Here is a 72,089-nt window from a genome sequence, read left to right as displayed (position 1 = left end):
AGTAAAGTTAACCTGTGCACCTCCTTTGGTGGCGGGGATGATCCAGATTTAAGCTATTATTTTAGCCTGTTTGAATAACTATGCTGACGTTTGAACATTCAGATAGAGAGTTTTCTGAGGAGGAATCTCTCTGATACTCAACAAGGAACATGTGATATGGTAACCTATTGTAGGAAACTGGCCCTTGTTGCAGTTGCCCCCTCCCCCCACTTTTTGCCTGATATTAATGCTGACTTGACTGAGAGTGTGCTGGGATCCTGCTAACCATGCCACAGCACCAGGGTTCTTTCCATAAAACTGTACCATTGTTTCCACAATTGGCACACCTCTGGCACACAGATTAGTCCCTTTTAAAAGGTACCTGTGGTACCAAGGGTCCTGTGGCCAGGGAGGGTCCCTAAGGGCTGCAGCATGTGTTCTGCCACCCTAAGGGATCCCTCACCAAACACATGCACACTGCCATTGCAGATTGTGTGTGTTGGTGGGGAGAAAAAGGCAAAGTCAACATGACATCCCTCGCAGGGTGCCATGCCCATCAAACACTGCCTGTGGCATAGGTAAGTCATCCCTCTCGCAGGCCTTACAGCCCTAAGGCAGGGTGCACTATACCACAGGTGAGGGTATAGCTGCATGAGCAATATGCCCCTACAGTGTCTAAGTCCATTCTTAGAGCATTGTAAGTACAGTGTGGCCATATTAAGTATATGGACTGGGAGTTTGTCATTTACAAACTCCACAGCTCCCTAATGGCTTCACTGAATACTGGGAAGTTTGGTTTCAAACTTCTCAGCACAATAAACCCACGCTGATGCCAGTGTTGGATTTATTTAAAAAAACTCACAGAGTGCGTCTTAGGGATGCCCCCTGTATTTAACCCAATCCTCAAGTGTACGGCTGACTGGTTTGTGCCAGCCTGCCACTAGCAGAAATTTTTCTGACCCCATGAGGTGAAGGCCTTAGTGCTCCCTGAGGCCAGAAACAAAGCCTGCTCTGGGTGGAGGTGCTTCACACCCGCCCCCCTGCAGGAACTTACACCTGGCGGTGAGCCTCAAAGACTCGAGCCTCCTGTTACAGTGCCCCAGGCCACTCCAGCATCTGGAGATGTCTGTCCCTGGACAAAGCCCCACTTTTGGCGGCAAGATTGGTGGGAAACTTAGGAAAAACAAGGAGGAGTGACCACTTCAGCTGGGACCACCCCTAAGGTGTCCCGAGCAGAAGTGACCCCCTCCCTGCAGAATCCTCCATCTTGGTTTGGAGGACAGTGACCCACAGGGTTAGGAATGAGCCCCCATCCCCCAAGGGAGTGGGAACAGGAAGGGTGTAGCCACCGTCAGGGACAGTAGCCATTGGCTGCTGCCCTCTGATCCCTGTAACACCCGTAAATCTAGGATTTAAGGGCTCCCCTGAGCCCAGTTCGTCAGATTTCTGGTGACCTCAGAAGAAAGAAGAATGACTGCTAAACTGAAACCGCAGCAGAGAAGAAGGAAGACACAAAACTGACATGGCCCCAGCCCAACCGACCTGTCTCCTGCTTCAAAGAAACCTGCAAAAGAAAGCAGCACATCCTGCGGGTCCAGCAACCTCTGCCATATCTCCAGAGGTCTGCCTGAATCACAGAGGAACAAGAACTCCCGTGGACAGCGGCCCTGTCCAAGAAGAAATTACATCTAAGGACTCCACAGCTTCCCCCGATCCGCGAGTCCTGACCACTCTGCACCAAACGCCCACGACCCATGTCCAAGTGGCCCATCTGACTAGAGAGGATCCCCAGGGGATTCCAAGCAAGTGAGGACCCTGGGCTGACCTCTCCTGTCCTCTACGATGACGCCTACAGTATGAATTCAGACGATCCCCCTGACTGCAACAGCTTCGTACAAAGATACCAGTTGCTAAAAGGTACACTACACTCGCAGCCCTCTGGCCTTAGGGAACCGGACCTCCAGTGCAGCAACGTTCAGCAGGCGGCCCTCCTGCTTGTCCAGTCTGTGAATCTGCAGAACTGACCCCGTGGACCCAGCCTCCAGCATCTAAGTCCCCTCATAGGAAAGCATTGGGAGCCAAGTGCTGTGTTTGCACCCTGCACCCGGCCGTTCCTGGGCCGCTGAGGGTGTGTGTTTGATGCTTACCTGTGCCCCCCCACTACTGGTGCTCCTCTAAACCTCCCAGGCCTGCCCTCCGAAGACACGGGTACTTACCTGCAAGCAGATCTGAAATCGAGTGGCCCCAGTCTCCATAGGAGCCCATGTTAAATTTGCCTCAGCTTTGACCTCTGCAACGGGCGGCCCTGTGTTGCTGGTGGTGGGTGTTTGGGGTTTACTTGAACCCCAATCTGTGGACTTCCTAATCCCCGGGGACTGGAACTGTAAGCCTTGTACCTACCTGTAAAACGTACTAGCTTTTCTTCCCCCTATGAACTGTTTCTGAAAATTGCAGAAAACTTTTAAAACAGATTATTGCCATTTATTCAAAAACTGTATAACTTGCCGATTCCAATCAAAGTAATAATGATACATATGTGAAATACTTATTTATTGATGTACTTACCTTCAACTTGAATCTTGTGGTTCTAGAAATAAATTAACAAAATATATGTTTTCTGTATAAAATCACTTGGTCTGGAGTTAAGTCACTGAGTGTGTGCTTCTTCTATTGTCTGTGTGTGTACAACAAATGTTTTGCACTACCCTCTGATAAGCCTAACTGCTCAACTACACTACCACAAAAGAGAACATTAGTATTATCTACTTTAGCCTCTGTTGAGCCGCTGGGGAACCCCTGGACTCTGTGCACAATATATCTCATTTTGATATAGTATATACAGAGCCAGCTTCCTACACCTATGTAACCAGATTTTGACAACTGGCAGAAGAGACTGTCTGGATAGTATGAACTCAGATTACCTTGTTTCGGCGTGGATTAAAGGATGAGAAAAAGGATAAGTTAATGATATCTTCTCATCCAGAATCTCTTTCAGGCATATTGTTTAATTATTGGATTCAAGAAAGACGATCTGAAAGGCGCAGAGAAAGGAGGAGGGGGTGTGATCATAAGTCATTTTTCATTCTAAAATATGTGAAACACTTCTTCCTGAGGGCTCTACCACATCTTCCTCTAAAGAAGAGTCTATGCAAATTGGCTCAGCATGAGGTTTCCTGTCTGAAGGAGAGAAGGAATGAAGATGAGAGTCTGGCCTATGTTTGAATCAAGCACACCAAAGACTGCCCTGCCAGGTCTACTAAGATTCCTGGATATGCGTGAGAGTGTCATTTGAAAGGAAAGAAGGGTGGGCGAAAGATCATTCCCTTAGCTTTGAAATTTTGGGACTTCTCATTATTGATATTCTTGATTATTTTTTCTGAGTCTGAGTCTTGATTTAGTTATTGTTCAGTCATTTCCATTTCAGCTGTGTTAAGACTCTGGGGCTTCTAGGATGTATATGGTGACAGGGCAGTCCAAAAAATAACTAATGTCCACTAAACCCAAGAGTTGTCCAAAACAAGTTCTGAAGGTGGGTCATACTGCCATTTCTTCAGGTCCAGTCAAAGAAATGACAATTGCATTCCTGGTGTCACTGGGTTCTCACAAGCAAATGGAGTCTTTTGATTTAATGGCAAGACTCAATTATGCAGTAATCCTTGGCATTTCATGGTTTGAAAGAAACAATTCCTATATAAACGGGGTAACTCACACCTTGTCTTTGTCATCATGTTGTCAGGAACATTGTTTTACCACTGAAAGTTACCGATCTCCAGGAGACATTTTTTCAGAGAATGCTCACAACCGTTCTACAGTAGCTTCTAATTAATGCAAATCCATTTTTGCACCTTTGCTAATGTTTTCAACAAATCTACAAGATTTTCTCTTCCCTACATAGAAACTTGGATTGTGCAACTACTGCTCTTCCTGACGCAGTAATTCCTTATGGAAGAATACACTGTCCATCAAAGGCAAAGAAAGGTGTTTTACAACTGTATCTGCAAGGAAGTCTTTAAAATAGTCGGATTATCATGCTCCACGTCACAAGCAGCCTCTTCTTTATTTTTCATTCCCACTTGTATTGATTTTCATGGGTTAAGGCAGATGCCTGTTGATAATCATCTTCCAATAGTTTATCAACCACATTACCCCTGATAATAGATATGATGTCATCTATCTGGATTAAATATTGTTGTTCTGTATGACCTGATATCATAGAAGTTCTATTGCCAACATGTTACACAGACTCCAGCATCATTATCTCTGCTCCAAGCCAGAGAAGTGTGAATTTGAGAATTCTGATATGGATTATCTTAGCTATTGTTTGAATTCAATGGATTTCTATGAACACAAGAAAGGTCTCAGCTATTCAAGATTGGCCATCACCAAAGTCTGTGAAGGAAACTGTTGTGTTGTTGAAGTAAAACAGAATAAGGCAGCAGGAGTGTTTTATGTGAATTTGAGTTTATTTGTCATATAAGTCAACACCGGTGTTCCCTCGCAGCCGCTCCAGGCTCAGACAGCAATCCAACTGTCAAGCCATGGAACGCATCGAGGACCACCAGCAAACACAGAACATTTAACAGATTCTAAATATAAAATCTGCATTCCAAACCCAAGCCCCATAACACATCTTTCCCCTTCAAACAACCCACAAAATACGAATAAACTCTAAACCCAACAACAAAGATATAAACCATACCCCGTTAAAACATTACAACATTTCATATAATGTTTGAAATAATGATAATATTCAGGATTTCCTACATTCTTCCTGGGTCTTTGAACTTGAATGCTAACCCCACGACATGCCCCTTTCAAGACAGGAGTTCCAACATCAGTGGTGTCAATATCAGTACCAACATTTGCCCAGCAGTATCAACAGTTTGTACATTTCAGCCTTCACCTTGCCCCGCACCTGGAACATGACACTCAACCCAGGACACCCAACCATCATGATCACCAAATCCATCCTCCACCCTGCTTGCAAACCCACATTGCCCAGTGGCGGATGCCCTACCCTGACTCTTAGGGCGAATTTCATCTTTGTGAACTTTGGCCACATTTCTCTTGTTCCACCACTTCCCACTCTCCACTTTGACAGAATATTTAGAAACACACACCACCTGGTGTCTGAATAACATTTTGATCCAGTACTTCCTTTCCCTTGAGGCCTCCTCACTCTGACTCACTGCCACACAAAATTGTATTCCTTTCACTCTTTTACGACTTTAATATTTCAATTTGTTTTCAGCTTGAGATTCTTCCACTCTCTCTCTCATCTGACTAAGGCTTGAAATTCCCACATCCACCTTTGTCTCCTGCACTACCCATTCCAGAGACAATTCATTGGAGGAATGCCTTCCCTTTGAAAGCACAAACGGAGTAACCCCAATCGTGGAATGTGGCGTGTTATGATAGCACCAAATTATTCCCGCCACAACATCCTGCAGTATTGGCCAATTGTATGGCCTCTTTGAACATTCTATTTGCTCTCTCAATTAATCCTTTCGCTTGCGGGCTGTACAATGCACTGGTTAAGTGTTTATCACCCAAATTGTTCAAAAACTCAACCATGCATTGCGAAACAAACTGCGCTCCATTATCTGTGACCAGGAATGCAGGAATTCCCTCACTATGAAATAACTCCTTCAAAAGGCTGATCACATTTTCTGCCTTAGGTTCCCTCAAAAACTTGTAACGACAATTGAATTGAAAATCCACAGCAATCAAGATGTATCTCTACCCTTCACATTCAGTTCAAGTTACTTTGGAAATTTGATCATCTACTGATAAATCATGTGGTCTTTTGTTTGAAACTACCTTTTTCCCGGAAGCTTTATTCACCTTTCCATGCATCACAGGTGAAGCCATGTTGTACTGATCTTTGTAATGCTACTTTTCTCTCTTCATTCCTAGTTTATGGTAATACAGCGCTTGAGACCAATGACATTTGTGACTCTTGCCTTTCTAGAGTTCATTTACAATGTCTGGTTCATTGAAAGGATACCATTTTAGTGAAAGATTTTGGGCTACGGATTCTTCCATTCATATTCCAGCAATGGTTTGTCTTTTTCACCTTCCCAATCTGGGTAAGTGCTTTCAACATGGTTGCCTCCGGGCCAAGATGGGCTTATCTTCCCACCGACTCCATTCGTGCACTCTGCATCACCACTGTCTCTGGCCTCTAAGTGCATTCTGGAACTTGCTCTCTCAATCTACTTTCCTGGCCCAAAGTCTATGCCTTCTGGTGGAGACATCTCATGAAATCCACTTGGCCCTGAGGTTTTGTCTTCTTGCTCGTAGTTAGGGCTTCTGAGCGGGCTTGCTTCCGAGTCTTGCAGCGCACTGTTTAGTCTAATGACAGTATGTCAGAGCAGTTACTTGCTGCAAAGTTTTTCCAAGTCAAATTTTCATCTGCCCACAGTGTAAGATGGATTGCCAGACATTTTTGAGTGATGTTCACAATCTAAAATAAATGAAGCAACTTAGTACCTGCTCCTGTCTTTTCAGTTATATAAGGTAGCAGTCAATCCAAAGCCATTACGTTGTAAAGGAGTTGGAATTTCTTTGTTAGTTTCACACCAGCTAACACTCCAGTCTGATAATATACCCTAGCCCTGTCTCAGGCCTATTGTGGTGGTCCTTCTTGAAGCATTTCTCTTATGGTCTTCATTCATTTTTCAACTGCTGCTTGAGGGTTTTTCATGCTTTGCACATTTTTTCCTCTTACCTATTGTGACCCTTCACTGCATAAACCTAGTCCATCTCACTTTAAATTCTGAGAAGAAGAAATATGCCTGCTGAAAGTGTCTCCTACACCTGTGAGCTATTAAGGCCCAGGCATCAGAGAAGTCTCACCGTTTAGCCCCTGATGTTATGGAAATCTAGAACCCGACCCACAGCTAGAATCCCTCAGTTAATATTCTTAACCCCCTGCAATACAAGCTAATCAGGGCCCCTTTTACGCTGGGTCTGACCTTTATTAGGAAATAATGCTCCTTGAAGACCAGTAATGATTGCATCTTCCACTTAAAACTTTATGGTATATGTGAGAAGGTAGCCTCTTTCTAGCCTTGTTATCCCCCACTTTTGGCCTGTTTGTGAGTGTATGTCAGAGTGTTTGTCACTGTTTTCACTGTCTCACTGGGATCCTGATAGCCAGGCCTCAGTGCTCATAGTGAAAACACTATGTTTTCAGTATGTTTGTTATGTGTCACTGGGATCCTGCTGGTCAGGACCCCAGTGCTCATAAGTTTGTGGCCTATATGTATGTGTCACTGGGACCCTGTCACACAGGGCCCCAGTGCTCATAGGTGTGCATGTATATGTTCCCTGTGTGGTGCCTAACTGTCTCACTGAGGCTCTGCTAACCAGAGCCTCAGTGGTTATGCTCTCTCATTACTTTTAAATTGTCACTAACAGGCTAGTGACCAATTTTACCAATTTACATTGGCTTACTGGAACACCCTTATAATTCCCTAGTATATGGTACTGAGGTACCCAGGGTATTGGGGTTCCAGGAGATCCCTATGGGCTGCAGCATTTCTTTTGCCACCCATAGGGAGCTCTGACAATTCTTACACAGGCCTGCCACTGCAGCCTGAGTGAAATAACGTCCACGTTATTTCACAGCCATTTTACACTGCACTTAAGTAACTTATAAGTCACCTATATGTCTAACCTTTACCTGGTAAAGGTTAGGTGCAAAGTTACTTAGTGTGAGGGCACCCTGGCACTAGCCAAGGTGCCCCCACATTGTTCAGAGCCAATTCCCTGAACTTTGTGAGTGCGGGGACACCATTACACGCGTGCACTACATATAGGTCACTACCTATATGTAGCTTCACCATGGTAACTCCGAATATGGCCATGTAACATGTCTATGATCATGGAATTGCCCCCTCTATGCCATCCTGGCATTGTTGGTACAATTCCATGATCCCAGTGGTCTGTAGCACAGACCCTGGTACTGCCAAACTGCCCTTCCTGGGGTTTCACTGCAGCTGCTGCTGCTGCCAACCCCTCAGACAGGCATCTGCCCTCCTGGGGTCCAGCCAGGCCTGGCCCAGGATGGCAGAACAAAGAACTTCCTCTGAGAGAGGGTGTAACACCCTCTCCCTTTGGAAAATGGTGTGAAGGCAGGGGAGGAGTAGCCTCCCCCAGCCTCTGGAAATGCTTTGTTGGGCACAGATGTGCCCAATTCTGCATAAGCCAGTCTACACCGGTTCAGGGACCCCTTAGCCCCTGCTCTGGCGCGAAACTGGACAAAGGAAAGGGGAGTGACCACTCCCCTGACCTGCACCTCCCCTGGGAGGTGTCCAGAGCTCCTCCAGTGTGCTCCAGACCTCTGCCATCTTGGAAACAGAGGTGCTGCTGGCACACTGGACTGCTCTGAGTGGCCAGTGCCACCAGGTGACGTCAGAGACTCCTTGTGATAGGCTCCTTCAGGTGTTAGTAGCCTCTCCTCTCTCCTAGGTAGCCAAACCCTCTTTTCTGGCTATTTAGGGTCTCTGTCTCTGGGGAAACTTTAGATAACGAATGCATGAGCTCAGCCGAGTTCCTCTGCATCTCCCTCTTCACCTTCTGATAAGGAATCGACCGCTGACCGCGCTGGAAGCCTGCAAACCTGCAACATAGTAGCAAAGACGACTACTGCAACTCTGTAACGCTGATCCTGCCGCCTTCTCGACTGTTTTCCTACTTGTGCATGCTGTGGGGGTAGTCTGCCTCCTCTCTGCACCAGAAGCTCCGAAGAAATCTCCCGTGGGTCGACGGAATCTTCCCCCTGCAACCGCAGGCACCAAAAAGCTGCATTACCGGTCCCTTGGGTCTCCTCTCAGCACGACGAGCGAGGTCCCTCGAATCCAGCGACACCGTCCAAGTGACCCCCACAGTCCAGTGACTCTTCAGCCCAAGTTTGGTGGAGGTAAGTCCTTGCCTCACCTCGCTGGGCTGCATTGCTGGGAACCGCGACTTTGCAAGCTACTCCGGCCCCTGTACACTTCCGGCGGAAATCCTTTGTGCACAGCCAAGCCTGGGTCCACGGCACTCTAACCTGCATTGCACGACTTTCTAAGTTGGTCTCCGGCGACGTGGGACTCCTTTGTGCAACTTCGGCGAGCACCGTTTCACGCATCCTCGTAGTGCCTGTTTCTGGCACTTCTCCGGGTGCTACCTGCTTCAGTGAGGGCTCTTTGTCTTGCTCGACGTCCCCTCTCTCTGCAGGTCCAATTTGCGACCTTCTGGTCCCTCCTGGGCCCCAGCAGCGTCCAAAAACGCCAAACGCACGATTTGCGTGTAGCAAGGCTTGTTGGCGTCCATCCGGCGGGAAAACACTTCTGCACGACTCTCCAAGGCGTGGGGGATCCATCCTCCAAAGGGGAAGTCTCTAGCCCTTGTCGTTCCTGCAGTATTCACAGCTCTTCAGCCTAGTAAGAGCTTCTTTGCACCAACCGCTGGCATTTCTTGGGCATCTGCCCATCTCCGAGCTGCTTGTGACTTTTGGACTTGGTCCCCTTGTTCCACAGGTACCCTCAGTCAGGAATCCATCGTTGTTGCATTGCTGATTTGTGTTTTCCTTGCATTTTCCCTCTAACACGACTATTTTGTCCTTAGGGGAACTTTGGTGCACTTTGCACTCACTTTTCAGGGTCTTGGGGAGGGTTATTTTGCTAACTCTCACTATTTTCTAATAGTCCCAGCGACCCTCTACAAGGTCACATAGGTTTGGGGTCCATTCGTGGTTCGCATTCCACTTCTGGAGTATATGGTTTGTGTTGCCCCTATCCCTATGTTTCCCCATTGCATCCTATTGTAGCTATACATTGTTTGCACTGTTTTCTAAGACTATACTGCATATTTTTGCTATTGTGTATATATATCTTGTGTATATTTCCTATCCTCTCACTGAGGGTACACTCTAAGATACTTTGGCATATTGTCATAAAAATAAAGTACCTTTATTTTTAGTATAACTGTGTATTGTGTTTTCTTGTGATATTGTGCATATGACACTGAGTGGTACTGTAGTAGCTTCACACGTCTCCTAGTTCAGCCTGAGCTGCTTTGCTAAGCTACCATTATCTATCAGCCTAAGCTGCTAGACACCCTATACACTAATAAGGGATAACTGGGCCTGGTGCAAGGTGCAAGTACCCCTTGGTACTCACTACAAGCCAGTCCAGCCTCCTACAGTATATCACTGAAAAAACAGTGTAACAAAACCATCTACAGTTTGATTGCACAGCCTGTCATTCACACATTATGGCCTATGAACTGGTATGTGCCAGAGCAAAAAAGAATGACCTTACCTCCGGCAACCACCAACACCACAGACTCACCACCGACCAGCCTCCTGCTCTCCTGGACCCCTGTCAATGACAACAACACCAGAAAAATGATGAACACCATCCACTCCGGCTCACCATCCAACCCCTGCCCTCACCACATCCTCAACAAAGCAAGCTCCGTCATCGCACCCCAACTCCGGAAGATCTTCAACAGCTCCTTCGAGTCCGCCACCTTCCTGGAGAGCTGGAAACACGCTGAGATCAATGCCCTCCTCAAAAAAAACCAAGGCGGACCCAAAGGACCTCAAGAGCTTCCAGCCTATCTCCCTGCTCCCCTTCCTGGCAAAAGTAATCAAGAAGGCTGTCAACAGACAACTGACCCGCTTCCTCGAGAAGAACAGCACTTTGTACCCTTCCCAATCCGGATTCCGCAGCAACCAAAGCACTGAAACTGCCCTCATCACCGCCACCGACGACATCTGAACCATACTGGACATCGTCAAAACCGCGGCCCTCATCCTCCTGGACCTCTCAGCCGCGTTCAACACCATCTGCCACCACACCCTCCGCACACGCCTCAGCAATGCAGGAATCCACGACAGAGCCCTGGACTGGATCACCTCCTTTCTGACCGGCAGAACTCAGAGAGTCTGCCTCCCTCCATTCCGCTCTGAAGCCACCAAAATCATCTGCGGTGTACCCCAGGGTTTGTCCCTCAGCCGACCTTCTTCAACATCTACATGGCTCTGCTCGCTAACATCGCCCGATCTCACAACCTCAACATCATCTCATACGCCGACGACACCCAGCTGATCCTCTCCCTCTCCAAGAACTCTGCCACGACCAACCTCCACGAAGGAATGAAGGCCATCGCCGAATGGATGAAGAACAGCTGCCTCAAACTCAATTTTGACAAGACTGAGGTCCTCATCTTCGGCTTCGCCCCCTCCGCACGGGATGACTCCTGGTGGCCTGCCACACTCGGATCCGCTCTGACTCTTGATAGAGCGGTCCGTAGTAATAATTTACCTGTGTTCGGACGCTCTTTAGGCCGATGAATCTTTTGACTTTGTGGGAACTCTCTGTACTCTTAATCGATCGATTGCATGAAATCAATAATCAATAACGAACATAGGCAATACCTTGATCAACATAACACTTAACAATTAATCCAGAATACATTTCGGCGAACCCTGACCTTTCAGTCAGGAATAACCACACCAGTTTATTCAAAGTTAGTGAATTTTATTTTCCTATATTAACAAAGCTAGCACAATATAAATGTGTCTCAACACCAAATGATAAACATAAATGAACATTATTAGCTGTCCATAGCGGCGAAACAAGTGCAATCTATGTAGCATTTGAATCACAAGACATTCAATAATAGCAATGCAAATCACTAATACTATAATCTGTAACGAGCTAATAGCATACATTTAGTCAGCATAACAAGATCTCAAATTGCATCGTGCGACATATGGAATCCTCGTCTAACCTCAAATTAGCATCGGCATGTGGGACTTCATGCAAAACAATTTAGCAACCTTAATTTAGAAAACTCCTAACTAGGGCTCTTATCAAAATCAGCAGTTGGTTACCTAAAAGAAACACAATGCAATTGTACAATTTCCTTTCATATTTACCAATTACGACCAGCATACAAGGAAGTCTTCGTCTCACAGGTACCGTTCTTCGGTCATCATGGGTACCGTTTCGATCAGCATAGGACGGGGCAAAGGGGCAGGGGTGAACGGGGCAATTGCCTCACAGCGGCAAGGTAAAACTATTACTTCGTGCAAAGGGATCAAAGTTAAAGTCTCTAGGGCAAGAATCATTTAAAGTCTCTTTCTCTCGATTAGAGAAAGCATCAAAGTCTCTCAAAATGGCGTCGCAGCAAAGTGGGCCATAATAGCTACGAAGTCTACAAAATGGCGGGTATCAAGCTGGTAATGGCTGCAATGGTCTCATTTCTTCTCGTGCACCTGGGTTTTATAGACAACAGTTCAAATCCAGTAGGGTCTTCCATTGGAGGGTTCATAGGTTAGCTTCAAATTGTCCAATCAAAAACGACAGTTGTCAAGCATTTACTTAAGCATACATTATCCTTGGAGATGGGTACGCAAATTGCAACATAGTATACCAATTAGCTTACTTTCAGAGCTTCCATTGTCCGCACCTGCAAATCGACCTTGGAGTAAAGAGAAAATATGCCAGGCTGGCACGAAACCTTAAGATAAGCATGTGAACGGTTTCTGTGGAAAAGTACAGCTTCAAGCAAAAATACACGTTTATTAGCACAGTGGAAAAATACGAGCATCTAAACCGTGAGACCGGGCAACTAGGCCAAAGCCTCCGCTAAAGTCATGCTAAGCTAAAACATTTCAAGCAAGCAAATCGTAGCACACGTTTATGATTATGTCGGATTAGTGCAATTCTAATACACCACGTTATATAAAGCACGCGTATAAATGTTGGCAAACTACTCTGAGGGCACATTTTGTCCCCGTACAATCTTTATTAGTTCGGTTAAAATCACACATGATTATTTCACACTACGTTTACGTGTTAATAAATGTAAAACCTTCATTTTCTGCTTCATCAATCCCTCCTCTGATGACTACTTGTCATCACACCAAACCACGCCCACAAATTTTATTCCATTAAAATTCTGTCAGTTCCCTTTTCCTTTTAATTCCCCTCGTTTGCGCTTTGTATTCTTCTGCCATTCTTTTCATAATTTTCTCTTCTTTTCTTCTTTTAATTCTTTCCATAATCATTATTATTCCCCTTTTTATTCCCCAAATTCCAAATATGCAAATTATAACTATTAATATCCCCCTGAAGCAAGTCCTTTTCCAACCTTCTCCCACACTCCTGGCTCTTTCAGTTCCTTCAAATCTGCACTTTCTTTTGTTAGATTAGCAAGCATAGTTTTAATCTTCACACTATTGTCAGGTATATAGGTACAACAGTGGCGCGCACCAAGCATTTTGCAAACGCCACCATCCTTTGCTAAAAGAATGTCTAAAGCAAGCCTATTTTGAAGAGTCATAGCTCTTTCCGCTGCAAGTTCAGCATCAATCAGGATTATAGCACCTGAAAACTTTGTCAACATGTTATCCACTATAGTAGACAACTTTCTTATTTTAATGGAATTCAACACAACTCCCAAAGAAGGAATCATGGCTCCAAATATATCTCCTACCACAGCAGCTGCGGTCTCTCTTTTCTGGATACGATGGGATCCAGATGTCTTTTGAATCATTGATAGGTCATCCAGTTGATAAACCTTTGGGAACACTATACCCAAATAACATCTCCCCCACCATCCCTTTGGAAGACGATAATAGGCATTATACCCACAAATGTAATACACACCTGGAATGACAGGGTCAAGTCCGTTCATCATGAATGTCCATTTGGCCTTAAAGATAAACGTATGTTTACACTCACTTGCTCCTACAAAAATATTGTCATAATAAGATTCACCTCGATATATACAAAATTTCCCTACATGCCAAGCATCTAAAGCTATTTTCCCTTGTGTCTTTATTGCAGCAAAATCATAATTATCTACTGAAGTCCTCTTATGTAGCTCCTTTTCTAATTTCGCCTTCATTTGTGCTCTTCTATCATCTGTGCGATCTAAAAAGCTTATTTCTACTGCAGAGAGCGAGCAGGTAAGGTTTTCCCTATGAGCGTGAGCCGTTTCAAAGGGTTGCATTGGCTCGAAAAATTCCCTCATTATTTTAGCATCCCAATCTTTAGCAGTCTGGCTTAGCTGCGCTATTATAGGAACATATGCAAAGGTAACATCATAATTCGAATAAAAATACTGTATGTTAGTTTGACCATAAAACCTAGACATTACTATACTACATGTAATCCCGTATGTAAGAGGCATGTGGTGATATGTCACCCCTTCCTTCACTGATGTCGGTATCTGTGTACACACATAACAATCTTTCGCATCCATAGTCTCAACATATTCTGTTAGCAAGCGATAGAAAACGTTATACGAAAGCTCCTTCCTATCATGCAAGAGCCTCTCATCTATTTCTAATCTTTTCAATGCGGTTAGTTCAGTGACAGTAACAGGAGCAAAAGTAGAAGCCTCAATTCTCTCCTCCTCACCCTTTCCATGCATTCCAAGCACTATTGCCATTATTATTAGTACACATGCAATTATCAAGCCTATACACACATATTTACAATATTTCTTTCTATTGTTTTGCGTCATGATCTGTATAGAATCAGAGAGCTGGAAGCACCTATAAAATAAAACTACTTAGCAATTCAGTTACAAAGCTGAGCGAGCGCAATGTTCACACCGTCTTCTTCAAAAGGCCAGTCACTTATCGGTTAGCAGCATTTGTCTCAGTTCGGCAATAACTCAGTCTTTATAGGTTTAGCAAATGTCTCATCCGGTTTAGCAATGTCTCAGCTGGTTGTTTGTTTCACGTTAGATTGTAGCAAGCAATATCATTTATTGCCCTTTCAATCGACAGAGTCCATAAAACTTTTCTTTTCTATTGGTATCTCTTCTTCTTCTTCGTTCTCGATGCTTAGAGATACAAACTCGTCAGTCCAATCGTCATTGACTACATATGCCCATTCAGGACCGGAATATCTCCTGTTTGGTATCCTTTTCAATTTTGCTTCTCTTTTGGATTCTGCTTCGCTGGTACTTTCCTCTTTTGTCAAGTCTTTTTCTTCACTTGAGGATTGTTCCACAACAGTTACTTCCTTTCTTTTCTCTTTCACTTTTGGCCTTTCTCCATCGTCCAAACTTTCTTAAGTCCTTTCTTTTATTGGTGATATACTTAGTCTTCTTTTTGCACCGTGTCCATTTGATGGACCTGCTGTCTTTTCTGTGGAAGCTTGAACTTTTTCGTTCTGTTCTGCCGTGTCCCCTCCTCCTGGGGAATCAATCACGTTCTCTTTTTCTTTTTCTATACCGTCTGCTTCTGGGAAAGCCCTCCTCTGATCAGGCTCTCCTGCTTTTTCACCTTTTTCGAGCCCTTCGCCACCGTTACTTTCGTCAGGCTCTTTATCACTTTCAGCTGCTTCAGGTTCTTTGTCACCTTCAGCTGCTTCAGGCTCTTTGCTACCCTCAGCTGCTTCCGGTTCTCTGTCACCTTCAGCTGCTTCGTCGCTGTCTGAACTTTCTCCTTGGTCTCCCCCAAGCGAGTTGGTCTCTTCGTCCTCAGAGAATATCTCTTTCTCTCCCGTTTCTGCCTGTTCACTTTCAGTTCGGTTTTGCTCTGTCTCAGCACTCAGCACTGCTTTGTCAGGCACTGGTAATTTCAGCGCTTCAACTTCCTCATCTGTGGGACACAACACCTTCTTTGTGTGACTGGCGTGAATCCAGTTGGGAACCCCCGCACACTTCACAGCGGTAGTTGTCGTCAGGATCACTTGGAAAGGGCCTTTCCAACGGGGTTCCAGACACGACTTTCTCACGTGCTTCTTTACCACGACCCAGTCACCTGCTTTCAGTGCGTGTCCTGGACCTTGGATCGGTGGCAAGGTGGTCGCTTCCACCTGGTGAGAGAAAGAGCGAACCACGTCAGCCAGACCCTTGCAGTAGTCTAACACCATATCATCTGTAATATTCAAAAGCGCATTTGCGGGAACTGCAGGAAGTCTCATAGCCCTGCCCATGAGAATTTCGTGCGGAGACAATCCAGTCTTCCTATCGGGGGTGTTTCTCATTGACATTAATACCAAGGGCAATGCGTCAGGCCATTTCAAATTTGTCGATGCACATATTTTCGCCATTCTCGATTTCAGTGTACCATTCATCTGCTCCACCAGTCCTGAGGCTTCAGGGCGATAGCTACAGTGCAGCTTTTGCTCAATGTTCAGCGCTTCGCAAAGTAACTTTATCACCTCGTTATTGAAGTGACTTCCCCTATCTGATTCTAAAGAGATCGGGAATCCGAAACGTGGTATTAACTCTCTTAACAATAGCTTGGCAACTGTAAGGCTGTCATTTCTACGTGTGGCGTATGCCTCAATCCAGTGACTAAAAATGCACACAATCACCAACACATACTTTAGACCCCCATGCACAGGCATTTCAATGAAGTCCATATGCATTCGACTAAAAGGCCCGCTTGCCCTACCAATGTGGCTCGCGTTCACAACTGTTCCCTTTCCTGGGTTCATCTGCTGGCAAGTGACACATCGATGGCAAACTGCTTCTGCAGCTTGACGAAATCTGGGGTTAAACCAATCAGTTTTGAACAATCTTATCATGGCATCTCTCCCTAGGTGAGCCTGCCCATGATAGAACCGCGCAAGCTGTGATAAGAGACTGTTTGGCAAAACAAATTTTCCCTCATGTGAAACCCATAACTCGTCTTGTCTCTTTATACATTGTGATTTAATCCAGGAATCTCTCTCATCTTCCCTGACGTTATTCTGCAGTGCTTTTAGTTCATCTATTGTATCTACGACCTTCAAGGCAAATGCTTCAGCTTGTTCGAGTTCTGGCTCACTTATCGAATTCCAATCATCCCTGAGTAATATACAGTTCAAGGCACAAAATCTTGCGACTTGATCCGCATATGCATTTCCCAGAGAAACATAGTCCTGTCCTTTCGTGTGAGCATTACACTTTACCACTGCAACTTCAGCTGGCACTTGAATGGCGTGTAACAATTCCCTTATCCTCTCCCCGTTCTTCACTGGGGATCCTGAAGAAGTCAGAAAACCTCTCTGTGACCATAGTTGTCCAAAATCATGCACAATCCCAAACCCGTATTGACTATCAGTGTAAATGGTGACTTTCATCAATGCGGACAGTTGACATGCTCTGGTAAGGGCTACAAGTTCTGCTACTTGTGCAGAATAGACTCCTTGAAGCCATCCCGCTTCCAAGACCCCTGTTACAGTACATACAGCATATCCTGCTTTCAAAATCCCCATCCCGTCTCTTAGACATGAACCATCAACAAAAAGAATTTGGTCATTTTCATCAAGCTTAGTATCCTTAATGTCCGGTCGAGGTTTTGTGCAAAATTCAGTCACCTGAAGGCAGTCATGCTCGACGTCTTCAGCGTTCTCAATTTCAGCATTTTCTCCAGGGAGCAACGTTGCTGGATTCAACGTAGTGCACCTTTTCAGCTGCACATTCGGTGAGCCCAGAATTATCGTTTCATACCTTGTGAGTCTTGCTCCAGTCATGTGTTGCGTTCGGGAGCGGGTCAAAAGTATCTCAACTGAGTGAGGGACCATGACTGTTACTGGGTGTCCCATCACTATTCCTTCACTCTGAGTGAGGCTGATACCAACTGCTGCTACGGCGCGCAAACACCCTGGGAGTGCTGCTGCGACCGGATCCAAAGTAGCTGAAAAATACGCTACTGGTCTGTTTACGCCACCATGGGCTTGAGTCAAGACAGACAAAGAACATGCATCACGTTCATGACAAAACAATGTAAAAGGCTTTGTGTAATCAGGCATACCTAAAGCTGGAGCCCTGCACATGCATTCTTTCAGTTCAACAAAAGCATCCATCTCATCTCCTTTCAGCTCAATTTCATCCAATGCATCCTTCTGGGTCAGTTTCAGTAGAGGCTTTGCTAGAGTCGAGAAGTTGGGAATCCACTGGCGACAATAACCCACCATTCCCAAAAACTTCCTCACCTCCTTCCTTGTCTTTGGTGGACTCATTTGGAGTATACTCGTTATTCTTTCCTTCATTATTCTCCTTGACCCTTTCTCTATCTGGTGACCCAAGTATTTCACTTTCTTCTGACAGAACTGCAATTTGGAAGGAGACACCTTGTGTCCATTCCTTCCCAAATGGTTCAACAGAGCAATGGTATCGGCTGTGCAGCCACTTTCTGTCTTTGATGCAACCAGTAGGTCATCAATGTACTGTACTAGGGTTGACTCGAATGGCAATTCTAATGCTTCCAAATCTTTCTTTAGAATCTGATTGAATATTGACGGTGACTCAGAAAACCCTTGAGGAATTCGACACCAACTGTACACTCTGTCTAGGAATTTAAAACAAAAGAGGAATTGGCTGTCCTCATGAAGAGGCACCGAGAAGAACGCCTGTGACAAATCGATGACTGAGAACCACTCAGCATCGCAAGGGACCTGGAACATTATCACAGCTGGGTTCGGTACTACTGGGCAGCACTTGACTATGATGTCATTTATTTTCCTCAAGTCCTGCACAAGTCGGACCTTTCCACTCGGCTTTATTAGTCCCATTATTGGCGAATTACATGGACTGCTTAACACTTCTTTCAGTACCCCCTGTTTTACAAATTCGTCAATGAGTTGGGCAACTTTCATGAGGGTGTCTTGTGGCATGTGGTATTGTGGGGTCTGGGGAAAAATTGCATTGGGCTTTACAGTCACTTTCACTGGTTCCACTCCTTTCATCAATCCCACCTCTTTCCCTGTCATATCCCACACTTCCTTTCCGACTGTTTCCCGTAATTCGGCTGGGATGTCTTCCTCAGTTATCATTGGGAAAAGACAAATCAGAGGATACTCTTCATCCACAGTTTCCATCTCATCACCCTCTACACTGTCCTCTTCTTCCCCATCACTGCTCGTCTGTATTGTTATTCCTTCGTTCGAACACATTATCGAACAACCCAATTTGCACAATAGGTCTCTCCCTAACAGTGCTATCGGGCTTGAGTCACATACCACAAACTGATGTACCCCTTGATAGTTACCGATGCTGACTGGTACCGGATCTGTAATTGGGTTTGTCAGGTGCCTGTTTGCTACTCCCACCACTTGAACTGTCCTCCCTGAGAGTGGCAAATTTGGTACTTCACTGCTCTTAACAGTTGAACGTGTGGCTCCTGTGTCAACCAAGAACGAGACACGATGACCCATTACTCTTCCCTCTACGTATGGACCCTTTTGATCAACTTCCAAGGATGCTGCAAGCACACAATCTCCCTCTTCTTCTGAACTTTCACTCTCCCATACATTGTTTATTCCACTCTCACTGTGTAATGGGAACTGTTGTACGGTGCCATTTGTACTCATTACCTGATCCGAGACCTGTGGAGGAACCATCACTTGCTGCTGACTCATTGGTGCCAAGGGTATTTGCATTTGCTGATTAGGTACCATGGGTAACTGCTGTTGCATTGGCTGCATTTGCGTCATCTGCATACGGGGCATCTGCATCTGCTGCGGCTGCATAGGTTGTAATCCCTGCAACTGATTTACAGTCTGAAAATTTGGGTTTGGACCTCTCATTTTCGGTCCTTTCATTGTCTGAAATGCATTGACATCATTGTTTTGCTGACCAACACCCACACCTGCACCTACACCTTCCTGCACCACCATCGGGCACTCGCGTTTCCAATGACCGACGATTCCGCACACGTGACACGGCATCACCTTCTTCATTGCCTGCACACCCGTCACAACAGTGTTCAAATCCGGACCATTATTCACAAAACCTCCTCTACCTCTGCCTCTCGCCTGTGGCTGAAACGCCATGTTTCCTTGCAACTGCGGCTGCTGTTGCGGTACCTGCTGTTGGAACCCTTGCATCCCTTGCAATCCTTGCAAACCTGTCTGAGCTGCCTTAAGCTGCATCATCATCACTTTCTCTTTCAGCTTTTTCTGTTTCACTTCAATCTCGTCGCTACAGTATTTCGCATAATTCAACACCTCATCAATCGGTTTCGACTGCCAGCAAATCAAATGCGACTTTATCATCTGACTTATCTCTGGTCTCAGCCCTTCCACAAATCTGAAGACAAAATGGAGCATGTCCTTCGCCTCTATTGTTTCCGTCCCACTGTAGTTCTTAAACGCCTTCAACAACCTCTCATAGTAACTATGAATCGATTCTTTAGTCTCTTGGGCAGTTCGATCAATCTTCTGCCAATCCACATTTTTCGCGGGTACCTTAGTCTTCAAATGCTCAATCACCTTATAGTACAAGCTCATCACCATAGGTGATGGTGCACCCGTCTCCCTGTCTCTCTCTGGTTCACTTGTCGGCCAACCTACCGCTCTTTTGCAATCCTCCCACAAATCTGCCGGAACCACAATCTCAAAGAGAGTATTCAGGTCTTCCCAGAGACATTTTGCAAGCTTCACAAACCTGTCAGTCTGCTGATACCATTCAATCGGTTTCTCTCTCAGTTTGGGAAAATCGTCCGTAAAAGACTGAATGTCACTTCTGTGCCATGGTACATGTATTAATTTCCCCCCTGCTGTCTCCCTCATTGGTAACATTGTTACTGTCTCGGTGCTTTGTGGTCTTTTCTCATTATGTTCCGTAGCACTGTCCCTCCTCTTTTCCTTCCTCTTTACCCACCTGCTTTCCCACTTGTCTAGACACCTCCACACTTGGGCACTCTGCAGCAATTCTCTAAGGTGTGTCTTCATGCCTGCTGACCTCATGTGTTCAAAATCTGCGGTCCCAAAATCCAACCTGTAGCTTCTGCTCAAGTGTTTCATCTTGTCTATGTCAACCCCGTTTCTGTCAGCTGCTTCCTGCAAGCTCTTATGTACCTTGTTCACTTCCTTCGTAATCCTCGGACATAGATACCTCAGCTCTTCTTCCGTGTAGGACTCTAACCTATTCACACCCATAGTCCCTTCTACCAATTCTTGTGCTTCCATGTTCAACCTGACCCTATTCATATAGTCTTCACCTTTCCCACTGGCTGAACTTTGTGTAGAATTCAGACTGTTGAACCACTGTGTCAGCTGTTGCGCATTCAACCCCATCAGTGTAGCGTTCACATCGACTGCCATTGATGGTTGCGGCAACTTTTCAGTGTTCGATGTTAGAGGTATTATCAGTGGGGGACTCGACCCCACCAGTGTTGACTGAGCACATATGGGACTAAACTCCATCAAGGATCCGGGTCCATTTGGCTGAGTTGCTATAGGAGTTATCCCTGGAGTGTTTTCTATGCACCTCCTTTCTGTCCCACTCTGCAGCATTGGTCCCTGACCGCTCATACCTAAGTTAGGCTGACTATACAGAGGTACCGGTGGACCTACAGTAATGGGTAGTGATATCGCATCTGGGTTTTGTCCATTTCCCATGTTCTGGGGCATATTCATGCCCACACCATGGGTCATCATTGCCGGCATGCCCATCTGGCTCCCCGTCATCTGAGTATGTGCGTTTCCCCCTTGTATCTGCTTTTGAGGCCTCAAAAACTGGGTTGATTCGGCTTGTGACGATGTCTGGTTGTGACCATTCTGTACTCCCCTTACGGTTGGATCTAGAATCATTCCTACACTGTTATCACTGTTGTAGTACCCTGGCATCTGCGGCTGATAATTTTCTGCTGGTTTCAACACGGGCACATCTGGATATATTCTCCTAACCTGCGGTATCTGTGGGGTGAGCAATAAACTCGGGTCCTTAGACCCCGATGATGCTCCTGAACTCTGAGTTTCACTGTTCTGTACCGATGCCGGAGGGGCAGAACTGGTACTTGGACCTTGTCCATTCTCCGCATAAGGTGGTGGACGGTCGTTCAGCAATTGCATTATTAACTCCTCATCCTCTAACTCCTCTTCTCTTCTCAACTTTTCCTCGTCCTCTCTATCCTTGGAACACTTTCTGTCTGTCTTACAGGTAGCTTTCTTACCTGTCTCCTCTTCTTCCTTAGTAATTGCTGGAATCAATTTTATCCCCTGCAATACATCTGACCTCCACACCTTCTGTGCATTATCCCACCTAGCGTCCGCTAGTGTCTTTTCTACCTTTCTCATTCTGGTCTCAAACTTCTTTTGCTGTTGCTGTCTGGCCATTAGTTCCCAAATCGCTAGAGCCTCGAACTGGGCTGGCCTTGGAGGCACCTTCATGTCGTACATCGTGAATCTCAAATTCTCTAGAATCCTTATATTGAATGTCCCATGTATCGGGAACGCTACGCTCCCATGTTTCTCTGTCAACTTGTGCCATTGCTTTAGCCAAAGGCACGGAGCTACCCCCTTCTCTTCCATTACAACGTAAGCTGGTGTACCTTCGGGCGGCGTCTCCTCTCCTACGCTCGCTTTAATGTAAGACTCCCCCTTCATTGCGCTCCTGAATGCTTTAAAGAATTTTATTTTCTCGTCTTTTATTTCACAAAGTTTGTAATCAATAGGTGACTTTTATTCCCGGAATACTCTTCACTTGCCTTTCCCCTTCCAATCGAGTCCCACGGACTGCGTCCAATCCGTGCGCGACCCTTCCCTGCAACCAACCTATCCCAGCGCGGCTCCTAGTGACGTCACACTCACACACACTGCGGCTGACAAAGCCTCGCGGCTAGTCCTCCTTCACTCACCTCCTCTCGTAACAACTCCTTGCATGTATCGCGAGCTACCAAAAATAAAACAGATCTGTCGGTTTACTACAGGAAGGGTAACACAATCGCTTCAGGACCTTAGGGACCTTTCACTAGCCTCGGCCGCTATTCCGTCTTTCTCGGTCCCCACGTTCGCAAGCAAATCTGACCTGCAGACCTACTCTCAACTTGTCAGTGATCTATTCTACTGCACTTAGAATCTTGTCAAAGCCCGAAGTCGAAGTTTCTTTCACTCCCTAACACACGTACCGACTCGTTGACCACGCCCGATCAACCTACTAAACCGCCCAGACCACAACATGGATCAAAATACTCCGGAGTCTCTTGACCTCGCAGGGCCCGTCTCAACAACAACAACCACTTGGACCTTTTTATGCACAAAGCGCCACACGCACATGAAGTTCGACGACTTCCCTACTCTCACACTCGGAATCGCACCTCCGCTATTTCTATGAAGTTCGACGACTTCACTACTTCTACACTCGGAGTCGCACCTCCGCTATCCTTTAAAAAAATCCTCGCAACCTTTTCACACACCCTGCGGCAATAAGCTGTGCAAGCGCGAAACCCTAACTTCACTCATACCATCACTAGTACCGCCAACGCTGATTCCACACCTCCGTTCTCTCCATTCGCAAGCTCCGAGATCCCGGGAAAGTCACGGTGGACCTAGCCCATCATCATTCTGTCAATCTGTTTTATCCAAGAAAAATCTAATTCAACTTGTCAAGTGGGGTCTCAAAATGCGTAACCGTTAATTCAACACCATGTACTCTAGGAGTACAGGGTCCCAAAAGATGAAACCGTTAATTCAACACCATGTACTTTAAGGGTACGGGGTCCCAAAAGACGAAACCGTCCTCTGCTACCATCTACTGATAGAGCGGTCCGTAGTAATAATTTACCTGTGTTCGGACGCTCTTTAGGCCGATGAATCTTTTGACTTTGTGGGAACTCTCTGTACTCTTAATCGATCGATTGCATCAAATCAATAATCAATAACGAACATAGGCAATACCTTGATCAACATAACACTTAACAATTAATCCAGAATACATTTCGGCGAACCCTGACCTTTCAGTCAGGAATAACCACACCAGTTTATTCAAAGTTAGTGAATTTTATTTTCCTATATTAACAAAGCTAGCACAATATAAATGTGTCTCAACACCAAATGATAAACATAAATGAACATTATTAGCTGTCCATAGCGGCGAAACAAGTGCAATCTATGTAGCATTTGAATCACAAGACATTCGATAATAGCAATGCAAATCACTAATACTATGATCTGTAACGAGCTAATAGCATACATTTAGTCAGCATAACAAGATCTCAAATTGCATCGTGCGACATATGGAATCCTCGTCTAACCTCAAATTAGCATCGGCATGTGGGACTTCATGCAAAAACAATTTAGCAACCTTAATTTAGAAAACTCCTAACTAGGGCTCTTATCAAAATCAGCAGTTGGTAACCTAAAAGAAACACAATGCAATTGTACAATTTCCTTTCATATTTACCAATTACGATCAGCATACAAGGAAGTCTTCGTCTCACAGGTACCGTTCTTCGGTCATCATGGGTACCGTTTCGATCAGCATAGGACGGGGCAAAGGGGCAGGGGTGAACGGGGCAATTGCCTCACAGCGGCAAGGTAAAACTATTACTTCGTGCAAAGGGATCAAAGTTAAAGTCTCTAGGGCAAGAATCATTTAAAGTCTCTTTCTCTCGATTAGAGAAAGCATCAAAGTCTCTCAAAATGGCGTCGCAGCAAAGTGGGCCATAATAGCTACGAAGTCTACAAAATGGCGGGTATCAAGCTGGTAATGGCTGCAATGGTCTCATTTCTTCTCGTGCACCTGGGTTTTATAGACAACAGTTCAAATCCAGTAGGGTCTTCCATTGGAGGGTTCATAGGTTAGCTTCAAATTGTCCAATCAAAAACGACAGTTCTCAAGCTTTTACTTAAGCATACATTATCCTTGGAGATGGGTACGCAAATTGCAACATAGTATACCAATTAGCTTACTTTCAGAGCTTCCATTGTCCGCACCTGCAAATCGACCTTGGAGTAAAGAGAAAATATGCCAGGCTGGCACGAAACCTTAAGATAAGCATGTGAACGGTTTCTGTGGAAAAGTACAGCTTCAAGCAAAAATACACGTTTATTAGCACAGTGGAAAAATACGAGCATCTAAACCGTGAGACCGGGCAACTAGGCCAAAGCCTCCGCTAAAGTCATGCTAAGCTAAAACATTTCAAGCAAGCAAATCGTAGCACACGTTTATGATTATGTCAGATTAGTGCAATTCTAATACACCACGTTATATAAAGCACGCGTATAAATGTTGGCAAACTACTCTGAGGGCACATTTTGTCCCCGTACAATCTTTATTAGTTCGGTTAAAATCACACATGATTATTTCACACTACGTTTACGTGTTAATAAATGTAAAACCTTCATTTTCTGCTTCATCACTCTCAACGACCAAGCACGCAACATAGGATTCATCCTGGACTCCTCACTATCCATGACCCAGCAAGTCAACGCCATCTCCTCCTCCTGCTTCAACACTCTCCGCATGCTCCGAAAGATCTACAAATCAGTCCCCACGGAAACCAGAAGAGCAGTCACCCAAGCCCTTGTAAGCAGCAAACTGGACTACGGCAATGCCCTCTATGCAGGAACCATGGCCAAACTCCAGAAAAGGCTGCAACGCATCCAGAATAACTCTGCACACCTCATCTTGGACATCCCCCACCACTGCCACATCACAGGCCACCTGAGAGACCTGCACTGGCTCCCCGTCAACAAGAGAATCACCTTCAAACTCCTCACCCACGTTCACAAAGCACTGCACAACACCGGACCAAAATTCCTCAACAGACGGCTCTCCTTCTACACCCCGACCCAACAGCTCCACTCAGCCGACCTCGCCCTCGCAACCGTCCCACACATCCACAGAACTACAACCGGCGGCAGATCATTCTCGCACCTCGCCGCCAAGATGGTAAACACTCTTCCCACCCACCTGCATCAGACCAAGGACCTCATTACCTTCAAGAGACTTCTCAAGACTTGGCTGTTCGAGCAGTAGCTGCGCTTCCCACCATGTCACCCCCTCAGTGCCTTAAGACCTTCACGGGTGAGTAGTGCGCTTTACAAATTCCTTGATTGATTGACTGATTGACCTTTAGCACCCGCATTGATGAAATATCGAACTGAACCATCTATTAAAAGATGTTGTTGTCCATCTCACCACCCAGTAATCTGGCTCCTTCAATCGCCCTCTGTGACAATCTTGTGTCATTTTTTAGGAGTACGATCAATACTGTGAAGTCTTACATTGCCTCCTACATTCTTCAAAAACTGATGTCTTGGTCGTAAAGGAAAACAAGAGGAGGAGGCGAATTGCAGGTAAGTAGGTAGGCCTAGGTAGGGTGGGCATCAGCCACTGATACTTGGCAGAGACACAGTCACAGGATAGGCAGTGGCACTAAGAAAGTGACAGGGACAGTCATGTGGTTAAATGTTCTAGAACCATCCTGGCATTATCCTCCATGCCTCCTTGTAAAAGCCCACTCTCCCTGCTTGCACCTGTCTTTGTATCAGACATAAGCAATATTCTGGCATCTTTCAAAAAATTCTTAACTCCTTGGGATATTGGTAACACCAAGGTCATAAACTTAGACATTTTTGCACTGATGCCCATCATGACCAGCCTAACTGACAATGAGGCATTAATTAAAGGGCTGTCTACATTAGTTAGTATCAGTAGAACAGCACTACCTTTTATTATTGTGTTCCTTCAAAATTACAACCATTGAGTCAAAGTCGGCCAACTCCTCTCTACTACTCCTGTCATCAAATCCAGTGTACTCCATGGCTCAGCCCTGTACCAACACTGTTTAAAGCGCACAAGTCCTTACTTGCTGATATCTTAGTCTTCTTCAGGATTAATTGTCATATGTATGCAGATCACACTTAGTTACATCACAAGCTTGAAGATGAACCTGGCCACCTTCATAATTTGTCACACTGCCATTTACAGGCTCCCCCCTCTAGCTTGGTCCGTTGAACTGGGCACCCTGCCACTTCCAGTGGATAAAGTACGCAACTTAGAATTGCTTCTTTTTATCCGATATAATAATTTGTCCCCAGCTTTCTGCCACTTATGGCTCCTAAAAAGTATTTTGCTGATGTTACACAGTGCTCAGAAAGTCTCCTTACTGTTAGGCATGGTCATGTCCTATTTTGATTACGACATAAGCTTATACACTGGCATGCCCAACATATCACTCTCAAAATTCCAGCGAGTTCAAAAGTCTGCAGCTCATCTGTGGTCAGTGTTAAGTCATAGGAACACATCACACTGACTCTAAAATCCAAGCCTAGACGATAAGTAAGAGAAAGAGAGACATTTATATCCTTTTGTCTTGTACATAAGGCACTGCATGGTTGCTATTACAACTATCTTGCAAAATTACTCATCCCTCACATAAGGCCCGCTAACCATCCCTTACTGATGGCCCCACTATTTAGGGACAACAGAAATTAAACTTGATATTTTCATTCCCATGGCTTCTCCCTGTGGAGCTCACTACATCTGCATCTTAGAATAGAAAATGTCTATCTAAGACTCAAAAGATCTTTAAGGAGCCACCTCTTCACTCTAGCATTCTTGTAATCACCTCTCTGGCATCATTCTCCTGCTTGATCCCTAGTAACCTGGTCAGACCCCTAAGGCTGCTTTCCCTTCTTCACCCCGGCCTCTAGGGCTCTTAATATCACCAAAGCTTTGACATCTTGTTGAGGGCAAAATGTTTGGAAGATATCGTCAAACATTCTCCCTCTCTGTGGGTTGATCGTTTGGTACTATATCATCAGGCTTCTGGAAAAAGCTGAAATGCAATCCACTAGTCCCTTATGGACTACTTTGAGGCCACGGCAATGTGATTTGTAGAGCTTTTATTAATAAACTTAGAAATAAATATATTCTTTTGAATTCCAACATGCTCAAGATTGGAGAATCTTTGACTTGGTATAAATACGGCTGCACTAAGGTTTGTGTTAAGCCCCTGACTCGCACAATGGAATTGAAGGCCAATGTTTGAGAAGCAATAAGCACTTCAGTTCTGTTAGATGTTTTGCTATACTCTATTTCTGAATCCTAGCTGAACTTTCAATATCTTTATTGAATTTTGATGCAAGATGAGTGTAAAAAACGCTTTTGCTATGTACTGATCTTTTATGTTTTCCATAAAAGTGCTGCTCAGGAATAGATCAGAACCAATAATAAATCATCATCGGGGGTTCTTATTAGTGGCGCGTGAAGGTTTTAGCAACAGCCATCAAGCCGAGCTTCAGTGAACCACAGTTTCTCGACTGTGAGCGCTTTTGCCCTAGGATAGCTAAATCTAGTTCAGCGCTGCTGCGTGTTTAATTTACTGGACCTAAACACCGCAAGGGCAGGACATCCTACTTCTGGAAATCCTGAGGACAGCCATTACAAGCTCTCTCTAAGCAGGGAAGAGGTGCATTGTGCCGGGAGCAGATGAGGATGAGGGACAAGGGGCAGATGACAGGCCGACATTGGAAATCTGGAGCTTGGGCCAGAAAGAGTGAGAGCGGGCGGTATGAGGTGATACTCTGGCCAGGGGTGCGGTCCAGAAATGAGACATAGATGACTGCTTCTGAGTGGTGGCAGTCCAAGTGCCCTTGGGCTGTTTTCCAATGCTGCAAAGCGCTTTATAATTGTGCATGTTTTTCTAAATGCCGCAAACTTCACACTTTATAGAGGACACTATTTTTTTTTTTTATGTCACTAAGTTGTGAATCTGAGGACTTTGCAACTTTACACAGAACTCTACCTCCATTTCAAGTGATCCCTAGGCTACATACTCCTCTTCCTTACAGTTCGTACAAGAATTAATATTATCTAGAAAGTCAGCTCATTAGAGCTTTTGAGAGGCAGGGCTGACATGCTAGAATCAAACACATTTGGCACCGAGATCTCTGCAGAAACATTAAAGCTATCTTCCGTACACCTGGGATGTTTTGCCCTTTGCTTGTTTAATTAATGTACCTGGTGCATGTAAACCGGGATGGTGAGAAGCTGAAAAGAGCTTGACACACTGGCCCAGCAGACCTACCACCTAGGCACAACTTGTACAGTAATGGGTACAGACATCAAAAGCCCCAAACCCGCTATGGACAGCATCCATCGAACAGGAATGCTGTGGTATGTGGTTACTCATTGGCAGGGCTCATGAGAGAGCTGGGATACAGTATGTACTGAAGCTAACCGAACACAGAGACTCCTCATGCAGGCCTCAGACAGTAGGCACATGCGCCCTAGCAGCGCCTGGCCGATGTGATCATCAGTCAAGTCTCTGAACAGAGACGCCAGGAGCTAGGGAGAGGTCAAAGTTGAAGGAAAGGTCCCTTTTGCTTTAGAAATAGACAGCTGAGTGTGTCCTTTGACGATCTGGCCTTTGTTCGTCTGGGATACCCTTTAAAATACTGAGGGCAGACGAAAGTTCAATGGACAACGTGGCTATCCGTACCGTGAATGCAGAACAGAGCATGGTGTGGAGCGCGATAGAGGTCGCGACAAGCCCCATGTCGTGTGATGCGTTCAGCACTGCATCTAACAGCCAAATCACCATCAAAAGTCATATGCTGCGTATCTCAACAGTTATACAAAATGAATGCAAGACCTTTCTCATGGGTGATCTGCCTCAGTGATATAATGTAAACAGAATCCTGCGAAGATCCTGTTGCATATTCCGAATTATTTACTTGAAAAAAAACCTATACTAGAAGATCGGAATGAGGCAGCCTTTCATTTGTGCACTGAGAAGGGGTCGACAGGCAAGCAGGGGGCAGTGACATTGAGGTTTGTCATCGCTGTCATAACAAGCAGAGGCTTATCTACAGATGAACAACTGTCTGTGCTCTGGGAGGCCTGTGAAGATGCGCTGCCTGACCAGAGCACGGCCTCGCCGGCTCCAAGGAACACACCAGGACCCTTTGCACTAACAATGAATGCGCAAACAATCCCGCAGCGGGGCGCCCTCCCCCTCTGGGCGCCCTGGTTAATGGTATACGTTCAATTCAGCGTCGGCCATTTGGAAGCGATTCTCAGACACAGACTTTTAAAATGAGGGAACCCGCAGTCAGTGCTTAATTTCAGCCGGCAGCTGCAGGTGGTGGGGTGCACCGACGCTTACTTGTCGTCATGATCAGACTTTAAACGAGAATAAGAACGAGAAAAGCACACGAAGAGGAAGAGAAAGATAGAAAAACTGACAAAGGGAGCTCAGGGATGAACAGAAACTGGAAGAGTAAAATAAAAGGGGCAAGGAGTGTATGATGGTGGAAGAGGCGGCATGAGGTGGAATCAACACTACGCAGATGTGGTTTACGGCAATCCCGAGACTCCTAAGTGCCAGCTTCTGACTTCTGAGAAAAACTTTGACCACTGGCATTTATAATTTTACAAATTAAGCACTGACCAGTACAGACCTGTACAGCACCACACGTGTAGGTCCTCTGTTGAAAGTCGGGCCACCGCAAGTTTCCAGCCCCCCATCCTCAATGTTAGCTTTATTAAATTCCAAAAATAACCACATAGATTAAATCTCAGTTTAAAATGGATATGGTGATCTACCCTCTGGCGACCCGCAATACATGGTTACAAGTTGATGTGCGCTTTCCTACCAGCTATCCTAAACACATGGGGCATGAAAACAGTTATGTTGTCATGTCCAACAAGTGGCAATTTTTTACAAGAGCTTTAAAAGATTTTCTGATGCTATGTTATTGTATAATATGCTGCGGTATAGTATCACGTTATATTTTACTTAGGTATGCTATATTGGGTTGTTATGTCATGCAATTATATATATCTTTTTAGCTATGCTGTGGTAGGATACCTATGCACGGTGCTGTTATGGTATATTATGCTGTACGTTGCTACCTTATATGTTGTTATGATATGCTGTGGTATTGTATGCTATGCTACAGTATGTTAAGTCGTGTGCTAGGTATCATTATGTGTATGCACCATGAGTGTAGTGACTGACCGAGAGAGGTGTCAAGGCAGCCATCCACCAAATCCTGAAACTGAGAGTAAACTGGATCTAGTACTAAATGCAAGGCACCCGCAATTGGTGGTGGACCCCCAAACAACTCTGCCTGGCACGATCCGAAACCGTAACTGTAGCAACGTCAGAGCAATTGACCTGTGGACCAGAGGTTCAGGCTTGGGGACCACAGGTACAGACAAGAGAAGTGGAACCAGGACCTGACTCTGTGAAAACGTCCAAAGTGACAATAGGTCATGATGAAATAGTCGTCCACCATATTATCAACAGCATCAAAGATGGACTCGAAGATGTTAGAGTTGTCAGCAAAATTTAAACACTGCTGGGTACAACCCTGGAATGGAGGGATAGGTATTGGGCCTCTTACGCAGGGTCACTGACCTTGAAGACCACTTCCAGCGGGCTAAGATCTGATTTTATGGATTTCCAGAAGGAAGGGATAGACCAGATATTATCAAGTCCCTTATCAATTCACTGCCCAAATGCTAAGCGTCAAGTTCACAGAAACGCTCGAACTCCTAAGGGTTCACAGAGTTATAATACACCAACCATTATGCCAAAATAAACATGTCCCATTCAAACATGCTTTCTTCAAAATCAAAATGCCAGAATTGTCCTAAAATCAGCCAAGCAAAAAACAACCCATTTAAATTCGAAGATCAATTTATTTACATTACATTCAAGTACTATGCAGAACCTATCATCAGGATAAAGCTGTTCTTGGCTCTTATCTTAAGACTGAAAAAACTTGAAAGGAAGTATGGTTTAGACCTAGCAATGATAATTATCACGATTGAAGGCAAAACAACAGAGTACCCATTCCCTTTGAGGGTGACAGAAAGCATAACTTTATCATCTGGAAGCAAGACTCTTTAAATCAACCCGTATGCTCCTGCAACACACATGGATTTGCTTGACTCTCCTGTTCATCACAGGTGCCACTCAGAGACAGCAAGTTTGCAAACGATCTTTGACTTTCGACATAGGGAAAGGGACATGCCAAGATCCTTTCTGAAGGAAACTACAAGTACCCGAAAGGCAGATGGACAGTTACAATGGGTTTGATTTGTTCTTGATAGACATTTGTTTATAGTGAATGTTGAAAGTTCCTGAGTTCCAGTTATCACATATCATAACTCATCTTCATTCTAATTACCTGCATGCTTCTGAGGAGAAAGTGCTTTCTACCTTGCTGGTACTCTCAAATTGCACATTCCATTATGGTACGTCAAAAGCAATCACTATGATCAGGATCATGGCAATTGCTTGGGATGTACCATAATAGTATTATAAGAGGTGCTACTCATAAATTGAAATCTCCTGGAGGCAATCAGGCCTGTCCTAAACTCTGCTATCTGGGCTCTACCTACTAGGCCGTTCATTTGCCAAGATTTACTTGCATCAATCCTCCACCCTTTCCTTACCTAATCCTTCACCCTCTTCCTGTCCTTTGGGGCCATCTCAGGGCAGCAATACCCTGCCCTGGGTTATCTCTGGTAGACTTTGTACCTGGTTAATATTTGGTGACTGAGTGGAGACTGGCCACCACCACTGGAGTGTGTTCTGTGCCTAAAGAGCTTTTTGAAGGGGTTTGTTGGTACCCCCTCTCAAACGATTTTTCAATCCCCTAATTATCCCTTTTCCTATAGATTAATCTTCCTCAGAGACCAGTGAGATGATGGCACCTGGCACAAAATATACTACAGGCCTGCTCCGAAGCCCTCCCCTCCTCCCCACTTCTCTCTAGATGAACCAAGCTTCTTGTATCACCATACCATTAGATGACTCAGGCCCTGGACTGGATCTCCTCCTTCCTCTCCAACCGCTCTCCAAGAGTCTACCTCCCACCTTTTCGCTCAGACCCCACAGAGATCATCTGCAGCGTCCCACAAGGCTCCTCGCTCAGCCCGACACTCTTCAATGTCTACATGAGCCCCCTCGCCGACATCGTACGCAAGCACAGCATCATCATCACCTCCTACGCCGACGACACTCAACTGATACTCTCCTTCACCAAGGACCCCACCAGCGCAAAGACCAACCTGCAAGATGGTATGAAGGACGTCGCAGATTGGATGAGACTCAGCCGTCTGAAACTGAACTCAGACAAAACGGAAGTCCTCATCCTCGGTAACACCCCGACCACTTGGGACGACTCCTGGTGGCCTACAGCCCTTGGCACCGCACCAACCCCCTCAGACCACGCTCGCAACCTCGGCTTCATCTTGGACCCTCTTCTCACCTTGACCAAACAAGTCAACGCCGTGTCCTCCTCCTGCTTCCTTACCCTCCGCATGCTCCGGAAGATCTTCCGCTGGATCCCCGCCGATACCAGAAAGACCGTGACCCACGCCCTCGTCACAAGCCGCCTGGACTACGGCAACACCCTTTATGCTGGGACCACCGCAAAACTCCAGAAACGTCTGCAACAAATTCAAAACGCCTCCGCCCGCCTCATCCTCGACATACCCCGCAACAGCCACATCTCCGCCCACCTGAGACACCTGCATTGGCTTCCCGTCAGCAAAAGGATCACCTTCCGACTCCTCACCCACGCACACAAAGCTCTTCACAACAAGGGACCAGAATACCTCAACCGCCGCCTCAGCTTCTACGCTCCCACCCGTCTTCTCCGCTCCACCAGCCTCGCTCTCGCCGCCGTCCCTCGCATCCGCCGCTCCACAGCGGGTGGGAGGTGCTTCTCCTACCTGGCGGCCAAGACTTGGAACACCCTCCCCACCATCCTCAGGACCACCCAAGACCACTCCGTATTCCGGAGACTCCTCAAGACCTGGCTCTTCAAGCAGCAGTAACCCCTTCCCCCTAGCGCCTTGAGACCCGCACGGGTGAGTAGCGCGCTTTATAAATGTTAATGATTTGATTTGATTTAAAAATCTAACTCCTGGCTCCATACCCTTAGGCATGGAGGGAAGGTGGGGGAACTCCTAGTGGCTCAACTGCATCAGAGGTAATCACAGGCATTTATATCAGTTATCCACAGTCCAGAAGTCTATATGCTCAAGCACACCATAGTCATAGCAAATGCCTTTGCTTCTTATTATAAGATTTTATACAGCAAAGAAAGTCTTTACTCACAGACAAGCGCAGAGTGCTTCATTCACTCTTTACAGTTGCCAGTCCTACGTCCTGCAAGAAGGGCCCTTCAATATGGGGAAATAACAGAAGAGAAAATATTCCAGGCAATTATTAACCTCCTCACCTGTAAAGGAAATGATGGGTTCCCAGAAGAACTCTATGAAATAGGGAAGATGATCTTAGCATTGGTGTTGTATGCAGCTTTTAAAGAAGAGACCACAGATTCACCAAAGTCATGATACTCCTCTTTAATAAATGTAAACGTGAACATTTTAGCCAAGGTGCTGGCAAATAAGTTTCATAAAATCATTCCATACCGGATATAAAAGTCACAGGTTGAGCTTGTGCCTGGCCAGAATCAACCCTAAAGACCCTGGTGCATGCAATGTGGTACCCTAGAGATCTAACAAAAGCAGTGTTGGTGATGTCACTCAACAAAGAAAAAGCTTTTGATAGAGTGGAATGGGACTACCTCTTCCAAATAGTTGCCAGGACTGGTATCGGCCAGGACCTCACCAACAAAGTCCACTGTTAATTACTTTGCCAGCTGCGAAGATTAACTGTAGTGACATTCTACTCCACCCATTCAAAATTCATGGAGGAACACATCAGGGATGCCCACGCAAACGTCTTCTCTTCTCTTCAGAAACCCCACCTGCTGCAATAGATCAGTCCAGTACATCAATCCAGGGATAGTCACACAATCATAGTGCCCAATTGGCAAATAAAATCTTTTGTGTATAATCATTGCATTGACCAAACAAGACCCTTCTATTCCATACCATTAATTTGCTCATTTTCTGAGTTGTCTGGATATAAGAGAGGCTGGAGTAAGTGTGAAACATTACTTTTATCTGACATCACAACCCAGGTGTTAAAATAAAACACAGCATGTTGGAAAGCCAAAATTCTAACAATCATTAATGCAAAAATAGTGAGTAGCATAGCCAATAAACAAAAGACAATTGTCATTTAAACCAACCATTGCTCTTGTCCAAAACAGCTAGTTGTAGCATGTAATGCTAAAATGCATGCAAAATTGAATGGTTTTTATACATTTTTCCCACAATACAAATGTATGGAGCTCAAACATATAAGAATAACTTCCAGTGAGATTTCTTCAATAAGCAAGTGGCAGGATCTTCTCAAGGAGAAAATTTGAGATGTCCTTGAGGCAGAGATACATGCTGACTTCATTAATTGTGTTGTGAGGTTATTTTAGCAGTATTTTATGGGCACGTTATTTTAGCCATTGGCCTGCGACTTGTGCCCTTAAGCTTAGAAACAATTCATTGTATTCTTTTAGCAGATGCTTCATTCTGTGGTGATGTTTTTTTATTCTTTACCTATTACACATTTAGCCTAGAAATTGTTTTTATTTCTTAGCACATCTTCCCTCTGTGCTTGCTTAAGGCTGTACACAATAATGTTGTTGATACAAAGTAGAATATCATATTGCCTGTCATTTCATGGAAACATATGTCTTTTTTTATGTTAGAACATCAGGTGTTTTATTATAAAAACACCTCTCTGCCCCTTATATGTTAGATGAAAATTCCAGCCAGAAGTTGCCACCACATGCTGTTGCTTCACTGTAGCTGTCTGTAGACCAACAGCCCTCTTCGCTACTACCATAATCAGGTATAGGGGATGGTGTCTTTCCAGTGGTCCTGAAGGGCGGATTAGAGCCAACACTACTGTGCTCTATTATAGAACCTTAGTGGTATAGGTATGAATTCTGACACTTAGCATTGTGACACTAAGGTGGGACTTTTCTTATGTTTCACTTTCTTTGTCACTGCACTGCTATTATCATGTTTCATTATCCATTATTCCCGCAAGAACTCAGTAGGCATTTGAAACAAGACCTTTGGGTGTAGGGTAAGAAACAAAAAGCTTCTCCTATACAGTAAAAAGTCTAGTTGCCACTTCCGTATATTCTGGAGACAGAACCCAGTGTCTCAGCTGGAAATAGCGAAATCAACTTCTAGTGGCCTGAACTCTTTTTTACACTTAATAAACAATTTAATCTCACTCCCCCTGAAATAAGTCTCTAAGCATTCTGCACTTTCCTTTCAACCATCTCTCAAAATCGCTTTTTCCAGTTCCTGTAGAGAAGTCTGAGTTGCACAAAATCGGGTTGAAATAGGAAGGAAACGTGGCGGTCCCAGATTTCTTGCGGCAGACTCTCATATTTCTAGAGCAGACCAAAAAATCTTCCAGTAGTAACAAACTGGAGGCCTTGCAGTTTTTGGCAACCAGGGCATTTCCCAAGAGGCTCGACCTACCATTGCTGAATCTAGTGTGTATCCGGTGCCTTTCCGTCTCATACAGAGACCACTTTTCCCATCGGTGAGCCCAATCCTCCAGATCCTTTATATGCTTTCAGCATTTTCCCTTAGATACATGCCCTTTTCTCTGCCTAGATAAAAGTATCTATAGCCCCTATGAGGCCTTCATATATTTTTCTAGAAATATTTTATGAGGGTAGAGGGCATAGGCTGGAAATAACTTAGGTAGCACATTTACCTTTGCCACTGCCACTCTGCCCAACCATGACACAAAGAGATTCTGTCCTTTTCGCAAATCGTGGTATTGCCATTAAGCAGTTTAAGGTAGTTTGCAGCATAATTTTGTTGGTGTTTTGATGTTATATAAATTCCTATGAATTACATTTTATTTTTGGCTCAGTGGAGGAGTCATAGCTGAGAGTCATTCTTTAATCTCTGGAGACAATCCTATATTGAGCATTTGAGATTTATCAAGGCTTACCTTGAACCCCAATACTTTGCCATATGCCTTTAGAATCTCCAAGACCCTTGGAATGGAGCATTCTGTGTTAAGCACTGACAAGAAGATTTCATCAGCAACAGCTGAATGTAGTTTTGTTGTCCCTCAAAAGGCAGCCCTTTGAAATCTGGGTGTTGTATAGTAATAGCTGCCAGCGGTTTGACCACTAACGCAAATAAAAGATGGAAGAAAGGACAATCCTTCCACATACCTCTAGAAAGGTAAATCCTCTCCGATCTGATCCCATTTACAATTACATTTGCTACGGGCTGTTGTTGTTGGCTGCAATCCAGTTTAGCATACAGGGACCCAGACCTGTAGCTACCAAGACTGGAGAGAAATACTTGATTGACTCTGTTGCATGCTTTTTCAGCATCTGCCCCCCGCCCCACATATCCCTCAAGGTGACTCCATAAAGGAGTAGGGATTAGATACATCCCAGACACAACAATAAATCACTTTATGACCTGCTACCCTCCTCCCCAGGCCCTCACCTAGCCCCTCCTTAGTTGCTACTTGATTTTTGAGTGATATCATCCTGGAATGGGAGGGAATAATAGCAGCTATACCTTCAGCTTGGGGTCAGTAGGCATGTTCTTTTCATGCTTCATACAAGCCCCACCTTCCAGGAGACACAATTTAGATTTTTCCACTCCTACTCTTGCCACATGGGCACTTAAGTTTATATCACAAGTCCAAATCAGTTAGTTAGTGTCAGTAGTTCTAGAACAAGTCTTAATCGTATTGTGCTTCTGACCTCTCTCTTTATTTACTTGTTGCTCGTCGCGATGCTGAGACTTACTCCTATTTTTCGCTGGACTTCTGCTTAGCAGTTCTCTTCTTTAGCCAGCGATTGAGGGCCCTCTTTGGCAGACCTAAAATTTCCTGAGACTCATCTGGTGTTTGGATTACATGTGTCTACTAGTCAATCTGGAACAATAGAATGCATGGAAATGTCCACCTGTAGCAGATCTGCCACCTCCAAAGTTCTGCAGTTACAGGCATGCACATGTCTCTTATTCAGGATGGTTTTGGAGAGAGCTTAAAGAAGTTAAATTTATTGTTCTTGACATTTTGGATCCTCCATTTTCCTGGCTTTGTCTATTATCCTTTCTTTAAAATTAGAAGATCTCAGTTTGGCTATCATGTCTCTCAGATAAGCCGTCGGTGCATTCCTTGTGGCACCTACCCTATGAGATTTATTGATAGGGATTTCACAGGGTTGGTCGTCTTTCAGCACAAAGTGTAATAGTGACCCAATACTAAACAACGTCATCACCTTCTTTGGCTTCACTGATTCAGGCCACCATAGGAGGGGACATCTTTAGAGTACACCAGTGACATCCACATCTCTGTAGGTGAGAGATCGGCCTGCAGTGTTATACAATTGTGCATTCAGTTCATTGAAATAATTCCCACACCAGCCTCTATTTCAGCTCTGATACATTTTACATTCATTTGGCTCCAGCAGCCTGCCCATTGACCTTGCTTTCAATTGTGGTCTCTTGCATCCATGTTGGGCCACTGATTTATCGCCATCTCTCTCTCTCTCCTCTCCCTCTTTCGGGCCACTGCTCTTACCCAAAGCTGGCCTCGTTTTCACTGCTACAATGGTCTGGTAGGCACCAAGATGGCCACCACTCTCTATTTGCACAGTAGAGCACACTCTCCTGCTCTCATGTGTGGAGCTGTTACTGGCAGCATAAACCTCCCCAAGTCAATGCTGTAGCCTTCCGACAGTCACATCGGTCTTCTCTTCCTTTTGTTGTCACGAAAATCAGGCTGTGGGGCCTTGGAGAGAAGCCTGGGATCAGAGCTCATTATTCGGGCGCTCTCCTCTTCCGGCCTCAAACTGCAAGAATTAGCCAGTATTTTTGCCAGAGTAGGTGTCTGCACAGAGGTCTGTTGGGATGATTATGATGAATGTTCACTTTGTGTCATTATGGTAGTGCTGTTGGGGCATCATTTTATACACGATTTTTTTCAGTATACGTTTGTGTGTGCCTTTGGATTGAGTTTTGTGTTTCCTCTCAGATCTTGGTTGACCTATGCATGGTGTAGTGTGCGTGGGTGTGCTGTCTAGTGATATGTTGTAATGGATGTGTTTGTTGGCGAGTCATGGATCTGTAATGAATCATTGGTAGTATTTTGGAGATCTTCAGGTGTACTTCACACATACCTTGCATTCAGTTCTTTGCTTGAATACCACAAATTAACTTTTTGGCTAAAACCCTCTCTGCAGCTGCTGATGGGCTTGGGTGCATTTTTTCAGCTTGTTCAGTCCGATCCTTTATTTCTTAACTGCCTGTGGAAAAACATGTGCACTCATCACCTTAAAATGTGCAATGTTCCTCAGTCACTTCATCTCTGCAACCTTGATTTTATCCTGCAAAGTCTGGCACATGCAGGGCACTGTTCTGGAGATTAGTTCATGTGGCTTCATGAAAGATTTGCACAGAGTGCCCTAATGTCTGCTGACTATATATGGGTGTTTGTTTAAGCACGAAGCACGAGTAGTTGTCAGTTCTAACAAACAAGCTATTATTTCTTAAGTGAATGTGTCATCTGACTAACAAATATTCTTAAAGAATATATATGTGTAGCACCAAAAGGTAAGCATATTGGGAATAGGGCTACAGAACAAAAGGATGGGGGATGTATGCCACAAAGAGCACCCCAGAATGGGGGTTGCTGCTTTTAGGAGCGGGCCTGGCAGCCAGGAGTGGAGTGGGGTAATACTTTTAAAGCTGCCAGAGGCATGTCCTGTGGGTGAGTGGGGTGGAGCCCACAAAATATGTCTTCTGACAGTAGTTGGGGAAGTGTGAGAATTGGGGGGCCGATGCAGCTGGAGGTTGGCCCAAGAAATACCTTTAATTCAAGTAACCTCTTTCTCCGCCCTTACCCAGAGCCTCCTCTTGCCTGTCACCGCACTCAGTATTCCTCTTCTTATCCCACCCTCCCAAATCTTAGTCTGCAAAGAAGTAGCAAGTGGAGTTTTTTAGGGTTTTATTAAGTGGGTCTCTTGGGGGGTGATTTAGTTAGTGCTGTATTTTGGGTTGGAGTAGCTGTGGAGTAGGCTCATGATCGGCATGAATACAGGCAAACAACAACTTGACGCCCACAGCTTTGTTGCTTTCAGCTGTTTCTAGTCACTTTGCTGGGTACTCCATCTTACTGTTTATGGGGAGCAGGGAGATGTGCTTGTGCCAGGAACCAAGCTATTGCCTGGTCGCCCAGGCACATCTCTCAAAAGGGTGTCATGGGCTACTCACTGGCATACCGCTGACATGGTTATCAGGTCTGCATCTGAGTTGACCCGTGAGATGGGAAAAAAAGCCCTGGAATCACGCATCGAAGCTAACCCAAACAACAGTAAAGAGCTCTTCTGCATAGTCAAGAAATTCACATATCCAGCAAAAGCGACAGTCAACATCTGTCCCTCTCAGGACCTATGCAACAGCTTCACAGATTTCTTCCATGACAAAATCGCCAAAATCTACAGAAACCTCAACTCCTAACTCAAGCCTGAACATTTTTTCGATGGCCGTACCTCCACATACATGACCAATACAAGGCTAACCACCTAGAATCACCTCACCACTCAGGACACCATCACTGTAATAAAATCCATCCACTCAAGTGCCCCATACGACCCATGCACCCACTGCATCTTTAACCTATGAGCATTCAGGATCGACTTTGAACTTTCCACCCTACTCAACACCTCACTCTATTCTGCCACCTTCCCAGAAGCCTGGAAGCATGCAGAAAATCAAACCCCGGCCGAAGAAACCTTCAGTGGACCCCAACAAACTCATCAAATACAGACTCATCTCCCTGCTCTCTTTACCGGCCAAAGTGGTAGAAAAAGCCAACCACTCACCATCTTCCTGGAACACAATCACCTCCTGATCGACTCCAAATCCTGATTAAGCAGCAACCACATCACAGAGACAGTCCTGATCGTGGCCACATGCTACATCCAGGCCCTCCCTGATCTGTCAGCGGCCTTCGTCACCCTCTACCACCACAAGCTCATCGCTAGACTTCATGACGTAGGCAACCAAGGAGCCACCCTCAGATGAATCGCCTCCTTCCTCACTGATAGAACACAAGTCCACTTTCCACCCTAAACCTCCATACCCCACTTTCCACCCTAAACCTCCATACCCAGACCAATCATCTGCAGAATCCCTCAAGGCTTATCTACATGTCCCCCCTTGCCCACGTAGTCAGAACCCAGAAACTCAACATTATATCCTACGCTGATGACATGCAACTCATCTTCTCCCTCTTTGCAAACTCCACCACAGCCAGAACCAAGTTCCACCTACGCATGAGCAGCATCACCAATTGGATGAGGAATAACTTCCTCAAGTTCAACACAGACAAGATGGAAGTCTTCATCCTCGGCAGCAGCAACTTCCCCTAGGACGCCTTGTGGTGGCCCACAGAAATGGGGCCCATTCCAACCCCAGCTGAGCACGCCAGGAATCAGTACCATCAAGGACAGCAAACTCATAATACATCCCAAGTCAACGAGGTGTCATCGTTGTAATTCTCCTTTCTGCGCATGTTACATAAGATTTTCAAATGGCTTCCCCAGAGCTTGAGATGCACTACATCCAAGCCCTTGTCACCAGTTGACTGGACAACGGAAACATCCTCTACGTGGGAATCGAGGCCCAGCTAGTTTAAAGAATACAGACCATCAAGAACGCCCCAGTAAGACTCACCCTGGATCTTCTTTGTCCCACCCACATCACCCCCACCTCAAAAAACTCCACTAGTCCAGAGGAGATGCCAGTTCAAGCTCCTCATCCACGCATTGAAGGCCCTGCACAACTCTAGACCTGCCAACTTTAACCACTGCCTGAGATTCCACAAACCTTCTAGGCACCTTGGCTCTGCCTTCCTTTCGCTGGTCCATACCCCTGCTGTTCCCAACGCAGCTCCTTCTCCCACCGCACAGCCAAAACCTGAAAAGGCCTTCCCCTGCACCTCAGGACCTCCCCTACACTGCAGGAATTCCACAGGCCACAGAAAACCTGGCTCTTCTACTGAAATCCTGGACCCTGCCAGTGTCTGAAAACCCTAACCCTGGACCCTGCCAGTGTCTGGAAACCCTCAGGGGTGACAAGTCACGCTCTACAAGCCAACTGATTGATTGATCCTTAGTAGCAGAAATGAGCATTTTTTCTTCCCTTAGTTTGGTTTCAATAAAATCTGGGCTAATAGGTGCAGAAATGACCTGTTTGAGAGGTCAACCATGAATCTTGTAAATATTTTTTAAAGGATTTTATGTTTTATGAATTTATAGTCTTGTTAGCACTGTAAATATAGTACACACACTGTGTTTAGTGATGAAAACATTTTCAAACCACAAAAATGATTGTCTCAGGTACTTTCGTCATGTGAGCCTTGCGCTGAGGCCCTCCCCGCATGACAGTTCTCCTACTATGATCTTTTAATGATATTCCTTCAGTGGGCTGAGAGATCTCTATTTCGGTGAACACATTTATGTAAATTATGCACACAGTTTTTTGTCATTTTTATATGCAGACTGATCAGGACCGACAGGACAATCTACTTTTTCCATTACCCTGTCTCCAGATGCTGTTTTCTGTACTAGAGTCTAAACAAGATACTTCAAATGGTGAATTAGCATGGAGTCGTGTGTGCCAGTTACAGAAATTTACAAGTAACCTCCAGGTGACAGGTCTGATGGATACATGCACATGTGGAGGAATGTGAATGGATGGATGTGTGGAGTGGCTGTGGGTGAATGACTATGCTGCTAAAAGTGGGAACAGCCATTACAACGCAGCTGTTTTCCCGACTAACCTTTACCACGAAGGCTTAATCACGCATGCATCTTTACGACGGAAGCCTTTACAACGCAAGAACTTACAACAAATATGCATTTATCACGGATGACTTAACAACAAATTCCGTTGTAAAGGCATGGATGATAAAGGCATATGCGTTTTAACAAGTCTGCACTATACTTTTTTCTGCGAGTGCGACATCATTCCAGAGGCTATGCGCAAAGAACTGTTAGTTTTAAGGGCATAGAAATAGTGTTTAGGGTTGGTTTTTAGGGTTAGTATTTGTAGCGTTTGGGGTTTTAAGCTAGTTTTTATGGCTTAGTGTTGTTGTGGGTTAGGATTCCTGAGCTTTAGGGCTCAGGACATGTATTTATAACGCAAATGCCTCTGGTGCAGACACCAGAGGGATTTCCTCAGCAAAGAAACAGCCTCGGGAGCTGAGGGAAGCTTCTCCACCTCACGGTGATGTTTCTGTGTTTTCAGGAAAATGACAGCGTGGTGATGTCATTTTCCCTGAAAACTAAAGTGAAATGAGGCAATCAGCTAATTTCACTTTATCTGCACTGGTGCTCGTTAGGCTGAACCCCATGAGTACCGATTCAGATGGGAGAGGTATCATTGGAAAGAGGAGAATCTCCTCTTTCCAGCGGTACTCTATTGTATCTCTACCTGGGATACGCTCAACTACACCCCAGGGAAGGGGAGCGGTCCCTTGGGAAAGGGCTTTTGTTCCCCTGTTTTTTGCCTACGTTCAGTCGTTCTGCCCCCCTATGTAATTAGTGTAGGGGTGTGGGCAGGCCATGAAAGTCCTGTCAATGGCCCAACTCCAAAAATAAATGGGCACAGTATTTCTGCCCTCCCAGGGGGGTGGGCAGGAAGCCAACTAGCACACCACGGAATATTTGTTATTATTAGTGTAGGGGAGGGGGCTGGCCATGATAGCCCTGTCATTGCCCCCACCCCAAACAAAAAATGGGCGCAGTCTTTTTGCCCCTGTCGGGGTTCAGAAAGCCCACTAGCACACCAAGGAATATTTTTCATGAATAGTGTAGGGATAGAGGCTCGCCAATATGGCCCTGTTAATGCCCCCACCCCAATAAAAATGAGCACAGTCTTTCTGCCCCCCTTGGGGACAGATGGGGGCAATAGTCCCCAATCGGCATAAGGGAACTTTTTTATTAGTGTAGGGATGGGGCCTGCCACAGTATGGGCATGGCAATTCCCCCACCCTCAAAAATATGGGCACAGTCTTTCTGCCCCCTTGAAGGGCTGATGGTAGCAATAGCCCCTGATCTGCCCCCTGGGTGGGCAGAAAGCCTACTAGGCACAAGGGGCTATTAGGGGTGGGGGCTGACGAGAATAGGCATGCAGTGCCCTCACCCACCAAAATGGTTACAGTCTCTCTGCCCCCCTGCTGACTAAAGCATCTTATCCCAATGGCAACGACAGGGTGATTTGACTCTTTTGGGTGTTGATTTCACTTATGGACCAGCAGAGCGTGGCTAACTCCCAATATCTCCTTACTTGCAATGGTGAGCGGCTGCACTTTTTGGGTTTGGGTAGGCTGCTACCTGGAAAAACCTATCAGACCCAGTCACTTCGGAAAAGTAGACATTTGGGGAGGTCCAGGGTGGTGTGCTTCAAATGCACCCCACACCATGTACTTATCAACAATGCCCTGCGAACTCCAATTTTGCCTGAACTCACACATTTTCCCTATATTTCTGTGATGGAGACTTCCGGAACCTGCAGGAATGCACAAAATTCCTGCCACCCAGCATTGCCCCACCTGTGGCGATAAAAACTCTGCCCCCCTTGTCTTGCTGGGCCTAGTGACAGCGACAGGAATGGATCCAAGCAAGGTCAATAAGAGTCTCCACACAATCACTCCCATTGTTCTTGGTTTGATCTGTTCCTGTCGCGGCGCTGGGCCCAGCCACACAGTCTTTGACTAGAAAATAGCAACCACTGCCCACAAAACCTTGTAAATGTCCTGTGGCTTCATGAGACATATAGTTCTCCAGTATTGGATTTTTCATAGATTCACATGTATAAATACTTATCCATCGTCGAAGTGGGAGTCCCACGGTACCATAATGAAGCAGTACATAACATTCTAAAAGGCTATAATGGCACTAAACAATCACTTTAAAAGCCTATCCATGTCTTTTAAAATGAACCAAACTCAGCCAGTCAGGCGACAGCACCCTCTAGAGCACTCCCAAACAGAAGCTGAGTCCCTCAGATTTTCTACCACATGTCATGTGAAAGTAATCTCCCTGAGCTCTTCTCAGTTTTTTCATCAAACTAGTGTTTAAAAACGTATCTACTACCATGTCGGAGTCATCTAAGAAAGGGCTTTTCAGAAAATACCTCATTTTGAAGGCCCTCAACAAGGACTGGACCCCCAATAAGGATTGTATATGCTGCCTCTACCCTCAACAAAAGGTGAAAGACTGCAAGATCTGTCATACCTTTTCCACTAAAATCAAAAAGGATGGGAGAGGGGAGGTTTCTTCTGTGGCTCCAAAAAAACGAATCCAAAAAGATCTCCTTGTCCTAAAGGAGAAGACAATGACACCTCTGAAAATGTCACAGAAGATCGAAAGGTTGCTTCACCAGGGGACTACAGAAGAGTCCAGAAAGGCCTTAACGAGTGCTCACGAGGTGTCTTTTAGGGACTGTACAAAAAAGGAGAGAAGAGAAAAAATCTCAGAAACTGCCAGGTCTGAGCCCACCACTCCATCTGTAAAATCTGAAGTACATATTCCAAAGTCCAAAGTTGATAACGATGACTATTACCACAATGACGTTAGCGACGGCATCGGCGACTGCTACAATGACAATGCCATTTATATAATCGTTGGCGTTGATCATGTCTACGAACATGTCGACAAAAGTATCGTCGACACAGGCTCCGTCAACGACATCCATACAACCATCGTCAATGACACTGTTGATGATGTCACTGTTGACTAGAATAACTTTGTTGGTGTTGAAGACTACCAAAAAGCATTTGCAATTGCAATTGGCAATTGACATCCATGGATTCGACGACAATGTTGTAGATGGCAGCAAAAATAACAAAATAATTTATTCTGCCTGAACAAACGCCTCCAAGTGAGGTGTCTCCTCTCCCTCCTAGGCATCTTTTGGACAAGGAAGAATCGGACGTTGAAAGCCCATTTGGGACTACCCACAGCCCTTCCAAATTCCATGTAAAATGCCAGGATGAGGACGAGGAAGATGAACAGATGAACTAGGAATATTATGATCCCCAGAAGACAGAATATGCAGAACTACCCAGACGTCATGGAGAGCATTTCCAACAATATGGCCATTATCTTTCATGAGAAAGTATGGTACTGGTTCTTTGACTCTTTTTCAAGACCTCCAATGAATGCTGCAGGACTACTATAAAAGGTTTCCTGAGCCCTCCACACACCCATCCCTGACACAGCCTAATGCATCGCCTCCGTCTCCAAGAATACGGAGTCCTATTTTGCCACCCGTTACACCTAGGAGGATTCCTGCATTCAACATTGCTGCTCTTCCTAGGGATGATCCCTCATAATCAGACAATGATAGGGAGGAACGAGAGATTCCAGACAATAACAACGAATGGAATGACTATTTGATTCCTACTACATCACCACCTGTTCCTCAACCAGTAGACTCACCTCCAGGTCACATAGAGGGTTTCCACAACCTGATAGAGAGAGACACAAAACGGTTTCCGCCGCCAATGTCAGTCAAACAGTCTGACTGTTTCTTTATGACTTCAAGGAGCATGCAATTATGGAGAACCCTTCGATGGTAGCAGCTGTCCTGCCACAAACAGGACAAGGCACCAGAAGATTCACCTGCCTGTTGGACACCCAAAGCCAGACTCAGTTACCTCTCAAGCCGCTCAGCACAATTCCAAAAATCCTTACACACCTATCTTGGCTCCACCAGGTAGAGAGTTTAGGTGCCTGGATAATATAGTCAAAAGATGTTTATCTATGTCAGCCATTACAGTCCGTGCTGCCAATATCCTGGCCATCTTGCACCAATATGATCGGCAAATGTGGTCAAATATCAGTGCAGTTATAGACCTAGTGCCAGAGGATAGAAGATCGGAGGCAAGAAGAATTCTGTAACAAGGGGAAAGAACATGATATACTTAACTGCACTATGGATATAGCTTCAACAGGTTTTTGACAGCTAGCAGGGGCTGCTGTTTCAGGGTGACAAGGTTGGCTGAGAGCAACATCTTTCTGGCCTGAGGTTGAGTCAAAAATCCTGCATATGTCCTATGATGGAGAACCCCTTTTCGGAAAACACGTGGAGGATGCTTCACAAGACACCAAGGTTCATACTGATATGGAAAAACTTTGGCCACCCTGCAGTTTTGGAAAGTGCCCTTTTGAGAAGCACAAGGAGGAGGTTTCACGTCGTACAGAGAGGGTAAGCAATGCTTTCAGCAGTACCAACCCGGCCAACAACAGTATAGTCCATCTTATTAACAGCATTCCTATCGACTTCCACCTATGGCCGCTTATAACGAACAAGAGCTGAGACGGAAACAGACCAATCAAGGGAGAGACACAAATAGGAAACAATGACCCCTCTCAAGTTCTGGTTACACCCGAACCTATGCAAGCCGTGGGTGCAAATATTTCCAACTTCTCCCACCAATGGCGGCACATAACATCAGAAAGGTTTAGACCTTCTCACCTACGGTTATACCATGGAATTTATCAAGAGGCCGCCAACCACTCCACCAAAGTAAGTGCACCCACTATGTTTTCACCTACTCTGGAAGGAAGTCCTTACCATGTTGAGTAAAACAGCATTAGAAAAAGTCCCCCTCTCCTAAAAGGGAATGGGATTCTACTTCAATTTTTTCCTCATTAAAAAGAAAGCAGGGAATGGCGACTCATTTTGAATCTCTGAGAATTAAACACATTTCTACAAAAACACTCCTTTCACATGGTCACCCTTCCAGACATCCTGCCTTTCCTCAACCACAGGGACTACAAGACAACCCTGGGTTTACGGAATGCATATTTTCATATTCCCATACATCCCAAACGTCGCAAATTTATATACGGTAGCTGGTACTCTCTACCAGTTCAAAGTCCTCCCATTCAGCCTCAAATCAGCTCCCTGCATCTTCACAAAATGTCTAGCCCCTGTGACAGCTTCTCTGAGGAAAGGCGGTTATCAGGTGTTCCCATACCTCGATGATTGGCTTATAAGAGCACCAACAACTAGTCAATTGTCAAGAGCCATGGAAGTTTGCCTAACATTGTTGAGCAACTTAGGTCTCACTGTCAACCACCAAAAATCCACAACTGTTCCATCAAGAAGGATAATATTCCTAAGAGCGGCGTTGGATACCATCCAAGACAAAGCTTTTCTATCTCAGGACAGACAAAGAAGACTCAAAGAATTGGCACTCAAACTCCTGGGATGAAGTTCTGTTTCAGTGCATCTATTCAAATCTAGTCCCTTTCTCCCACCTAAAAATGAGGCCTCTACAGGAGGAACTAGACAAGCAATGGACCCAGACAACGGGATCGTTTGACGATCTAGTGGTCACAAACCAACCATCTGTCCGAGGGTCTCACATTCCTGCCTCAAATACCTGACTTCATAATAACTACAGATGCCTCCTTAGAGGGCTGGGGGGTCTATGTAATGTAATTCGAGATTTATAAAGCGCGTTCCTACTCAAAGAGCATCGAAGCGCTGGGAAGAAAGCACGTAGTAAAAAAATAGACAGAGGATAAGAAAAATAACTGAAATAATGAAGATAGAAAAACATCCAAAAGAAGAAACTGAAACAAACTAAATCAAAGACCCTGATCTTGATGTACCAAAAAATTAACGAGGAAAGAGCCAAGGTTTCACCATTTTCCTAAATTTCATATAACCTGATTCTTGCCTAATATTCTGTGGGAGAGAGTTCCATCCTCTGGCTGCAGCTACTGTAAAAGCTTTGTCTCCCCATTTGGCTTTATGTGTGCGAGGGACCTGAATCAAGTGAGCTTGGGAAGACCTCAAGCTTCTTTTAGGTACATGCAGGAGGATTCTGGAAGTCAGGTACCGTGGTCCTATTCCATGAACTGCCTTAAAAGTAAGACAGAGCGACTTAAACTGGATACGCTGCGCCACTGGTAACCAATGTAATTTCCTAAGACTCTCTCTAACTGATATACATCGTGGGAGATTAAGAACCGCTCTGACAGCGGAATTCTGAACTAGTTGGAGTCTTTTTATCAGCCCCTTATCCAGATTAAGGAACAGTGTATTACAGTAGTCTATCTTGGACATTACCAATGCAAGGATAGCAGATACTCTCCATTCATGTAACAGGTAGGGGAAGATTTTTCTGAGCATTTGAATTGACCATAAACTGATGTTTACCACATGATTAATCTGTTTTTTAAAAGACAGATGTTACAAGATGCCTAGGTTTCTAGTAACAGTAGTGGGCACAGGGCAGTTACCACATTCAGAGTGCCACCACCGTGACTTCCATAAATTCTTTCCAGGTCCAAAACATAAAACTTCAGTTTTGGTGGCATTCATTTTTAGCCAATTGGTCTTCATCCATTTACTCACTTCCACCATACAATTACTAAACCGATCTGCAACCTCCTCCCATGGCTGATTAATAGGAATAATAAGCTGGGAGTCATCAGCATAGGAAGATGGAATGAAACCAAAAGTACGAATTAGACTAGCCAAAGGCGCTACATACACATTAAACAATGTGGGGCTGAGGGAAGAGGAGTGTCCAAAGGTCCATGCATATCAATCGACTGGAGCTCAAAGCAATTTTTCTCAGTCTTCAAGCTTACCTACCACAGATGACAGACTTGTCAGTGTTAGTTTGTACAGACAATACCATCAGCATGCATTATATAAAGAAGCAAGGGGGCACAAGCTTGCTAGCCCTTTCCAGGAAAGCTCGGAAATCTGGAGCTGGATCATGAAGAACAGGATAGCGCTTCCGCTAGATCTCTTTGCCACAAAAGAGAACCAGAAATGCCAGTTCCTTGAAAGTCGGTAATAACATAGAGGGTCTTGGGGAAATGCATTTTCGATCAGATGAGCAGGGATCTATGCAGACACTTTTTCTCCGATACCTCTTATTCCAAAGGTTCGAAGCAGATGAAGGTAGAGGGCTGTCATTTAATCCTGATAGCCCCAGATGGCCCAGGCAGCACAGGTTCATAGAGCCGCTCCTGTTGTCCCAAACCGTCCACATTAACCTGTAACCAACTAGGACACTCTTGATGATGGACCAAAGCCAGGTCCTTCATCGAGATCCAACTTCTCTCCACTTATTGCGCATGGCTCCTGAATTCCATGAGTTTGCAGATCTGAATATCCCTCAGGACTGCAAAAACATCCTTGCTAAAGCCAGAGCAGACAACACTTCAAAAACGTATAGATCAATATTGAAACACTTCTGTCTATAGTGCCAAAATTCAAATGTACATCCTATTTAGGCATTGCCAGAGCAAATATCACCTTATCTCTTGTCGCTAGCAGAATCAGGCTTGGTACATGCGTCAATTAAGGTGCATCTCGCTGCAATATCAAGATATAGACACTCTTCCAATTCTATCTCCTTGTAGTCAAACCGGATTATTAAGCAATTCATCAAAGGACTGTTCAGGGTTTTCCCTTCGATAAGAACTCCTCCCCCTGCGTGGCAGCTGAATGTTGTATTAGCATAACTCACGAAGAGTCCATTTGAACCAATACACAAAGTGGACCTCAAGTTCCTCTCATGGAAAATCGCATTTCTACTGGCATTAACATCAGCTAGAAGGATGAGTGAAATAGAGGCATTTACAACTAAGGAACCTTTCCTCTGTTTTACAGACAATTCTGTGATTCTCAAGGTCCCTTTCGATTTTCAGTTAAATGAACCAGTGATACTAAGAACTTTCTTTCCTAATCTGCAGTCTCCAGGGGGAAGATCCCCGCTTGCGCTAGACATGAAAAGATGTCTGAGGTTCTATCTGCATCGCACAGAGCAGATCAGGAAAACAGATCAACAAATGATAGCATATGGAAATACTTGTAAAGATACACCAGCCACAAAGGTAACCATTGCTCGATGGATCCCAACTGCTATCCAGTTCTTCCATTCCAAAGTTGGAAGACCATTAATAGCAAAGATCAAAGCGCCCTCTACTAGAGCATTCTCTACTTCGACGACATTCTGGAGAAGATATGTTGTGCTGCAACATGGAAGAACGTGAATACATTCATGCAGCATTAGTGCCATGAGGCTGAACCGGCGGTGCTTCACCGCTTATTTGTTAAGGTGAGCATCTGTTGATTACATGTGTTTGCTTTTATGTTTATACAGCATCTGGTATATGGTTATATGTTTGTTTGTGTACATATGGATAATTCTCTGTATACATTTTTATGCCCACCCTCTTCTATTGGTGCCATTACATAAAGATTTAAAATACTGTAACTGATTGTTATTCTAATTCAAGCATATAAATCTATGAAAGATCCAATACTCGAGAAGAAAATTAGTTCCTTAGCTGTAACTGTAGTTCTCCAGTATTGCTTTCCTTCATAGATTAAAATGCAACCAACCCTCCACCTGTTAGAGACTCACCTCATTACTACGAGATTTATGTTCCCACTAGTGCTTAGAAAATCAGAGAGAATCAGCCTCTGTTTGTGAGTGTTCTAGAGAGTGCTGTTGCCTGATTGGCTGAGTTTTGTTCATTTTAAAGGACATGGATAGGCTATTAAAGTGATTGTTCATTGCCATTATAGCCTATTATGGTGTTATGTACTGCTTTATTATGGTACCGTGGGACTTCCACTTCTACCATGGGGAATAATTCAAGCATGTGAATCTATGAAAGATACCAATACTGGAAAACTACATTTACATGCAAGTAACAAACTTTCTTTCATTGGTTGAACTTTACCATCCCACACAGCACATCTAGCAAATACTTGAAGCCTATTGCTATGCAGCTCCCACCTGCCATGCACACCATCAGCCTTTCCTGCTTTTGAATGCGTGAACTCTCAGGCAGTTCAGAATACTGTGTTTTCAATATGGTTGAATACAAAGAAGTTAATGCGGCCCACAGATCATGACACCTGGCAGTCATTGCTCAATGACTTTTAGAGGGGAAGGATGGATCCAATGAAGCCACTTATAATTAGATCTTGCTTCAGTAGCATTAACTTGTTTCTATGCAGTTATGATGGGGTCACAATAGACTCACAGAGTCCAAACTTTATGATATGTGGCAATGAAAGAGTTGCCCATCCTCATATTTTACAAAGAATAGTTGATTTCTATCAGATTGTTTGATGCTCTAAGAATCATACATTTCTTCTTTGGTGCATTCAGGCTCAACAAGTGCTATTCATTTAATTTTGATTAGCTTAGATTAACTGAACATTTAAAATTCTTGGTTCTGAGGATCTGACAGCCTGAATGCTACCCGGGTGATGATATGCATAATTAAGAAAAAATAGGGCATATCAATTAACACCTGATGGAAAAGGTCCATTGGATGATAAATAACAGTGGCAGGTGACAGAATGGTGCCCTGTTGTACATTGCAGATAATCTGTGAAGAAGTAGAAGAGCTAGACACTGTGCTACCTGTTCAGAAAGAACAAATGAAACCACTTGTTTGCTACCCAAAAAGCTGAAAGACAACTCATCACTCTGAGTGTGTCCAGTTCTACTGATATTTTTATACTTGTTAGGGAATACTAGAAACAATATCTGAGCTGTTGCCAGTAACTTTTTTGTCAGGTGGTATTAACATTAATGGGATTTTGTTTACCCATAAAGACTACTAACAGCCCACCCATTAGTAAGAACAATAGAGCAATAGTCATTTACCACAATGCCTTAGTACATGGAAGAATGATGATACTAGAGAGAAAATGATAAGTATACACCAAGGCGTGACCTGCCCACTTACAAGACATGATATAGTTAATGCTTGAATTGCTTTAATGGTTTAAAGCAAGCAAGCAAGCAAAATCATACCCTGCAGATAACTCTTAAATAGTGTCACCATTTGATATTGAAATTAGTAATGTGGAAACTCTGTACTTGTCATTTTGGGAACCATGAACTCTCTCGCAACACTTTGCTTGGAATAGAAAGGAGATAAAATATGTGAAACAAATATAAATATATATATACGTTTGAGGTGAGCAAATCTAGCAAATCTCGCTGGTGTTGCAGAGTGCTCCTTACTAGAGCTGCTCTCCACCTAAACCTGGGAACTACCCAGAGTTCTCTATTCTCTTTTTGCATATATATATATATATATATATATATATATATATATATATATATATATATATAGTTAAATATCAAAATAAAGTGGACTGAGAGACTAATAGGGTTGTTGTGCTGGAATAGATCCTTAACTGAAATCTCCTCAGCAGAAAAGCATCTACTCCATGACTAAATAAAGAAACTTGCACTACCTACTAACATAAGTCAAGTGTCAGATTATTTATAGCTGTGGTATTTATGAATCTGACCCTAAAATAGGATGTAATAAGGAAACTGACCAGCTCAATTAGATTATCAAGATTGACACAGCAAATGAATCACCATGCATTTTAATGAAAATAGCATCAGTGCAGTTGCGTGAGATAGTTTGCTTGTTCTGAAACCTATCAACCTGAAAGACAATAAAAATCACTGTATGATACAACAAGTGGGTAAGTCCCTGACACTGGAATATTGGACTGTAAAAGATCATTACTACCTATTCTTAACCTACGATGCAAAATTATGCTGAGGTACTCAAAGTAAATCAATAGGGGGTAAGAATAGCCACTTTGATATAAAACTCAATAGAAGTGGCTCTAACATAGTAATGACTTTCATTGAGGAGGTCTGTGCTAAGACTGTTCCATTTGTTACTGGTGCTGTCCCTGTTTGTGGATAGATGGAACTTCGCAATATTACAATACTAGGGTGAAATAACTCTAAGGAACAAACCTCAATATACACCTTTTTGAGTATGATTGTGATCGCATAGTTTTAGTTGGCCGAATCACTTTGGTGATCGTTTTGTTTTGATATCTGTCCAACTAGACTTAACGTTGAATGTTTTGTATTAGGAGGGGAGGCAACAAAATTGTTAAGCACCATTAATGAAGATGAGGATTCAATCAATTCTGCAATCACTAATGTTGAAATGTGAATGGTTACTTTTGTCATTTCCATTGTTGTGATGTACGAAGCTGTAGTAAATGAAAGCAAAGATGCCTGCTTTAAAGCAGACTTTGGTAATTGAGTGTTTTTTTTTTTATCCAAGATGCTCTTAAACCCCAATGTGTTTTTAAGAACAATATTTAAGTGAAATGGAGGTATAACTTCTAAAGAACCCCTTGTTTTATCATGAAAGCAAAATCAAACAAAACATGTGGCGAAATTAGTATATATTGGGAAATTAAAACAAATCAGAGGAATAGGGGAATAATTGCTAAGGTATTGTCTTATATTTTTCCCATACTAAGCTGATGGCCACTGACATCATCCTGGTAACACCTGGCAGACAAATCTCAGGCAAATCATTTTTCATCCAAAACCTGCTGATATTTTGGTTTAAATAATTTTAGTGCATTACCTGGTAGAAACCTTTCAGGAGTGCAGATAGTCAGATCTCACATCAAAGTCACCACAAGCATCTAGTTGATAATCTGTGTTCATTATATTTTGTTGGTACAACCGACCTTGTGTTGGTCATCCTTGAAGAGTCCTGATATCGGAAGATTTACTTAACACACATTTAAATGTATACTATACATAACTATAGGTTTTCTGGAAATCACAAACACTCAACAGAAACAGAAGAAGACTTTGTCTAGCAAGAAATGTGAAAACACACCTTGCAGGAAGAATACTGCCTGCTACTTATATGCACCACATAGGCATCAGACACTAAATTAAACATTGACAATTTGTAAATGATTCCCAGTAACAAGTTATAATCGTACCTCCATCAGAATATAATAAATACGAAGTTAATATATTGAAATGATGAATTGTTTTAATATTTTACTTTTGTCAAGCTCAGCAAATTACTGAGTGTAACTTGCTGACGTCCCCTATAAGATTTGTCAGAACACAGGGTCTCTACAGGTTGATTGTGGTGTACGTTTTACCTTCCTGAAAAAGCTCTGATTCAAAATTGCTAATCTTACACCAAGCATTCCTAGCATTTCTGTGACCTTTGGTAGGTGCACGAGGTCAGAATTTCAACTCGCACATCACAAATGGCTTCTCTGCAACTTCGTCTTGAGGTCTTCGCATCTTCTCTTGCAGACCAATACACGCCTCTTACTACACCTGGCATCAGATTTCAGAACTTGAGTTACCCAATGTGTGCTGCAATTAAAATTAGACTATGTGAATGACTTCCTACATCAAAACCAGAGGCAATGCAATGTAAAATCTATCTATCCCACAATTCCACCTAGATATTAACGTCCACCTGGAAAATCGTGGGCAAGACTAAAGAAGTCCCTTACATCAAATTATTAGGTATTGTCCCACTCCACTAAAAAGGTCATGCATTGTTAGCTTTAGTTGCCACTGCGCATGTCAGAGAACAATACAGTTTGCATGGACAGACACTTAGGCCATTTGTTCTCTGGATATGAAGACTTTACTTGGGTTGTGGGTTATCAACCAAAAGCTGGGGTGTGTGTATCTACAAGGAATTGCACACAAAAAAACAGCTGATTCTGGGAATGTACATCTGACCGCTGTCTCGGAGTTTATCAAAGCTAAACCTGGAGTCCTTCTATATCATATATTTAGCTAAAGACGTTATTAAGACTACACTAGACTGCTATAGAAACAAGTTATTTTGGCCTACAGACCTTGTGGGCATCATAAAGAAACTCATACAAACTCTTGCCCACATGGCAGATTCCATCCACCTCAGTAGAATGCTTCAATGCTGCAATTCTACATTTCTGCAATTTCTGATCAAAGCCACGCCAGATGTAATAATTGCCATATAAATTAAATTACAATAGAGTTACAACTAGTGCAGAATGGTGCAGCCCGTATCCTGCTGGAACTGAAACGCTCAGATCATATTTCTGTTGGCTTGGGATTCTTTGTATTGCTGCCAGTGACATAGCATATAAAATGGAGATCATTGCGTTTAATGCACAGGTCTATCTAAGAACTGTCAACTACTCATAGCGGGTCTGCCATATTTAATTGTACTAGTATGCAAGAAGTCACAGATTGGTGGATTGGACTACTCAGAAGCAGCAGAGCAATGTTCTGCCTTCCAGCCCAAATTAACTTTAGAGTCAAACCTGCTGAAATTCCAACCAGCTGTGAAATGGCTGCGTATGTACGTTAACTACCAAAATGCTCACATATGTACAGTCTCTGCAGCTCTTAGGTCCATCATGCCTGAGGGCGAGCACCGCCCACTGTAAGTATATGAAAACACAAAAATCCAGAATACACATCACACCTTCCAAATGAGGTGACCCTTCACCATGCACTCTCCCAAAACCATGCATGCTCCATTCAGCAACCAGTATGGACAATATTGCATAAAGTGCTGAGAGACCACACTAAAGGAAGAAGGTCTAAACAGATGTTAATAACAATAACATTTCAAAGCCAAAAAAGTGATGATAGAATGCTTGAATTAATTTACCTCACTCATAGTGAGTCCAGGACACATAACAGTTTATCATGTTTGCTTACTGTATCACCACACACAAGGACCTACTCAACCTTGCCCCTCCAAATAAGGGACAGTCTAGGTCACTATGCCATCTAGCAACTTCCATCTGCTCTGCAAATGAAGACAGATTCTTAACTTTTGACGTAGGATCTGACATTCACACCACGAGATGCACTTTTTGCACACCTAAGAGGACAGTAGGTGTACAAAAAGTCATGAATCAGGCAATTTGAGAACATTTACACATACAATTAGTCAATGAGATTGGCACAGTCCGTATGAAGTCTTGAACAGTTGTGAGTAAAAGTGATCTGAAAGAAACTATTTCCTAACTGCATCGGGATCAAAGTAAAAAAGCCTCCGAGATGGTGGTCTTTATAACAAAAGACAATCTAAAAACATTCCTCAAATATATAAAGGTAGGAACACTTTTTTGCAACGTGTTAAATAGTGTGCACTGCTTCCTTTTACCAAGGCCCTCAGAAGACATAACGTCCAAAACAGAATGTGCATCTGCAGTTATGGAATGGCCATCACAGTGGGTATATGTGATAAACACAGTAGCTCCAACTGAGCCAGTTAGCAGAAAGTACATATGCGGACTGCTCACTTGCAAAGATTGAAAATGTAAAGAATCAGATATAGAAAAACGAATGTGCTGGAAGTGGTGGAAACGCTCTGCTCACCCATCACTTAAGGGACTTCATGGGGAACCAGCATCCATTGTCCAGATGTGACCATATGGACATAAGATGTAACATGTCAAAGAGATTCCTTAATCAATGCGGGGAAAATGGAACAAGGGGAGGAAGCAACAGTAACCACAAATGCAATTAGTGGTGCACATCACAGTAAATTAAAAATGTACAAGAGGAAAACTGAAAAGTACCAACGTTTTCTGAAGCTGCAAAAAAGGATAGATCTTTATCTAGGGTAAAGTGCATTTCGTATTGGAAAGCGCTGGATGGTGTTCCTGTGACTTGTTCAAATTTCTGTTAGTCTTCTTTGCACGTGGTGGTTGTAAACATGGTGATACACAAAATTAATTTCCATTGCCTAATGTAATATTCAGGCAAATTGTCTAGTTTGGATGGGAAAAAACTGTACGGTACAACACTTCTTGGTTCTCCTTTGTGATACACCTCCATATTCTACAGCTGAACATCAGCCTTTAGCATGAATACCATAAACAAACACCTTGATGTTGGCTAGCAAAATATGGTATCACTCTTCATAGTCACATACCCTTCAGTGTGCAGTGTCTCTTACCAAACTGCCCCTTATCCATCGCATAACCGCATAGGTTCCAAGGTACTACCTCCTTGATGTATGACAGACAGTAGCAAAGCAATTACACTACATTCTATCCTACTACAGCCTAAAATATGCTCAATTGCACCAGCTCAACGAGCACACACACATTGGTTTACCCTGTCTGTATGTTTCACCCACAGAAGCCTAACAGTTGCTAGAAATGGCCCATCAACAGCGGTTACTTCCCAGTCTACCTGGATGAATATTCACTTCTCTGACCTCTCTGCTGCCCCTTCCACCAACAATCTTTGCCTACCCTATTTAGAACACCCCTTTCGTTCATCAAACTCCTTGACAGTCACAGTCTTCATGAATATAGCATGTAAATCACTTTCTGTTGCTGTAGGTAAAATAAGCTAAGATTCCTCACTTCCCACAAATTTTTATGAATTTTAATGTTACTTGCTTTCAATATTTAATAGTTTGTGATGAACTCCTGATCAGTCTTGTAGATGGAAATGTTGCTAGCATCGCCTTAATGTAGCCCAGTACTTTGTTCCGTATCCTGCTGTCCTAGTGCAAAAGAAATTTTTCCTCTGCAAAACAATATTAATCTTCAGGACCAAGTGACACTCCAGCTTCTTTATTGACATATAATGTTTCCATTCTTCATTGATCTGGAAGATGATGAAACATCATCCTTAACTCTCCCTGCAAACTGCTTAACTTTGTGGTCTGCTTGTTCCTGACTTAAAATAAGTCTCCTCCTGCAGTTACTAGATACTCTATAAAGACATACTTTCAATACTGTCATGCAACCAGGATCTCCACTTGAATGGCCAAGAAATGTAGTGGCTTCAAAAATTACATGGAATCCATGTGTCTGAACATCTCTCTGACAACTAAAAGTAGTTAACATGTCTTCTGGTATACCTTCCACCTTTGATAAGCTGCTTCATGCTGCTTCAGTCGGAATGTTATTCTGCATCTCCTCTGTCATGCTTCGTAGTTGTAAATCACACTGCTTTTTCTCTAGATCTCACAAAGAGGCAGCACCCAAACTCTGTCCAACCAGAGACACTCGCATGTCCATTTTCTGCACGCTCACTCACCACTGACCATCAAGCACCAAGGTCTGACCACTAGACAACCATTTATTGAAAGTGTTTGTGTGCCCTGAACACTGGCAGCCTGCTATATTGTGCTGCATGATGTAGTTGCAAATTACCAGTTCACCAGTGCAACCTTGCATGACATTCACACACCCAAGTCGTTCACATGCCACTACGCATGTAAGATGTTAGGTATATTTGAGGAGTGTCTGAGATGCAGGGTTGCTTGGCAAACTCAGAAGTGCTCCAAGTCTTCTGCCTCCTCACACTAGTTCACTCATCGCTACTACTGTAATGCTTTTATAAGGGCATCAGGTCCCCGCTGCAAGACTGCATAGCATGGGCCACCTATTGTGATACCTACTGTGGTATCACCAGTGCTCTATCCGAGACAGAGGCAGGTGGGCCCAATTTTTGGTAACCGACGTTTATTTTTCCACAACAAGCCTTTGATCCAGAACAAGAAAGAGAAAGACACAAAAGATTAAAAGAAGGGGCAAGAAAAAGATGTGAAAACAGTTAAAAAGAGAGAATGTGGGTATGAAAAGACCCGCCAAGAGTGAGATAGAAGGACAGGAAGTACCTGGTGGATGATCAAAGATGCTTAAGGTGGAATCAGGACTACACAATGTTGGTATCCGGGTCCCAGACCTTCAGTAGTGCCAGCCATAGGCTTCTGAGCAAAACGTCGGCCACTGGCACTTATTGGTTTACAAATTTAGCAGTGGGTATCACAGCAATCTAGAGTGCCTCCCCTCTGCTGGTACCAACTCTCCCACAAAAACAGGCTTACCGCAAGGTGCTGCAACGAACGAACAGCCAGGAGCTTCACAGTGTATGCTCCATGCTCCTGTCCAGGATTCCCATGCTCACCTCCCCTGAAGAGGCCTACACCAAACACACCAGCATCCACTACATCCTGCCCCCCCGCCTGGCATTCCCAGACCTCCTCCTGGCAGGTGTCGTGCCTGATTCTATCCCCTCACAGTGCTGTCATGTTCGACCACCCTAGGGCAGAAATCAACAGGAAAGTCTCTATCAACCCCTACTGAAAATTATATTGGAAACGGAATCATTCTTTGTAAAGATGCGATGCCACACTGGTCACAGATTTTTGTACTTCTGTATTTGCAACTGGCTGGAGGGTGAAATTGTCGTTTAACAAAAAGAATCTTTGATATCGGCGAGCTGATCTGCAGTCCCAAGATGAAAATAAATCACTCTTTTCATAAACAGTGGTTTAAAAATGAACAAATATTCTTTAGCCGCTGTAACTGGCGGGAGACCATAGAGTCCGACTCGAAAGCAAGTGCTTTCGCATCCACCGCAGCGCCTGGAAGATTGATGGCGCCTTTTGCTACAAGGGTCTGCCCTTCAGTGTGTTTTCATTTGCTGTGAAAACATCTGTGGTACAAGCACCCCCTCGCTCTGCATGAAAGGCCTGTGTGTCCAGGGAGAGTTCTCTCGGGCGCGGCAGTGGCCGAGCAGAGGGGATGACCTTCAAAGTTCATGGGACACAAAAGATGGAGGCAAGCAGAAAGGCCTAATGAGTGAGGCAGAAGAGACCTCTTAACCTGCAGCCGGGGCATGGGGGTGGCCGCTTCAGGAGTACAGCTTCACTGCAGAAGGTCCAGCCTGAAACCCGAGCTACTCATTAAAGTGCCCCGTATTTTGATGTAAGAATTCCGCACTCGGTAAATATAAATATTGGCAGGGGCGTTGTTCAACAGGTGCAGTGATGCTGCATCCTTCCAAGTCCCAAACCTTGGAAAGTGGGATTACGTGGCAACTTCGCATGTTTTCCCCTGTTCTCACCGCGGAACTCGGATTTTGTGGTGCCAAAATCGTGAACTGTCTATAAACCTGATTCAGCGCAAATTCCCTTTCGTGTCTGATTCGGAATTCCCTCCTAAATCAATTCTGATCGCTTACATTCCTATAAACTTGTCTTTATGGTAACCACCCAGTCTAGTGCAGTGCTTAATCTGTAATTAGAAAAGTGGCAGTGCTCAAAGCTCTTCTCTGAAAAACACGGCTGCTGCTTGTGCGAGCACAGAATACTGAGACGGGGTAACCCTAAATCCGTCTCGGGGCCCTTTAATCCAGTTACAGCCACTCCCTGCCCCTTCAGCTCGCTCTTGCAGCTTTCTACTTTCTCCCTTTGTGAAGCTTTTTCGTTTTTCTCTTCCTCCGTCTTTCCCATACGAGGCTTTTGCGCGCAGTAAATGTTTGAGGCAGAAAAATAAGCGCCGACCCTCAAAAATAAGTGGCAGTGCCCCGTACCGGAAAGCACAGGCTCACATTAAGCACTAGTTCAGTGGTGAAAAAAGCCAGTCTGTAACCCTTAAATCAACGAAACACTCATCAAGCTTTCTTATACCTCAGACTACAAAATTGCATGAGTCAAATGTAAAGCTCCTGCAGTAAACAGCACATCACATAGGTCTCATGCTGTCCTCCTCAGGTGCGAAAAGCACGTCCAGACTTATTAAAATAACCAGAAGAAGGATTAGCACGGCCTTAGAGAAATACTAGTAGACTGAAGAACGAATTGATGGCTAGTTAATGTATAATCTGTTGCAATCCAGGCTCATGAGTGGTGAGAAGCCAACACATGCTCAATAAAAACTGTAAAAGAAAACAGAGACACTTGGGGCAGTGCACAGAAGTCTAACCTGTTTAATGCAAAAATAGCCAACAGGCATTCAAAAGTAAGCAAGAGAATTGCCCTTTCAAAGGAACAGTGCTTCGCCTCCAATCAGTTGAAGGAGGTGATGCTAAGAGACATTTGGTGTTAAATTTAAACATTAGATCTGAACTTTAGAGGCCCACACTTCAAAAAAAAAAATTATAATGCATATATATAGGCGGTTAGACCACCAATTTTCATCTATTGGTCTGTTCAACTGCCAATCACATTTTTTCCCACCCTCTACACAGAAAATAATGTTAGGGCTTGTGGGACAGCTCACCTTTATACTACCATTTAATTATTTATCCACACAAGAGTCCCTGCACTAAAAGTAATTATTATTTCTCTACATAAGAACCCCTGCACTTCTAAAAATTAAGAGCTCGCAAATAAAATGTTGCAGCCACAGCACCTGATACCTAAAACGTAAGTAACTGGCTTTTCTGCTTTCTTTACTTTAGAAACCATGAAAACATGTTCATAAGGGTAAGCTTCCCAGATATCTTCCACCTTGTTACCATGACTATTTTTCTGATTATGAAGCTGCTATTCGACTGTCCAGCACCATCTTATGCATTATGGTTACAACAAAGCTGCTGGTCCTCAGTTCAGAATCAGCAGGAAGCACAACCATGGCACTGTTTAACATAAAAGGAGCACAGGATTTTAAATGACACAACGAGGGAAATAATACAATTTGGCAACATAAAGGTAAGACAAACTATTATTTATTATTTAGTGATGCTGCATAAACATGTGGGCCACGATTTCATTTGCCCACATCACACTACAAATGTAATCCGCCGTCTGTTTCATTAATTGGCAGTGCAGCTGTTTATAAATTATGTTGTATTCCAGGACAAGGTGGCACCAGACAGCTCTTGTTCTAAAAATAGACTTCTATCTTCCATCCAAAAATTGGTAAGGGACAGGCCACGCAGCAGTTTGTGTTTAAATAGAATGCATTTTGATCCTGCAGCTTGTATGATTGAGTAAGAAAGCACAGGGCCCTGGGTGTCTTTCAGATGTTGCCAATGGTAGCAGAAGCGACCCCTTCTTGCCCTCTCGGTGCCAGTGGCACTGCACTTGCGACCAATGCGTGAGACGAAATGACGAACAAGCATTTGCAATGCAACAGGTCTCGCATTTGCTTGAGTTAGAGTTATTGGCGTTGTAAATTCAATCTGGACTTTCCTGCCGCATAAATTGGTCAACCCTGCCTCATAATTTGGTCTTTTCCTAGTGTATGGTCAGAATACTGTGCATGACCGCCGCAGAGTTTTGTACTGTAGTAGAATCCTATCAATGTGTTGTCCAACTTATGTGGGGTCAGTTTTCGCAACCACGTAATCTAATGATGCCAAATCAAATATAAAATATGGGTGATAAATATGTTGTTCAGTAAAAGGCAAATCTATCATGAGGAGGTGGCAACGAGATATAATTACTAACTGAGAGGGTCATGTAAGCTATGGACCTGGGTCTACTCTTAATCTTAAAATCACCCACTTATTTTGAGGAGCTGCCAGTCGCAGCTGTGGCGGGGTGGGGGGGAGGCAAAAGGGGGGGGGAGGCAAAACAAACATATATATATATATATATATATATATATATATATATATATATAAATATAAAATCTACTTACGTCGTCGCCGCGCTGCCGTCGCACCCCAGGCACAGGCTCCCAGCCTGCCCTGCTCCAATCATGACACTGCTCAAAGTAGCATTATGATTGGCTGGAGCGTCACGGCTGGGTGCTCCAGCGCAGACTGGGAGCCTGTGCAGGCTCACTCCAACTCGGCAACACAGTGCCAGGTTGGAGAGAGCCCTTGTGTGCATGTGTGTTTGGCTGGCCCTAGATGGCTGGCCAAACATACAAGCACACTGAGGGGAGTGCTCTGCACTCCCCTCATGCTCGTCACCCCCATGGCCCCGCCCCTTTAGAAATAAAACAATAATAAACAGCGTTTATGTCATTTTGTTTCTAAAGGTTTGCAGCTCCTGCTGCTGCTGGCGGGGTGGGTGATGCTTCTCTGCCCTAACGAAGGAGCTGCCCCTGCGAGCTGCATTTTTTTTTCAATAGTCAGGAAGGAGAGCAGCCGTTTGAAAGGTGTGACAAATTATTCGTTATCTCCTGTAAGTTTTATTTATTTGGGTAGTCAAAAATGTGAAATTGGACTGCAGAGAAACAAGAAAGCAGCACATATTTTATTTCTGTTAGACAAAACTATTTTTCCACCATTTGCATAAAATGCAGGTAAGGATGCGTTTCATCTCCCAAGGATCACCTACTCCAGATTTTCTTCTCCTGCAGTACATGGACCCTGACCTCGCCACCGCAAAAAATAAGGATTTGCATTTTTAAATGCTTATTCCTCGTCACAAAACATATTGTTCCTTCACATATCTACAGTTTTCAATGACACAGGTGAATGTTTATTTGGTATAATTCTTGACGTTGCGAAAGTCCAGTCCAGACCTTCATCAAAACTCTTTGTGGGAGGGATAGAGCGATTAGTGAACGGGTAGGTAAGTGCAGGTTGCATTTTTTTTAACTGAATGACTACATTTTCAGAAGATGAAAGTGGCTAATGTCCTCGGTGAAGGGAAATGCTGAGTAAAATTTAAAAAAACGACCCCCCCCCACAAACATGTGTTATATGTCCGACTGGAAAATACGCAAGTTTATACTCCCTCTGTACAGATTCTCCGATGATGCTTCCAAGCTCCGTCCTCCCCTTTGGTTGTGAGGGATTAACAAACACCAATGAGGGAGCAGAAGATAGAAAAAGTTAGGAAATAATTTAGAGATACTATGAGAAGAACATTGTGAATGGAATGACACCTAAAAATTTATGCCACAGTGAACAGTGCATTGTGGGTAGCTGGCTTTAGGCCATCTTCTGAGAGAATTTACCTTGAAAGCACGTTACAAAAAAAAAAAAAATCAGAAGCACTCTGCTGCATCATACCAAGGAAGGTGGACATTTATGATGCTTTTAGTCCCGGGTTTTCCTTTCACCTATCATTGTCATTAGATGCTACCCACTGGTTCAACTGAAACAAAGACTACAAGTCCAAGAATGCACCACTTAAAAAATTATTTTATTAAACAATATAGTACCCCTTCTTTACCAAGTGTGTACCTGCTAAATGTCACAAAATGAGTAAACAACAGCAAAATGTGGTTCTTTGAACACTTCATCATGCATAATGACCTTAACCTGTTAGATTTGCTGCAGGTTTTCTTTCAGAGAGCAAAGAAGCTGTTGTTGCCCTGGCTGGCGAGGCGCAGCAGCCACTTTCTCGTGTGTCTGTGACTGCAGCGGTAACGCCATGTCCCATCTGGAGAGGAGACTTGTTCTCAAGGGCATGGCACACTGCAGAGCACTATGACCTTTCCCTTACTGGAAGTAAAGACCGGGGTGAGCTCTGCATCTTCAAAATTCCACGTTTTGAGGAGCAAAGGGGTATCTCATGATAGCTTCACTTTCAATCAGCAGTCCTGGGCCATAGAAGAAGGCTTGTACTAAACATTACCATCTAAATACACTGGTCATTGGCATACTCTGACCTTGCACCACAGAAACAGAGCAGAGCCGAGAGAAGGCAAAACCAAAACCAGACGGGAGGTGGGGCCATCCTGGAACTACTGTAGAGCATCACTTACGTGAGGGAAGGCGGTGTGACACTGGCTGGATTTTCCTTCAGTTCATAATCAATTTACGGGCAACTGTGTGAGTATTGGCGCGGTGGTCAGGACTGTCGCAGTGTGAGAGCTGAGCCTCCTTCTGATTTCCGAGAGCTTTGATTACATTAGTTGATGCATGCACATGTCAGCAGTTATGATCAGCATCTCTAGGAGATTGGCCTGCACTGTCAAATGCACAGGTCTAGCTGCCATGCTAGTTAGGCGATTGAACTGCCTTTACAATTTCAATATTAATATGCTCGCCAGCAGTAGCACGCAATGTTTTTCTTACTGGGGGAAGATTTACTTTACTTGTTTTTGAGTATTTTGGGGGGGATTTTTGACAACTCTTCAGTAGTGTCAACCTATTTACTTATTTTACTTTCTTTCACTTATTTTTAAATTCTCTGACTATTTGCTAATTTTTTTAAGTGGCTTGCAACTCCAATTGCAAGTTCTGACTTGAATTGCTATAATAGTGAACATGGAAGCTATTAATCCTCCTCCACCATTCTTACAGTCTCCAGGAGAGCCTACTATTACCTGGAAGGAATGGTTTAGAGCTTTCAATAATGACAGGAAGAAATGGTTACTTGAACATTCCTTGGGCCTTGAGGATCAAGAGAGTTTTGGTCAACTTCCTGTATACACATTGGAGGAAGATGATGATGAACCAGGTGAGTATGAGAAGGCAGTAAAGAGATTTGAAAAACATTTTTCTAAGACTCCAAATTTGGTTGTAAGTAGACACAATTGTTTGAGTGATTAATCTGCAAATGAATCTATAGACATACGTAGCTGCATTGCGTGTACTTGAATCTAAATGTGAGTTTGGAAACTTCACAGATCAATTGATCAGAGATCAATTAGTGACTAGATGTCATAACAAAAAGTACAAGAAAGACTACTCACCTTAAAAGCCCACCATTAGATGAAGCTATAGAGATAGCCAACAGTATTCAGGATTCAAAACGATCTGTTAAGGAACTCACCAAAATGGATGACATTGTTTTTCTGTTTAAAGGAAACTAATTCAGCATGAACAAAACAACCGACAAGTAAAAAACGTTTAATTCTGGCAATATCTGCTATTGGTGTGGATCTAAATTCCTTATAGCTTCTTCAAAGCAGTGTCCTGCTATTTCTAAGTAATGTAATAAGTGTGGGGTCACTGGTTATTTTACAATGGTGTGTCGTAAGAATGCTAAGAAATGAAAAGTTAATTTGGTGACGAAGAAAATGACCAGAGTCTAATCAATGCCATGAATAATTGAACGTTATGTGTAAGAATGCAAGAGGAGGATGTATCTAAATCCAAAATTACAGGTCAGGAATATAAATCTGAGGAATTTGACCAACAAGTAGCTAATGATATATAAGGTTCATTGTTTTGTGTCAGGGTTCATGAGGATGATGTACCTGAATCTGATGATCCAGTGGAAGAATTCAAGATTTGTGAAATTATGAGACTTTTACTAACAGACACTGGGTCCAAAATAACCATTATATCTGAAGATACTGTTCTTAACAATAATATCAAAAATGTATTGTTACTACCTGATGTCACTCCTCAGGGATATGATGGTAGAACACGTTGAAACCGTAATCTTTTTTAGGGGTCATGACGTGCAAGGGAAAGTGTATGTCTCATGTTGTGTACCAGACATTCTAGGTTGGCATCATCAGACTTGTTTAGGTATTATTCTCAAGCCTGGTCATGTATGTCAGATTTTAACTGCTGGTGAAAGTCAACCTGAAATGCATGTTGATGAGTTACAAGCTTTGCTGGAGAAATATGCATATGTTTTTAGGGAGCAGCTGACAATGTTGAAAGGTTTTAAATGTGTCATCAAATTAAAAGATGGGAGCATTCCTGTGAAACATAAGTTAAGGGGGTGCCACTGAGTGTAAGAGGAAGTCTAAATTAATTATTGGATAGCCTATGCAAGGAGGGTGTAATTGAGCCTGTACAGTCATCATTGCGGGTGTCACCCATTGTAGTAGCTCGCAAAAAGAACAACAAACTGAGAATGTGCATTGATCTCAGGAGTTTAAATCAAGTCATCTGGGTGGTTGGGCATCCTCTGCCAAAAATAAAGGAAATTATTTATACCATAGTAGGTGTGAATGTGATTTCCAAACTTGCTTTACGATCTGCATACCATCAAGCAGTGTTGGCGGACTAATCAAGACAACTTACCTCTTTTGTTACGCACAGTGGTGTGTATCAATTTTGTAGAATGCCCTTTGGGCTCATTTCTGCTGGCACAGTGTTTCAAAGGGTGATGTGTGAAGTGGTGAAAGGGTTAAAAGGTGTGCTTGTCTGTCAAGATGGGATTTTGGTTTTTGATAAAGATCATGATGTACACCTGGTCAGATTGGATAATGTTTTGACCACATTGGATGAGGGGGTTTGAAACTCAGGAGAGACAAGTGTGATTTTGGTATGCATGCGGTGAATCACCTAGATCATGTGATTTCTGGCAAAGGAATTGCTCCATGCCCAGGACTATTGAAAGCTACTGAAGGAGTGACAGTCCCATTGGACAAGGAGCAACTAAAAGCTTTTTTGGGAATGTGAGAAAACTATGCTAAGTTTGTGTAAATATTTTCCACAATGGCTGAACCTCTCCTTTCATTATTAAAAAAGAATGCTAGATTTGCATGGGGTGCAGCACAAACACTTGCCTTCAAAGAAACCAAGGATGATTTGGTGAATGCACCTTTGCTCAGTCTCTACACACCTGGTTGACAGTAACAGTGGATGCGAGTGGAGTTGGACTGGGAGCTGTTCTGTCTCACGGAAGAGGGAATGATCAACACACTACTGCGTTTGCATCTCGTATGCTTAGACCACTAGAGAGACAGTATTCAGTTATTGAGCGTGAAATGCTTGTGTGTGTCTGGACAGTGCAGCACTTTTAAGTCTTAGTGCCTGATTTAGAGTTTGACAGAGGGTGTGACTCCATCACAAGCATGACTGATATCCTGTTCGCCGTATTACGATCCCATACTAGTCTTTGGAGATTTTAATACAGTGGATGGGATAGCCGCCATGTTTGTGACGGAGTAACCTGTCTGCCAAATTCTAAATGAGGTGCTATGGGTGGGGAACTTGATTTAGATAATGGTAAGATCATAAACCATTAATATCCATTTTGAATGGGAGTAATGTACATTCTACCAAAACCACAACTAGACTGGTTAGACTAAGGGCCTGATTTAGAATTCAGTGGTTGGCTTACTCCGTCACATACATGGCTGATATCCCATCTGCTGTATTATGATTCCCATAGGATATAATGAGATGGTAATCTGGCAGACGGGATGTCCGTCACCTTTGTGGCGGAGTAACCCTATTCGCAAAACTCTAAATCAGGCCCTAAGTGTGAAATTACTCAAATATGATTTATTTGTCGTGTATAAACCGGGTGGAAGGAATAAGAAAGCCGATTGCCCATCCAGATTACCCATCTTGAGAGAAGATGACAATGAGGAGATTGATGTCCAGCAAAATGTAGACAATTTGGTTGCTGATGTGTTTTGGTCAGTGTAGGAAAATGCCTCTGATGGCATGGTTACCCCCTGCACAGCGATGCATCCAGCGGGACCAGCGACCTCTGAGGACTCAGAGGATTGACCTGCACCTAAAGGACCACAAAACTCCTGAGGACAGCGGCTCTGCCCAAAACTGCAACAAAGAAGCCAACTTTAAAGAAGACTCCAGTCTATGCCCAGGAGACTGAACTTGTAAGTGCTTTACTTACCTGAGAAACTAACTAATACTTACCTCCCCAGGAGCTGTTGATTTGTGCAGTGTCCACTTTTAAAATAGCTTATTGCCATTTTGCCTAAACTGTGTAGATTTCCGGTTTATTTCAAAGTTCCATACTTACCTGTGTGAAGTACCTTACAATTTATGTACTTACCTAAATTCTTTATCTCGTGGTTCTAAAATAAATTAAGAAAATAATATTTTTCTATAGAAAAATCTATTGGCCTGGAGTTAAGTCTTTATGTGTGTTTTCTCATTTATTGCCTGTGTGTGTACAACAAATGCTTAACACTACCCTCTGATAAGCCTACTGCTCGATCACACTACCACAAAAATAGTGCATTAGTATTATTTAATTTTGCCGCTATCAACCTCTAAGGGGAACCCTTGGACCCTGTGCACACTATCTCTCACTTTGAGATGGCATATACAGAGCCAACAGCCTACAGTTAGATACCAAGTGAGTCAGTGAAGAGGAGTGAAGGTGTGCCCTGAACCAGGATCTCGAATTGAAAAAGGTTATGGAGTATGTAGGTTGACTGAGGAAAGGCAATCTTTCTGGACCTTCAGACATACAGTAAGGTGTAATTGGAACCCTCATTGGAAAATGGGTTGTTGTTCAGGATGGACAAGTTAGTTCCTCCAAGAATTGGCAGAAACATTCTGCTGAGCATAAGTCATGATGGTCATTTAGGCATGACTATGACCAAGAAAAGATTGAGAGAATCTTTCTTGTGGTCTGGAATGTACAGGGATGTGGAAGATTGGATTGGTAAGTGCATGAGTTGTTTGACAAACGAAATAATTCTATAGTGTGTGACCCCACCAATGGTTATTTCTGAGAGTACTCAGAGAGTATGGGAGAGAGTTAGTATAGATTTTCTGGGTCCTTTTCATATCTTACTCCAGGCTCGACGTTTTGCCATTGTTCTAACTGATCACCTGTCAAAGTGGCTTGAAGTGAAATTTGTGATTACTTTCCTCACGGATGCATTTGCCAGGGAGGGTTTTGCTTCTGAACTAGTATCTGACAATGGTGTGCAGTTTGCTTCATGTGAGATGGAAGAATATTTAACTTGAGCAGGGAACAGGCACAAAAAGTGCAGTCTTTATCATCCCCACGGGAATGGACAAATTAAGAGAGGCAACAGAAGTGTTTCTGATTGTGTCAGGGGGTCAGTAATTGAGAGTGTTGATATTGTGGACACTGTACATGCTATGCTGTGATCATTTTGCGACATGCCTCGTACCGTGACTGGCATTTCTCAATTTCTGGGTTTGAGGGGCATGGCAACTCAGGATCTGTTGAGGCCAGTTTGGTTGAATAATAAATCAAAGGTAAAATCCAGTAAAGGGTTCACTGATTGCATTGAAGAGACTTGGAATAAAATCTTGGAAAGTCAGAACAGGGGTAAAAAGAGATATTATGTGATTAAAGGAACCAAAACTGTACAATTTGGGAGAGGGGATTGTGTGCGTGTGAAACTACCAAAATCCAAACGTCTTAAAGGCAAAATAAAACATGGTCCAACTTGTCAAGTGGAAAAAGTAAGCAGAAATGGATCCACAGTGAGAGTACAAAATGGATAGCGGTGGAATTGTGCAAGGTTAGTGAAAGTGAATGGGCCTATACCTGCCCATAATGGGCCGTTGCCCAAATTCAACAGGGAAGTGTGTCCATAGTCACCCTGGAAGGTTCAAAAACTTCATTTTATCTTGATATTGTATTGTATTAACTTACTATCTCATGATGGTTTAGTATTTATTTTTTGGGGTTTTGTATTGTTTTTTTATTGTTGAATTTTCTGCAGTCATGTCATTTGTTGTGGTATATTTATGAGATGGAAAAAGGGGAAGGTATGTTATATACTGCTGTATTGCCTCGCTGTGCTGTACCAGCACTTGACACCTCTGCATTGTGTTTGCTCCTGGCATGAATGTTCTTTTGGAATGCTGGCAGGTTGGACCACGGTTGGAGACCGGACTTATTTCCTGTGTCGGGCGAACGGCTGCCTGTATGATTTATAACTTGTTGCTAATAAACGTTTTTGTTCATGCAAGGAACTGTGATTCCATGTAAGAAATTCGGAATCTGCATGTTTTTTCAGTGTGAGCGATGTGGCAAAGTTTGTTTTACGCTCTGATAGTTGTAGGTTTGCCTCTCAAAGATGGATGCAGTACAACCAGGACGAGATCCCAGTACAAACAAAGATGGATGCAGTACAACCAGGACGAGATCCCAGTACAAACAAAGATGGATGCAGTACAACCAGGACGAGATCCCAGTACAAACAAAGATGGATGCAGTACAACCAGGACGAGATCCCAGTACAAACAAAGATGGATGCAGTACAACCAGGACCAGATCCCAGTACAAACAAAGATGGATGCAGTACAACCAGGACGAGATCCCAGTACAAACAAAGATGGATGCAGTACAACCAGGACGAGATCCCAGTACAAACAAAGATGGATGCAGTACAACCAGGACGAGATCCCAGTACAAACAAAGATGGATGCAGTACAACCAGGACCAGATCCCAGTACAAACAAGGCTGGGGCAATTGCACTGTCCTGATGAGGCAAACTGAAAGGTCTGGCACACGGCGTGCCTAGCTCTTTATTAATGAGCGCAGACATTGATTTCAGGATACATTATATCGATGGCAAAGAATTTAATTTGTGAAATGATTCACCTAAAGTCAAGATCATGTGGTGAGACGGTAATGCTCCTCTGTGATGAGCCAAATCCCATTCAGTGTACTTTAAAGTATTGGTAACAATGGGTTATTGCAGAAAGCTGCTCTTTCGAGCTAGACCTAAAAAAGGTTCTGTGGTTCATCATCGTAGTCAGTAGCTGCGGTGAGCAAACCATAAAACAACCTAATGAGCAGCATTTGCAGTCCCCTTTCAAAAATAGCTTGAAGTGTACTTCGTTCCTGATGCAAATGCCTGACACTTTATGATTTTTCACCTGCTAATTAATAAGCGTGCAGAATGTGCTTTAGGATATATATTTTACCATGTAATTGATGAGGCCAGGCAAGCACTCCATCTCTTCTGTGGATACCATCTTCAGATGCACTTTTTATTTGCATAGGGTCAGCCAGCATAACATGATAAAATTGTGAAATGAGAAAAAACATGGGGCCAGATGTACCAAAGGATTTTACCCATTCTGTGTCTATGGGAAAATGCTTTAGGACATATGGCCCATAATTATATTTTGTTTCCATGAAGCGCAACCTTTGCCAAGGTTCTTCACACAGAAGAAAGTTCTGCTCTTATGCTCCTCCTATGTGAAGCCTAAATCTGTCACAAAAAGACAGTTAGCAGGCTTATGATGCTTCCGTGGCTTCTGTGTGAAGGATCGAGTGATTATGCCTATGAATGCATGGTTTTA

This window comes from Pleurodeles waltl, chromosome 1_2 (assembly GCF_031143425.1).
Source record: "Pleurodeles waltl isolate 20211129_DDA chromosome 1_2, aPleWal1.hap1.20221129, whole genome shotgun sequence".
Classification (NCBI taxonomy): Eukaryota; Metazoa; Chordata; class Amphibia; order Caudata; family Salamandridae; genus Pleurodeles; species Pleurodeles waltl.
Note: the sequence above shows the minus strand (reverse complement) of the source record.